Source organism: Thalassophryne amazonica, chromosome 13 (assembly GCF_902500255.1).
Source record: "Thalassophryne amazonica chromosome 13, fThaAma1.1, whole genome shotgun sequence".
In the NCBI taxonomy this organism is placed as follows: domain Eukaryota; kingdom Metazoa; phylum Chordata; class Actinopteri; order Batrachoidiformes; family Batrachoididae; genus Thalassophryne; species Thalassophryne amazonica.
The window spans coordinates 33,273,387-33,337,371 of record NC_047115.1 but is presented as its reverse complement, the minus strand read 5'-3'; the positions used below and the strand labels follow the sequence as shown (position 1 = coordinate 33,337,371).

Below are 63,985 nucleotides of genomic sequence, written 5' to 3'. Positions count from 1 at the left end.
ACAGTGAACAATGGGCGTTGATAATTAAATTCTGGACTCACACACCATTCCAGCAGAGGGCAGTAAATCATCTATATATTAAAAGTAGTTTCTGTGTACGTGCGTGCATGTACCTTCGATCACTGAGAGCTGACATTTGCTGTTTGGTATGCTTATGCATTTTGGGTCCAGGATGAATCTCACCAAAACAGAACATTGATAGCGCTAATATTTTTGGAGAAACTGCAGATATTAACAAACAACAGTGAACAATGGACATACATTACATACATATACTACATTTTGGACTCACACTCCATTCCAAATCATTATAGAAACTTTGCATAATTTATTACCCCCCCTTGAAAAAAATGTCAGCCACCTATTTTATAAGTACTACCAAATATAGAGTCCATGGATCCCAATGGCAAAGCACTAGTCAACATTATTAGGCTATTTTACCTCAAAATAACACCTTTAAAGTCATTTTGATAGAACACTGACTTTTGATGGAGATAATAGTGCATCTTCCATTCTCAGTCTGTGACCTGATGCCAGTTCTTATAACTTTAGTGGCAAGGATTTGAACAACTGAACATCATGGTGGAGCAACAATGACTGAACAGAATGATGACAGATGAAGCAATGAATAGAAAAGAGAATGTGAAGAAGATGGACAAGAGGAAATCTCCAGTGGGCTTTGTCACTGGCAAGAGTTTTGAACAAAAGACGACTGAGCAGCATGCGTGAGCAGACGTGGAGTCCCACTTTGAGGACAGAAGGGGCAGAGTTCACAGCATCACACGCTTTAGTAACAGAAAGATGGAGAAAGGGAGACAGAGAAAGACAGTGAGACTGCAACACGCTGGCCTTCTTGCTGTTAGATCAGGAAGTAATATTAGCTTCTTGTGTTACTGCACCTGTTTAATGTTTGTCAAAACAGTCTAAGTTGGTTAAGGATCAAAATCAAGCCAGTGCACAACACAGCCAGAGGTTTAGCAACTAGCTGGACGCCTTGAGGTGATGTTAGCAACATTTTTGGATAACACACTAAGTTAAGGTGTGATCTGTATTTAGAACTATAGTGTAAAAGTGAATTACTCTCCAAAAATGTGGGGACGTGTGGCTGAGTAAAAAAATTAACAAAGAACGAATTCTTGCGTAGTACGTTATTGGCCCAATATATAAGCCTACCCTGATTATAAAACAACTCCCCATTTTCAAGAGATATTTTTGGAAAAATACTTTCTGAAGACAAATTCTTGCTTTTTTTGATTAAGAAAATTAAGAAAAGAAAGTTATTTGAAAATAATGGAAGCCCACTAGTAAGTCCCTTCAGGTGCTCCCTTGTTTTCACTCGTGGTTGCCACAGCAGATCCAATGAAGATCTGCTTGTTGATTTGGCACAAGTTTTACGCCGGATGTCCTTCCTGATGCAACTCCACATTACATGGAGGAATATGGCAGGAGTGGGGTTTGAACTGTGAACGTTCCACACTGAAACCAAATGCACTAACCACTTGGCCACCACCACTGCCCCTTGAATGGGAATGTACACCAAGGATTTTTGGACATGTAAATACTCAGAAGATCTTCAGTGATGTTTCCATGAAGGGACAAGGGAGCTCCATCCATCCATCCATCCATCCATCCATCCATCCATCCATCCATCCATCCATCCATCCATCCATCCATCCATCCATCCATCCATCCATCCATCCATCCATCCATCCATCCATCCATCCATTCTCTATACCCACTTACTTCAATCAAAGGTCACAGGATGAGGTTAGCTGGAGGCTATCCCAGCAATCATAGGGCATGAGGCAGGGTATACCCCTGACAGGACGCCAGTCTGCCACAGGGTACAAGGGAAATACCTATGGACATTTTAAAGGAGCTTACAAAATAGTTAATAGTTAACCGTTTTAATGGTCTGAAACAAACAGAACTAGGAGCTGGTCCGTAATATGCATGAACCACCAATTCCTCATGCAGACTGGTCCGAGGGGTAGAAAGAGGCAAAAGGAAAAAAGGCATGATGCGGAGGGATGTTGAGCCCTTTATCTCTCCTGATGATGTTTGAGAAGTGACAAAATAACATGGGCCCATTTCTGAAATAAAACTGTAGGCGACAACAGGAGCCGCTTTATGTGCCTGTCAAAATAGCCAGGTGCACAGACACTTATTTTACAGGTTTTTGGCACCACCTACGGTTGTGGATGCATATAACCAAAAGACAACCCCCGTTTTTTGCAAATGCATTTCCAAGAAAATACACAAATCTTCAACTGCTTACTCCAATTATGGGTTGTTGGGAGGGTGGGGGGAGTGGGGGTGGCTGGAACCTATCTCAGCACTAACAGTGCGTGTGGCAGGGTACACCCTGGATAGGACTCCATTCTGTCGCAGGGCCACATATAGACAAACAAACATATTCACACACGCGTACACGGCCAATTTTAAATTTCCAATTCACCTAATCTGCATGTCTTTGGATGTGGGAAGAAGCTGGAGCACCCGGAGGAAACCCAAGCAGACACCAGGAGAACACACAGACTCCACAGAAAGGGCGGGAAGCATTCCCATAACCTTCTTGCCGTGCAAACTCCACACAGAAAGGCCACAGGTGGGAATCAATCCCATGACCTTCTTGATGTGCGGCAACCATGCTAACCACTAAGCCACCGTGCTGCCCTCCAAGAAAAAAAAACATGCTAAAAAAATATAATGTTATACTGTAATCGTGGCAGTGATTTAAGCACCACAGTACTGTGTAACGTAAGGCAACAGTGCTCACGGAAATTTTTGTAATACTGTATTTTTCGGAGTATCAGTCATGTTTTTTTTTTTTTATCCTCTGATGTGGCTTATGTACTAAAAAACAAAACAAAACACTTATTAGGAATGACAATGATCCTGACGGTTTACAAAAGGAATTCCCAGGAATCCAAGTACTAAACAAAATAAGCTGTAATAAAAGAATAAATGCCAATAATGTGTGTGTGGATCGGGAGGTCTGGGCGGCTTTGCTTGAGCTGCTGCCCCCGCGACCCAACTCCGGATAAAGTGGAAGAAAATGGATGGATGGATGGATGGATGGATGGATGCCAATAATAAGAAGTACATGACAACAATGCACAAAAATCCCAAAGTAAAGACCTGGTAATAAGAAAAAAGAGCACAATTTTTACTCCAAGGGGCTCATACTCTGGTGCGATTTATATTCAAGAGGCATTTTTAGCAATATTCTCTGGAATATACAGTACTTTTGTCATAATCTCTGTGGCTGACAATATCTGATGCATGTAACAGCATCATTATCAAAGCAAAGACAATGAGAGGTTGACTGAATCTTTTTATTCAAGATATCAAAGCAAATTAATAACAGCAAAACTGCTGAGGGCAGGTTTTGACATCCAATTGAATCCAACAGATGAGATAAAAAGGGAAAAGTTCAATCAATTTCAATCAATCAATTTTTTTTTATATAGTTAAAGTTCAGAGGGTGGCACAACAATTCAGTTTCTCATTTATTTTCTCCTTTTTTTATTGGTGGTACAGAAATTAATTTTCCCAAGTTTTCAGACATTAAAGGACTATGAAGATGAGTGTGAGTTGAACAGCAACTCATGGATTCATCAAAACAAGGTCTGAACACAATGCCAGAGAATGCAAGCGAATGAAAGAGCGCTAATGATCAGAGCAGGAATGTGTCACTTGTTTTAGAACAAGTTTGGTCTCTCGTGGAGACAAATAGTGTGGTTTTTCTGATTTTAAATAATTACTTATATAGCCCAAAATCAATATAAGCACTGTTTACTTACTAGAAGACCCGGATTAAGTGACCCACTGGTCAAGTTAACCACGTTTTGAAGCTAGTTTTTCAATTTTCAATTTATTTTCATTTATATAGCGCCAAATCACAACAGAGTTGCCTCAAGGCGCTTCACACAAGTAATGTCTAACCTTACTAACCCCCAGAGCAGCAGTGGTAAGGCAAAACTCCCTCTGAGGAAGAAACCTCAAGCAGACCAGACTCAAAGGGGTGACCTTAGTTCATGCGGCATCAATGTTTTTTCTTGCTGGACTTCTCGATCATGGTCTCCACTACCATGGATGTTTCCTCATAACCTTTAACTTTGCGATCATTGGAGAACTTTTCCACAGACTCCACCATAAAGCTGCTGGAGCTGGAAGTGGAAGTGGTGCTGAAATCACGGTGCACGGGCACTGGAGTGAAACCACCTGGGTCCTTGTCATCCTTCTTTTTCTTGGGACCAGAAGGATGTCCAGCAGCTGGAGTGGGGTCTTTGGGACTTGAATCAGAGGCTGGAGGAATTGGACTTGGAGTTTTGTAGTGACTTTCAGATGCTCCACTCTCGTGTCTTTTTCCACCTCCATTCTCCTTTCCTCTTCCTCCCATTTTGTCATCCTTTTCTCCTCCCCCATTAGAAGGCAGGGTGGGACTGACAGGCTTTGGGTCTTGCTTTGGCAGAGGAAATGGAGGGGAGGGTGTGCTACGTCCATAAGTTTCATAAGGAGGCATCAGCCCATCTCTAATAGTGACAAAAATGTGGCCAGCTGAAGGTGTGGAAGTATAGAAGCACGGGTCGGGGTAGCTGCCGTCCCCAGTGACGAGGACATAACGACCCTTTGTGTAGAAGTCAGCAATTGGCTCAGGTTTCTTGTATTTCCTCATGCGATCTCTGACTATGTTGCAAAGTGTGTCAAAGGCCTTGCTGATCTGTGCTCCGTCTGGGACATCCTGTGGATACCCTCTATTGTACATAGGTATGTGCTCTGTTCTCTTCACCATGTCCTCCTGAATCATCTCCATTGAGTTTTCCTTTGCTTCTTCATCTGGAGCCTCTCCAGGAGCTCCTCTAATTTTTTCCTCCTGGTTGCTGTCCATCACATCTTTGGGTGTTATCTCTTTCTTCTTCAGGATCTTCTTAGTAAGGATCTTCTGGCGAGGCTTGATGCTAGTGATGTCTTGAATAGCCTGGGTGATATCTGGACATACATGAAGTGAAAAGTCAGTTTGCTGTGCCTGGTGAGTTGAGACAAGACACAAACTGTGCATGAACCTACAAAACCCAATGTACAGTGGTGTTAAAAACCTGCTTTGTAAGCTGGCAATGGCTACCCATACTTAGCTGTATTCACAATACAAAATTCTATTTGTACACAGTGCTTCTGATTGGTCAACCTAGCTCATGTGATTATGACAGTACACACCTTTGCTTTTATTTTCAATCCATTTGTAGGGACAAAATGACCTTTTTGAAGTGATGATCTTAAACACTTTCTGTGGTTCCAAAACATTTATAGTTACTTAACCTTCTAACTTTTCAGTCGCCCTTTCATACTTGAAGTGGGCGGGGAGAAAATATTTAACATGATATGGATTCAAACTCAGGGCCATTAGCTACCACTAATGTGCATCCAGGAATTCACAGCGCTTCACTTTTTCCAGATTTTCTTATGTTACAGCCTTATTCCAAAATGGAGTAAATTCATTTTCCCCTCAAAATTCTTCTCACAACACCCCATAATGACAACATGAAAAATATATTTTTTTAAATTTTTGCAAATTTATTAAAAAAAAAAAAACGTAAGAAATCACATGTACATAAGTATTCACACTCTTTGCTCATGATGCACCTTTGGCAGCAATTACTGCCTGATGTTTTCTTGAATATGTCACAAGCTTGGTACACCTATCTTTGGGCAATTTTGCCAAATTTTGCATTCCTTTTTATAGCACCTCTCAAGCTCCATCAGGTTAGATGGGGAGCATCAGTTCACAGTCATTTTCAGATCTCTCCAGAGATGTTCACTCAGATTCTGGTCTGGGCTCTGGCTGGGCCACTCAAGGACATTCACAGAGTTGTCCTGAAGCCACTCCTTTGATATCTTGGCTGTGTGCTTAGGGTCATTGTCCTGCTGAAGGATTAACTGCCACCCAAGTCTGAGGTCAAGAGTGCTCTGGAGCAGGTTTTCATCCAGGATGTCTCTGTACATTGCTGCATTCATCTTTCCCTCAATCTTGACTAGTCAGTTCCTGCCATTGAAAAACATCCCTACAGCATGATGCCACCACCATACTTCACTGTAGGGATGGTGCCTGGTTTCATCCAAACATGACACCTGGCATTCCTGCCAAAGAGTTCAATCTTTGTCTCATTTTTCCAGGAAATTTTGTTTTCATGGTCTGAGAGTTCTTCAGGTGCCTTATGGCAGGTATGCTGCCATGTGCCTTTTACTAAGGAGTGGCTTCTGTCTGGACACTCTACCATGTAGTCCTGATTAATGGATTGCTGCAGGGGTGGTTGCCCTTCTAGAAAGACCTCCTCTCTCCACAGAGGAATGCTGGAGCTTTGACAGAGTGACCATCAGGTTCTTGCTCACCTCCCTGACTAAGGCCCTTCCCCCCGATGGCTCAGTTTAGACCGGCAACCAGCTCTAGGAAGAGTCCTGGTGGATCTGAACTTCTTCCATTTACGGATGATGGAGGCCACTGTGCTCACTGGGAACTTAAAAGCAGCAGAAATTTTTCTGTAGTCTTCCCCAGATTTGCAGTATACAGACAATTCCTTTGACTTCATGCTTGGTTTGTGCTCTGTCATGCACTGTCAACTGTGGGACCTTATATATAGACAGGTGTGTACCTTTACAGTTCATGTCCAATCAACTGAATTTACCCCAGGTGGACTCCAATTAATCGGTAGAAACATCTCAAGGATGATTAGGGTAAACAGGAAGCACCTGAGCTCAATTTTGATCTTCATGGCAAACACTGTGAATACTGATTTCTTACTCTTTAATTTTTTTTGCATTTGCAAAACTCTTAAAAAAAACTTTTTCACACTGTCATTTTGGGGTACTGTGTGTAGAATTTTGAGGAAAAAAAAAGGATTTCATCCATTTTGGAATAAGGCTGTAACAGAACTGTGGAAAACGTGCAGCCTTGTGAATACTTTCTGGTTGTACTGGATACCAACGCGTCTGACACTTTGCAATAGGGCACAGTGTGACATCATCAAACATGCCAGCGGAGCCACCTTTAACTTAACATTAACATAAGCCTAACTCAGCCATGCAACTACAAATAAAATATGGTGGTGTTAATATGGCTACAGTACATACAGGTAGCCACTTTCTTTTAAGTTTGAAAATATTAAATTTGTGAGAACCCCACAGAGGAGAACTCCCTAAAATAGAATGGTTGCTTGTAGGGCCCTTTTATTCAGAGAACAGCATCAACTTAGAACATGGTGCCATTTGGGGCCAAATGTGCTGAACTACTGAATGAACCTTTTATGTTTTCAACATTTTTTTTTAAAATTATTTAATCACATGCAGCAACACATCCAAGTACAGGTACTATCAAAATAAGTATAAAAATACTTAAGCTATTAAACTGACATAAATTTACAATTTATGATGAGTTATTTCATTAATTTAAAACCTGATTTACACTGCTGCTACTCCGTAACTCCTTGTCATGTAATGACGTGCGTGACAGTTTTAAAGTTCCCCGCCCCTGGATTATGCTTTATTATGGACTAATTTGACCCTCGACAAGCTTTTCTTTCTACAATCATCACCTCCAATTCAAAGGTAAAGTGTACAATTTCCTCTTTTTCTGACTCCATGTTGTAAATTTGCAGACTTTTCTGCCAAATCTATATGATCTTGAAATGCAATCAGCGTGCGCAATGCAAAAACTAATTATTAAAATATGAGCGGAAAGAGTGAAAGCAGAAAAGTGTGAAATCACAGCCTTTTGCAGTGTCTGATTTAACAGGTGCACATCAGGCTGTGGGCCCGTGTCTGAGCACGGTGGGGAAAAAAAACGGTCAGGCTTTTAATCACGGAAATGACTCCAGTCCCACATGTGAGGGGTTTTTAATGGAAATACATTACGATCCAACAGGACATTTTCTCCAATGTGAGCGAAAAATCCATTATACAAAATCTGTTATACAGTATACAGTGTTTATTGCATGGAAATCAATACAAAAACTTTGGGACTTTTTTTGTCCGGTGACTGAATATCAGGTTTATACAATGACGGTTTAGGTTGAGTTTTACTGTACATGGGACTGAACAATAAATTTACCTCTCAATGCTTTGATGACGATGTCGGCTTCCATCCCACACTGACTTAATTTTCCCAAAATTTTCTTCTGTTCATATCTGAAGGGAATCTGTACATCTTGAACTCCTTGTTGTGTCTATTTGTGCATCCAAATGCACAGCAACTTGCTATTTTCAAATAAATAAATAAAATAGCTGGATTTACATTCAGATAGATTAACAGCGAACGCTATTTTGACCCCAAGATGGCACAAATCACGTTACCATTTTTTTTTTTTTAACTTCTCATGTCTCTACTCTCTGAATAAAGGGACTTGGTTGCTTGTCGACACACTCAGTAGTGACTTTCACTGTAAACCAGCTATGATATGCTGATGTTGCTCCTACCTTTAGGCCTGCTTGTAGCAGAGGATGTGTGGGTGCAACGGTAATTACTGGTGAAGAGGGTAATCGGAGTTCCAATTATTGCTGAATTCAACCTGGAAAAGAGAAAATGGTAAAATGTTTAGCTTTGCAACTACTAAGTAAGGCTAGGTAGGGAAATGAAGCACATTTAGCAAGAATGGAGAGCAATTACAGCTAATATTTGAAGTCAGCAAACCTATTTTGAGGGTTAAAGCAATCAAAACCATGTAAGAAAAATATTTGTTAGACAGTGCCATCTTTACATCTTTACACACTGGATAAATGTAAATCATGTGACTCAACATCACCTCAAAGTTAGTTTTCAAAGCTGTTTATCCAGTTGCTATTTAACTGTAGATATGTTTTTGGGTTCTGTTTAGTCTTATGTGTTGATTAATGCTACACCATTGTACATATGTGGGTGTTTATTTTATTATTCCATGTTTTAAACATTATCCATAACGCAGTGTGGCGCTCACCACTGCTTCTGTGCAGGAAATCATTGGATTCTGGTCAATGATGATGATAAACCAAAATTGCTGACAGTCAGCTTTGTCAATTTTAGGATAGTCATGGTCATATTCTTGAAAGATTCCATGATATTGACATTGAAAATGTGAATCCACATGAAACAGTAACTTTTCCAGTGATTTTGCACTCATGCTTCAAAATGTCATGCCACATCTGTTTTCTGGTTGAGAAGGGTATGTTTAAAATGTGGTGTAAGAACAACTTTTAAGTGGACTAGGAGCCAAGAAAAGTACAGTAGTACAACAGCACAGCCTTGGTGTGAGTTTCTGGGTGGGGGTAAATCACTCAGTATGCATTCCACCATTGAAGCAGTTAATAACAATTTTAACACATTCATCCATAATTTTGATATTATATTGCATAATACTTTGTATAGGGCTTTTATTAACAGTGCAATGAATTAATATCTACAGTCCTGTGAACAGCATTATTATTTTTCCAGCTGTAAAAAGTTAGCCTTCATTCAGACCTATTTTTTATCATGTCTATGTGTGAGTAAATACAGGTGGGTGTCAGTTGCCAAGTCACTCTACCTGTTGTCTTCATTCTCAATGATCCTCTTGTACCTCTCCAGTTCATTCTCCAGGGACGTCTGGTACATGGCCAGATGACGGCACTCGTCGTTGTACTTCTCCAAGGACTTCTCAGCCTCCTCAATCTCCTTCCGCAGAGATTCGATTTGCTCATTGTACATCTGGATCTCGTCATCATAAGTCGCCTGTGTGCTTTTGATGGCTTGCTCCAGCATTGTAGTCTAACAGACAGAGGCAGGGATTAATTAAGAAATTATGATTTCATGATAAAAGATAATTAACCCCCTAGAGGAGATTTAGCAGCACAATGCACAGGTCATCAATAAGCACACTAGATTAGTTTAGATTCGGAGTAAAAAATGTGAATCTTACATATGGAAAAAAGTGAAATTAAAAACTGTTTTTGTAAGAATCAGCACTTTATTGATGTCAAACAACTGTGAGTATCTATAGGAAGGATATAAGATACATAAAACAAATAAAGGGAAGAGATTCTTGTTGGTAACAGTGGTATGTCATTATTCAAACCCTGTTGTGTAAAGACAGATTAAAAATGAATGCATTTCACACTTTGTGGTTCTATATTATCAAATGACTTGACATATGTGTGCTCCTCTAAAACTGAAATTATGTTACTGTTAAAAGAAGGTCGTGGCTGACATCTAGTGGTAAATATGTGCCACCATAGGTATGATTTTGTTATGATCTGTTTGTCTATCTTACCATTTTGCACTGGAAACCACTGAGATTTGAATGATCAATATCCAGATGTATATTCTTGAATTTTTAAAAACGTTTTGACTTATATAGATAACAGGGGTGCAATGGACCACAATGCTCAGATACTGTAGGATCATGGATCTTTATCATGCATTCAATCATTTTTCAGATCATCCATCCATCCATCCATCCATCCATTTTCTTCCGCTTTATCCGGAGTCGGGTCACGGGGGCAGCAGCTCAAGCAAAGCCGCCCAGACCTTCAGATCAGCAATGAAAAAAAAAAAATACAAGGAAAAAATAAAAAAACAAGCAGATAAATATAAGGTTAAAGTAAATAAAGCAGAACACCTTCTCATTTGGTACTGAAGTGCCAGACCGCACGACATCTGATTGCTGCAGCCTGGCTACCCGAAGTCCTTCATAGTAGGCATATGGCTTGGCAATAATCTGGAAAACTACTTTTCCCTAGAACTCAGAGGAATTCCAGCCACCATGGCTCCACTCACACTTGCCTCAATGTCAAATGTCAAGTGTGTCAGGATGGCATGAAGAAAATGTGGCATACCCGCTCCATCCTCAACACCTGATACTTGGAGTGATTGTTTCTGTATTTGGACTCTGATTTGAAGTGAGCCTGCACCAGGGTTCCTGTAGTACAAATTGGCAGAGGCTGTCTTCTTTTAACATGCTCTGTTCACATCTCACTCCAAATTTGCATCTAGATTTGTGTAGTTACTGCTTCAAAAACAAATCACTAAACAGAAAATGCTGCCTGTGTGAAGGATGTCTTGCGTAAAATTTGTATCACATCAACCTGTAGATCCATCCCTGATCCACTGTGATGGAAGATGATAGATGCAAGGCAGCGACAAGAATGCTTATACCGTTTGCTGCCACTAGGTGTCGGTGCACAATGGATCATAATGGTTTAATAGCTCTTCTAAGTCTGAAAACTTATACTGTAGTCCTGGCTCTGGGGGGGGGGTCATGTACATTTCTCTTTGAGAGCCAAAACTTGCATTTTCACCTTACCTATGATGAGGACATTCAAAAAAGCTTGGTTAAGATTTTTGTCTGTGGTACGTTTTTTCTGCAGCGCCCAGTTTTCAATTATGGTTCAGTGCTATTTGGCCAAAATTCTAGAACTCATGTCTTACGGAATAACTAACAAGACGACAGTGGCATAGTAAATAAATTACCTTTACCTGTCACCCGAAAAATCACTTTCAGTTTGAAAGCCACGAAAAGATTGCAAGCCTCCCTAGATACTATTTGTATACAAAAATAAGCCAGCGTTTGTGAAAAACATCCTTATGGGGTCCTTTTAATGAAAACACTTTCAATTTTTATTTTCAGTATACTGCAGGGTCATTGAGGGGGTTAATGTGACCCAAAGTTCCCCTACCCCCAAAAAACGGTATTTACCAAATCAGCTGATTAGTTCTAATTCATGGAATAATTGATATTGAAACTTGATTTTGCTATTAGGGTACAGGGTGTTGTTATCTGGAAGTTCACTGACACCATTTTAACCCCTTTCAATTTTGCCTCATTTGCATTATTTCAAAATGGCTGCCAAAATGTCCTCCACATGGCCCCAGGAGACATGAAGTTGGACTACAAACCAACTTTGTATATTTATTATTCCATGAAGAAGAACTACTTTAATTGATTCGGTAAAAAAAACGGTTTTGGGGGTAGGGGAAACTTTGGTTCTCATCAACCCCCCTAAATGACCCTGCAGTATACTGAAAATAAAAATTGAAGGCATTTTTTATGAAAGGACACCATTAGGAAGTTTTCCCCAAATGTTGGCCTCTATATGCTCACAAGTGGTATCTAGGGAGGCTTGCAACCTTTTGGTGACCTTCAAACTGAAAGTGATTTTTCGGCAAAATAAGTCCAAAATATGGGAAAAAAAATAATGTTTTTGGATACAAAATGCTGTTAATGACATTAAATCATGTAGCAAATGTGTATGCTATGTCTAAACATGATAGATAAAGGTGATTTTTTTCATTGTGATACTGTCTTCTTGTTGGTTATTCTGTCAAACCTGAATTCTTGAATTTTGACCCATTAGCCATGGACTGTGATGGCATAAATCTTGCTGCAGAAAAAACGTACCACGGATGAAAATCTTAACCAAGCTTTTTTGAATGTCCTCATCATATGTAAGGTGAAAATGCAAGTTTTGGCTCTCAAAGAGAAATGTACGTGAATGCCCCCCCCAGAGCATATACTATTAATAGCCTTGTGGATTCCTTATAACAGAATGGATTTTGAGCATCACCAAGATCTTGCTATTATGTGGATCCAGAAAATATTTCCACCTTACTGTGAGAATATGTTATTTTTGCCTTTTGCTGAGTTGTGCCATTGAATGAGAATCCCTGCAGTTCATGTTATGACTTGTTTGATGAGTTGCTACTATACACTAGACAAATATCAAGTAGACTGCAACCGTAAAAGTCAGAATTAAATCACATTTTAAAAAAATATAATCTCATACTCTTGAAAATCTCAATTTTAATTTATCTTCCTTTCATATTATCCTTTTGGTATCGCTTAGATTACTATGTGACAGTGGTGGAAATGGGAGATGTATTTACTGTGGTACTTCCCTGTCATCACAGTTATAGTGTGGCTCACGTCAGTCTGCAGGCGTTGTTTCTGGGATTGCAGCTGACAGAGGGCAGTCTTGAATTCCTCCAGCTGGCAGCGTAGCTCTGGCACTGTCCTCTGGGCCAGCAGCTTTTCCTCCTCCTTCACATGTGGAGCACATATAGAGAAAATGCAAGAAAGTGAAGCATGCAGATTAAATTTTGCCGTACATCAACACTGCTTCATATGGTCCCATTTAATGCAATGATAAACCAATCTACTCTATTGTGAAGTCAACTCTATATTAGTGTTAAACCATGTTGATCAATGATAGAGTGAATTTACATTGTGATGTAAATTGAACTGTATGATAGAGGTGATTTAAAATTATTTTGAATGGGATGAGATGTACTTGCTGCAGTGTCAATTTAACACTCCAGATGTTTACTGGGTGTTAATTCACAAACAGGGCAGCCTGTTTTTTTTTTTTTTTTTTAATCTGAAGTCTCAAGTGTTCAAGAGCAAACTAAATTCTATTAGTGGGGTTCCTGAACTTGGAAAAGCCAATAAAATAGTATAATTTTTCATTGCCCCTTTTTATAAACATGAATGCATATAGTGGATTGCCAATCATTAGCCACTCGGGGGCAGCATGGTGGCTAATGGTTAGCACTGTTGACTCACAGCAAGGTGGTCATGGGATCGATTCCCACCTGTGGCCATTCTGTGTGAAGTTTGCATGTTCTCGCCGTGTTTGCGTGGGTTCCCTCTGGGTGCTCCAGCTTCCTCCCACATCCAAAGACATGCAGGTTTGGTGGATTGGAAACTTAAATTGTCAATAGGTGTGTGTGTGGGTGTGAATGCATTTGTTTGTCTGTTTGTGGCCTTGCGACAGACTGGTGTCTTGTCCAGGGTGTATGCCGCCTCACGCCCCATGACTGCTGGGATAGGCTCCAGCACCCTGTGACCTGATCTTGGATAAGTGCTTGAAGATGTGTGTGTGTGTGTGTGTGTGTGTGTGTGTGTGTGTGTGTCCGTGTCCGCTAGGATTAAAATGGTTACTGAGACCCTATGTTTCAATTTAGTACTAAAAAGTAAATTTTTGCATCAATATGAAATGAAACTGTAAATGATATCACTCTTGATACTCCACTATATGCATTCATGTCCATAAAAAGTGGAAATGAAGAACAATACTGTTAATTTTATTATCTTTTTTTCACAGACAATTTTCATGTCCAAACGCTAGTAAGAACATAATTGGTGAAGATGAACACTGGGTTTGAAGTTGACACAGCAGACAAAATACAACTGTAAATAATTTAAAGGAGCTATATTTGTTGTGAGGAAACCTGATCAAAGAAGCCAATCTGATAATCACATGATTGTCCCTCACAGCATGCATCTTTTCTGCTTATTTATTGCACTTTTCACAGCATTACCAGCCTGAAACTCTTTGACTCTGCACGCACATTCAAGGCATTGACCTTTACATACATGTTGATGAGCTCACCTCTGAGATTCCCAGTGACATGTTTGGAACAAGGGGAAGTGTTTGGTTGATTTGCTGCAAAATGTTTGCATAGGTCTGGATCTCTGCAAGGTTCTGTGTGGAGGAAGGAGAATATCAATAATATAAGAGAATATAAAATATCAGTGGCATATTGCGTGTTGCTCACTGGAAGCATGCTCATAATGTGCTTTGCTTTTAAAATAGAGTGACAGCAAGAATATGTTCAGTAACAGGTTTTTATGCAGGATATAGTTTATAAATGGCTTTAAATTTTCTTTGCAACAAAAGAGGTTGTTTTTAAAATCCAATTATATATGCATGGTCTCTTTTTTTCCTCTGTAGAGGATAATCTCATGACCACAGGTCCAATATTGATGTGACTTTCTATTATTACCCAAATATTATACTGCCAACAGCAGCACTCCTTAATATTATATCTCCGTATTGTAAATTATATTATATTATATCTCCGTATTGTCAATTTAATTCATCATCAAAAGCAGCTTTGAATGAAAATCAAAAACTGAAATTGCTTAGGCAAGAAATTCTATGAAACCTCACCTAATGCATTATGTATTATGTAATATATTCTTCAATATTCTTTTGTCTCAGCATTTTTGTGTCCCACCTTAAAGCCATTTCTTTGTGAAACACTTGCATGAAAAGCAATTCTGAGTTTTTCATATTTCGGTGCTTTCACTTCAGAGAATACAAAGAGTTGCCAATACGCTATTTTACATGACAGATTCCTCTTACCAATGTCATTTTTTATGTATTGTCATTCAAGAAGCACTGGCCCAATGTCAGTACATCCAAAGAAGCCAAATAATGTTGTCTGTGAAATAATGTTCTTTCATGTGAAACATAGTTGTCACCTCACTGTGACAACTATGTTCCATCTATTGATGATGCATTCAGTCATCATCAAAGTCAAGTTGAACAATTATAATCATTAAATAAAACAGCTTCAAAGTAAAGGAATCGGTTCATGAAAACCTAGGTTTTAATGACACGAGGACTCCTATGCCAGGTCTGGACCACTTTTAAATTGTGTTCGGATCTAAAAAAAACAAAACAAAACAAAACAAAACAAAAAACACAGCAACAACAAAAATGGTAAATGGACTGCATTTATATACCACTTTTCCCTCTGCATCAGATGCTCAAAGCGCTTTACAATACTGCCTCACATTCACCCCGATACCAGGGGTGAATGTGGGGAAATAAAACATCAACTTAGGAGACACTTGGTGAATATGACAAATTCTCTAAGGTCCCCTTCACACATAGTGCGAAGTTTTGACGAAGTGTACACTTAGTGTGCATGATGCAGGAATCATGTGCAAACCACCTAATGTCGTCCCTGCCTCCAACGCCTCGTACACCTGTTGCTACAACTATTTGCACACACAATCGCCTGAAAGACAAAGTGTGCGCCGTGAGAACCCATTTGCACCCTCTCATGGCAGGTGTCAGACAAATTCCAGGTGACACGCACGAACATCTAACACTGCTCACATGGCACTTAGAAAATGTGTGGCCAGTCACACTCTTGGCACGATAACAGACTGCAGATGACCACTGTCATACTGGCAGACGCGTGTGTGTGCTCCACTCACGGGAGGCGTGGCTTCCAACAGAAGTAGCTGTGGTGATCTGTCATTCTGGACATTCCAGCGAGACAACACCTACTGTGTGTGGACAGTTACGGACTAACAACTGTCTACTGTGAGGCGCGTGTGTTTGATTGTTGTATTTATGTGGACATAAATAAAAATATATATCTCAGTGGTGGCGACAAGCTGCAGCCAGCGAGCACGCGCACAGAGCGGACACTGACAGCCCCCCAGGTTAAAAAGGATTGTCAGATCAGAACACGCAGTGGGCAATCTGACCGTCACATCACCCACGTGAGCTCTGTTCCACATGACACAGTGTCTGTGCTGTGGCGCGCCGTCCATAAGGCACGCATGTCGGGCAGAACACGCGTGCAACCTACTGGACGCACTTGACCAGTTGATATGGACATCAGAGCCCACTGCTTCTCATTCATGTCATTTCATGACTGTATGTCTGTGACCGTGGGTCATCACCAGAGGAACAGATGGATCATTTTGTATTCCTCACTTGATAAATGCTGTGTTTTTATATGGTGTGGGATTAAATTTTTTTTTGTAATACATCCGTGTCCTTCCTGATATGAGGCAGCTTCCTGCATCTTTCAAAAAACAGCTCTGTAGCTCAGTGGTAAAGCCTCTGACTGGGAATCAGAGGGATTTGAAAGGTGTGAGTTTGTGTCCCGGGTGGTGTGTTTTTTCTTTTTTTAATTATTCCACATAAGCGGCACCATGTGGTGCACCTGGCACTGTTCCTGCTCGATGGACACCAGCACGTGCATGAACTCTCGCACCGGGTTCTTGCACACCTACCCGCCGCTGCAATGTTTTGTGCGATAATTTCAAACTGTTTTGCAATGTTTCGCTGTTTTCATCCAAACAGCATCCAAACTTTGCAGTATGTGTGAAGGGGCCATAAAATAACTCATCAAAGCAGGATCATTAATGAAATCACCTGCTGAGGCAATTGGTTGCACGGAAAACCTGCAGTGTCTCGGCCCTTTATGGCACATGATTGCCCACCCCTGCTCTACAGTCATATATAAAGGCTTACTGCATGACTTGACATGAATATTCAACAACCAGCATGTTTCCCGTGGGGATCCATGGGCTCTAGATTGGGTCGTGTTTATAAAATAGGTATCTGACATTTTTCAAGGGTGGTAATAAATTATGCAAAGTTTTATAATGAGTTGGAATGGCGTGTGAGTCAAGAATGTTTTTAGAACCTTCGACCTTAGACCTCAACAGTTTTTAGAAAAGAACTAAATTCTTATTTCCTGTTAACTATGTAACTTTTTAATGTTAATTCACTCTTAATGAATTTATAAATTGTTTCACTATTATTCTTATTATTATTATCATTATTGTTATTATTATTACTTTTTTACTATTTTGTCATTTGATTTTTAAAGAGACAGCAATGGAAATATGTGTTTGCTTTCTTGTGTTATCCATGTCTTTTTAATGTATTTCCAATTATATTATGTACTTACATTGAATTTACTAAATAAAATCATGCACACACGCTGTTAATATATAGATGATTTACTGCCCCCTGCTGGAATGGTCTGTGAGTCCAGAATGTAAATATCAATGTCCATTTTTCAGGTTTGTTAGCTGTTATCTGTAATTTCTCCAAAAATATTTGTCCTATCAGCTTTCCATTTTCAGAGCATTCATCCTTGACCAAAAAAAAAAACAAAACAAAACAAAAGAAAAAACCACAACCATACCAAACAGCAAATGTCAGTTCTTCCCAGTTTCTCCATGATCGAAACCATACTCATGCACACACTCACACAGAGGCTACTTGGCTGTTAGAATATAGATGTCCAGAATTGCCTTCATAACAAAACCAAGAAGATTTGGAAAAGTGCTGTCTTGTAAAATCAGGAGTTATCAAGACACAACCAAGAGTTGTTCCAGAACCTGCCATGATTTCATAGTGGTGGATTCATAGTCAGAAATCATGTATGTGGAGACAGGGCTTTATGAATGAATCCGTTTGCATGATTGGTTCTTGCAGGCATCCCATTGTCGTTCTGGAAAATAGATTCTTTTTACTTCAGAGATGTTTACAAGCCTCCCACAGCCTACAGAGGTGAGATGCACACCCACACAGCATGAGGCTGCTGCCACCACGCCTCACATTTGAGATGATGTGACATTTGGGATGGTGCAGTGTTTTGTTCATGCCAGTCCTTGTTCCACCTCCCTTCAGTCTTCCACATGCCTTCTGGCCAACTGGAGCCTAAATGTCATATGCATTTTGCAGCAGTAACGTAAAGCTGATACTGCCAAAAATGCACAGTCTCCATTCTGAGCCACTCAAGCTTCAAACTGCTTCATTGTAGTAACATGATTTTAGAAAAGTGGAGTTACTCTGCAGTGGCTATTTGGCATGTAGAATTTTGTGGTATTCATTTCCTGACTTATGCTTTTCAGGAATTAGTTCATGGAGTTGTGTTGTGGTGCAGGTGTGTCTGTGATAATATATAAGTGACACCTTGTCATTTATGACAGGTGATCTTCATTTCACACATGCTATGACTTTGAAAACACTGAAGTCATAATTACATCCCTGTTGTCTGCTTCACCTCCTGTTTATGGATCATATTCCTTACTGTTACATTTATTAGCTGTATGGTCCTGTGCAAATGTTTTATGTATATTTAATATGTCTGAATGTCTCTATTCAAATTATTCTCTTGTCCAAATATTAGCCAGAATGGACTAAATTCTGTTACTTTTTTCAGTTTCATAATATTTTTAGTGAAAAACAAACAACAACAAATAAACAAGAATTCCTTCAACAGTAATTTGTGCCATGGCAGTCTTTTAGCTTATTGTTGGCTTGATTTTAGGATGATAAATGAAGAGATATTTACTGAAGCAAGGTTTTTTTGTTTGTTTGTTTGTTTTTTGGTCTTCTGATACTGTATTTGGAAATAAAAGCAATCTGTGTTGCTGTGTTGCTGATCTAACTGCACAATTACATTGAGATTTAGGTACATTTCCCCCCCCAAAATTTTTTTTCTAATATTTCTTTCAAAATGTAAAACTGGAAAGTTTATAATTAATGCATTGCATATACCGAACTGTTTTCTGTGTGTATGAGAGGGAGGGGTCATTGCTTTTGTAGAGATATGAAGAGCCAGCTAATACTGACAGTGAAAAAAAAATCTTTAACCACGGCTACCGGGGAATTAGAAACGACAATACACTTTGTTCAGTAAAGTGGCTGGTCCTTAGAGGCTTGTGGTTAAACATAACCATATTCAAATCAGGATGTTCAATTCCAGTTTGGTGAAAATGTGTCCTTACAGCTGGCAATGGATTAAAAAAAAGTAGTGAACAACATCGGTTATGTGGCCTTTAGTTCAGTGTGTAAAGTTTCTGTGTAGGCTCTTAGTTGTCCAGGTGGTTTCCATAGTAGAGAAGCTTGAATCTTCGACTGGACTGGGTTGCTTGACGCGAGGACGTTTCGCTTCAAATCGCAGAAGCTTCCTCAGCTAAAATTCTTGCTCTGGTAGTCTGACTTCTGTCTTGACTCATGTAGAGAAGAATAAACAGAAGTGAACAAAGCTGGAGTTTTTTAAACCTAACCAGACCCCTCCTACCGAGAGGCCTACTGCTATAGGCTAGTGACTAAACAATAGCTCTAATTAGCAACTATTGTGCTCTAGTTTGCACTCTCCTAATGACAGGACAGCTGTCCCTCCTAATGATGGGACAGAAACCTCTCCTGATGGCTCCCTTGACGACTCTCCTGATGACGTGAATGACTCATTACCATGAACAAAAGACTGAAACTGCTTTGACCTGAGTACCCCATTGTAAACAGGGGACAGAGTGTGTCTCAGACCCCCTCCCCAGTTAAGGCGGGGTTTCAACTGTTTCATATAGAATGCTTCCTTGACACCTCTCAAACCATTTCTTCTCTCTGGCTAATATTTTAACTTCCTTGTCCTCAAACGTGTGGTTAGTGTCTTTCAGGTGGAGATGAACTGCAGACTGAGGTCCATTTGCGCCCTCTCTGCGGTGCTGGTATAACCTTTTGTGTAAAGGTTGCTAGTCTCACCTATGTAGTGTTCATTACAGTTTTCCTGACATCTGATAGAATACACTACATTGCTCTGTTTGTAACTAGGGATCCTGTCCTTAGGATGAACTAATTTCTGTCTCAAAGTGTTAACCGGTTTGAAGTAAACTGGGATTTTGTGCTGTCTGAAGATCCTCTGTAGTTTTTCCCCTACTCCTGCTAAATAAGGGAGAGACACTCCTCTTCTTCTTGTCTCCGTCTCCTGTCTATCTGGTCTCTTTGTTTTCTGGGACTTCTGCACTTTATCCAGGGTCCATCGTGGGCACCCACATACTGTGAGGGCTTTCCGTACAAGTTGTTGTTCTTTAGCCCTTCCCTCTGCAGTTGTTGGGACCTGTAGGGCTCTGTGTTGAAGAGTCCTGATCACCCCGAGCTTGTGTTCAAGGGGGTGGTTTGAGCCAAAGAGCAGATATTGGTCAGTGTGAGTGGGTTTTCTGTAAACCCCTGTCTGGAGCTGCCTGTTCTCTCCAATCGTAACCTCACAGTCCAAGAAGGCTAAATGGTTGTTTCTGGCATCCTCACGTGTGGACTTGATATTGGAGTCCACCGAGCTGATGTGTTCTGTAAAGTCCTCAACCTCCTGTTGCTTGATTTTAACCCATGTGTCATCGACATATCTGAACCAGTGAGTGGGAGAGATGCCCGTGAACGACGTCAAGGCTGTCTTCTCCACTTGCTCCATGTACAGATTGGCCACAATGGGGGATACCGGAGACCCCATTGCACAACCACGGAGCTGCCTGTAGTAATTCCCCCTAAACAGGAAATACGTGGTGTTAAGACAGATCTCCAAGAGTTGGCAGATGTGGTCTGGTGTGAGTTTGGTCCTTTCAAGTAGAGTAAATTTTTAGTGTAATTTTTTCTAATTTAGTTGTTTTCTGTAAGTAAGTAAGTAAGCTTTATTTATATAGCACTTTTCACAGACTAAGGTCACAAAGTGCTTCACACGATATAAATAGACAATAATAAAAAAAAACACATACAAATATAAAAACAGTAAAATTGAAACTAAAATGCCAGTTTGAAAAAAATGTGTCTTTAGTTGCTGTCTAAAAACATTCACAGAATCCAGTGAGTGAAGGGAACAGGGAAGCTCATTCCAGAGGCGAGATGCCACTGCTTTCAAAGATCTGTTCCCTCAAGTTTTGAAACAAGTTCAGGGAACCATCAGCAGGTTCTGATTGGAAGACCTCAAACTCCTGCTGGAAACATAAGGCTGGATCAGGTCCTTAATGTATTCCGGTGCCTGCCCATGTAAAGCTCTAAAGGTCAGCACTAGGATTTTGTAATTTATCCTGTAAAAAACAGGGAGCCAATGTAAAGACTTGAGGACAGGAGTAATATGCATTCTCCTGTGGGCGTGGGTGAAAGGATTAATATTTATGTGACTGATTATCTTGCATTTTGCAATTTAGATTCATTTACTTTATAGAGATCAGTTTTCAGGTTGACATTAAAACGTTTTTGTGTCAAAAATGCTACATTTTTAGACACTGTGATTCAAATGAAAAAAGAAAATATGTATACTTTTTACACTAGAGGTGTAACAGTACACTTCCCTCATAGCTCGGAACTAATAATGGTTTCAAGATGTCAGTATGGTTCAAATCAAAGTACACACATGTATGTTATTACAAGTATAGAATATAAGACATACACAAAATCAAAAAAGATGGGATACTATTGCTTGTAATGTTGCAGACCTCATACTTGTTATGGTACACAGCTCAGGGTTTGGAATGTTTAAAATATTGCAGCTTGTTGGTTTCATGTCTGTTTGTTTCACTGCTAATACACACTATGTAAACATGTACAGTAATTTTGTGGGGACAGACACATTCATAACGATCAGGCTCAGACCACATATAACAGCATTTATGATCATTTGTAGCACTGTCTCCATATGAGGTTTAATTTTGATTGATTGATTGATTGATTGATTGATTGATTGATTGATGGGGCAACACAGTGGCTTAGTGGTTAGCACTGTTGACTCACAGCAAGAAGGTCATGGGATTGATTCCCACCTGTGGCCTTTCTGTGTGGAGTTGCATGTCCTACCCATGTTTGCGTGGGTTCCCTCTGGATGCTCCAGGTTCCTCCCACATCCAAAGACATGCACATTAGGTGGATTGGAAACTTTAAAATCGCATGCAGGTGTGAAAGTGTTAGTTTGTCTATATGTGGCCCTGCGACAGACTGGCGTCCTGTCCAGAGTGTACTCCGCCTCACGCTCTATGACTGCTGGGATAAACACGAGCACCCCTTGACCCTCAATTGGAGTAAGCGGTTAAAGATGAGTGATTGATTGAGTTTTGCCACATAGAAATGCAACAGTGAAAAAGCAATTAAATGATAATTTGGGATGGCATGATACCACTTTTTCATGTCTGTTACAAAATCGATACTGGAGCCTTCAGTATCTGCTGATACCGAAACTAATCTGATACCCGTTTCACTGTCTTTAAAAAACTAATCTGTTTACAAATACATTTGTCTGGATGTACTTTGCTAACCTAGCCTCCTAAAAAACATTGTCAGTCTATGACACAAACAACATGATGCAGATAGGGGAGCCGATTTTTTCCCCAATATCTGATCCTCACCAATATCACGCCAATACTGATCCAATATTTAAGATCAGCACACCCCTAAGGGTGCCTTCACACATACTGCAAATACGTACAACTCAGGGCGACTCATGGCAGTAGAGCTTGTATGAGCGCACCACGAAATATTGCGCCGACAGGCAGGCGTGCACGATGTCTGTGCAGTGGTTTTGTGCATGCAGGAACTACATCGCGCAGCTGCTGTGAAAATTAAAAAAGTATATGTCACCCACAGGATTCGAACCCGCGCTTTCCAAAAGCACTGACTGGTAGTCAGAAACTTTACCACTGAGTTACCATTGCTGTCCTATGAAAGGTGGAGGAACTGCTTGATATCAGGAAGGACATGGACATATTTAAGAAAAAAAAACACACACCATATAAAAACACCACATTTTATTGAATCCCTCGTATCAAGTGGGACACTTAGACAAATTTCACTACCAGCACAACAGTGACTGTCTGCTGACTGTTGTCGTGTTAATAGTGCAAAGGGCCACACATTTTCAAAGTGCCATGTGAGTGGTATTAGATGTTCATGTGTGTCACCTGGAATTTGGCCGACACCTGCCACAAGAGGGTTTGATGGGCTCACACAGCGCACACTCTTTCAGCCGCTGGTATGCGCAAATAGTTGTAGCAACAGGTGTACGAGGCAGCTGCGATTTTACATACTTTGCACACGATTCCTGCTTCATGCGCACTTTATGCATAAATCGACTAAATTCACACGATGTGTGAAGGGGCCCTAATAAAAGTGTACAAAACCCAACAAAAAGACGTGATCATTTATTACACTTGATATGCTGTTTCAACTTGGACTGGAATCGCAGATGACCCACCGGCAATGAGACCTCATCGGCCTCTAATTCAAAATATGCGTTTTACAGTGAAACTCTATGTCACTGAGTCTTTGACACAATGAAACTGAGCAAGTACAAATGAAAAAAAACAAACAACTAATTCAGATCTGAATGGTTAATTTAGTTATATGAAGTAATGGTTCACGAGTGTCACTGACCTTCTTGTTTCTCTCTCTGGTGGCGTTGATGTCATCCTTCAGGAACTGTGACCCAATCTGGTACTCCAGGTTTCTCAGTAGAGCACTGTCAGCCTCCTGTCACAAGGAGAGGACCACCAAAAAAAAAAAGTTTAAACAGATTTAAGATGTTAAAAGTAGAAATGGTGCTGTGACATTTACCATGCATCAAGATCAGTGAACAGCACATCTCAATACATGTTATCACATACATTAAACATTTAAATTAACACTCACTAATTCAAAAATATTGCATTTTTGCAATATTTTAAATTTTAAAGACTTTAAGGTTTTGATTACAATTTTTTTGTAGTAGTAGTGGCTTGCTACAATAAAAAAAATTGCAGAATTATGAAAGGTAATGGAAGAAAAATCAATATGTGACAATCTGTACCTTGTTTAGCTGCTCCAGCTTTCCTCGCAGCTCTTCTTGATATGCACATTCATCTCTGTATCTGAAGTATGAAACACCAGAATGACCTTATGTACAGCAGGATGTTGTCAGATCAAGCTATTACTCTTTGATTTATGAACATAAGGAATGTGCAATGGGCTATGAGCATCTGTAACATGTCTGCGTCAGAGCTGTAAATCACAGGCTCACATAAAAACAGCTGATCGATGCTCCTCTTAAATCAGTAATAACGACATCATTTCCACGTGTGTCTAAAATTTTGTTTCATGTGACTGCGTAATCTCATTTTTCAGCAAATTACAACAACACAAAACCAACTCTCACGACATTTTAAATTCATGGCATCTGCTTATGAACTAGGACCATACACACTAAGGACGTCCAGATGAAGTTCCTGATCCACGTAATTTAATACTGAGTATATGCAGACTCAGTACTTGCATTTTTCTAATAATACACGAACACAAGGCACAACTCAAGCGCATTAGAGTCAACACAAAGAATATGCTTGACAATTGAACAGTTCTGCAATGCATTAAAAAAACCCTTCCAACAAACTAAGATACTTCTTGATGTTTGTTTTATTTTGTTAAATAAAAAAGTAAACAAACTATTTTTTGGGGGGGGGGGGGGGGGGGGTTGGTACGGCTCAATATTCACTTCAAAGTAAGGAGTGTGTGATGTTTTAATTCTGACCACCATGTGTCAGTAATGATAGTTCAGTGGTTTGTAGGACAGAAGAGATGGCAGTAGCACACACTGCTGCCCACTTGGCGGCAGTAATGCTCTAACAGGTTGCCAATTCAAATTCTACAAAACAAGAAGAGAAGTCAGAAGCAGACAGCTGAAAAACTAACAAAAATCGACAAAGACCGAAGTGTCATGCTTTAAAAATAAATCCTATGTGTATTTGAAGTGAACCAGAGCATAGATATGTTTTTGATATGTGCCATCATGCTGCTGGTGAGCTTTGAATGAAGTAGGAGCTATCATCGCTGTTGATATGTTGCTTCCCAAATGGACCACAGATGGATTGGGGTGAAAGTTGTGTTCAATGTAGCAGATTCCGGTCAGTCTAAACATGCCTTGAATGGACCTGTAACTGATCCTGGAGATCAGATTGGGACATCTGTGGTACCTTGGAGTGCACGTACAGACACTGTGCTGACTGTAACCTTTAAATATGAAATTCAAAACAGTGCAATCCTAGTAGATACAGTAGTGTTTTATTATGTTTCAATACCAGAGGGGGCATATCAACTGGAACGTTTTAGAGCATTTGTTTCTAATCAGTTGGTGATGGAATGAGGCCCCATTTTGCATAGTTTATGATGTCTTCCTTTTAGTACAAACTCTGGGACTGCATTTGAAAGGTTTCGAAACATTCCAGATCAGTTTTTCTCGTTGACATCACTAAATTGCAGTACTACTAAAAATGCCATCATCCCCAGCCACGCATTCTATCTGATGTTTAAGTCTGGGTTTTACTGCCCTGTTCAGTTGTATATTTCATCCCAAAGTTGCCCACAAATTGGTCATCATATTTCTTCCAGCAGTTGCTATCTTATTAACCATTTGGCGTACAGCAACAAGTAAGACGTGTCCAATCCAGGATATTACACAGGCAAAACAAACTTGTAGTTTAGATCAAGCTGGTGCATCAAAGTTGATGCAATAAGGTTTTTTCTCATTAGCATTTATTGTTTTTTGAGTTGTAGTTGACACAGTGAAAATGAGATGGAGGAACACACTCCCCTACATCTACGTTTTTGCTGTCCAACCCTGTGCTGTTACGACCATAGGGCTTATGTTGATGATATTATTCTTGTACATTTTTTTTCCTGTTTACTGGATTCCTTGTTGGAGGTATTGTCAACTGATTATGAACACATTTGTCCTCTCCAGACCTTTCTACTTTTGAAGCAGTAATCTGACCTTTGGCACCTGAATAAAACCAATCATTCTTCACTCTCTTACTTGCTGGTGAATTCATCCAACATGCGACAGGCGTCACTCAGCTCTCGCTCCAGCTTAGCGTGTTCAGAGGAGAGCTCTCGGATGCGCTGCCTGTTGACTTCGATCTGCTCTGTGAAGGCCTCCTCGAGGCCGCTGGAGTCTTCCATGCGCTGCAGCGTCTCCAGCTGCTTGCGGAAAACAGCGTTGCGTTGCTCCAGCACTCGCGCCCTGTTGATGTAGCGGGCGAAGCGGCTGTTGAGCTCCTGAAGACTCTCCCAGCCCTGGATGGCTGACATACCTGCAGCTGATTCAGAGTCTTCAGGTTCGTCTTCAAAGACGTCTGAGCGCTCATACTTCTCCTTGCGCACTTCACGCATGTAGCTGGTCTTGAACATGGAGTTATGTTTTTTCCTTTGCTGGCTTGATGGGATCCTTTTTGGTGTTTGGTCCTTTTCAGCACCTTTATTGTGTGAAAACTTGGATGTGCACCCTTGACTGTCTCATGTTAGACTAAATGCAGCACAGCAGTGGCTGGCAGCGAAATAACCTCTAAAACCTCGCCCCTGGCTGTGGCTGCACGTGCCGCTTGCCTGGGGGCTTCCAGAGTTTATTGTTGGCTTTGTGGCAGAGCTTAGGTATTGATGATGAAGCAGAACTGCAAAAATGAACAACTGGTTGGCCCTCGAAAGCACCGTTGGTGCTCGCCATTGTTATGGTTCTTAGTCAGCTGCTTTCTAGATCCACGTGTGATAGAGGAGAATAGACAATGAATGACCCGACATGACAGTGATGGATTTTCATGCAGTGCAATTTCTCTTTATTTTGTTGTGCTAGTCTTCCCAAAAGTGTGGTCATGCTGTGAGTTTACACGTTCATTATTATGTCAGAATAAGACCAAATTTGAAATTTCCATAGTTAAACTTGTATATTAAAGACAGCTGTATCTGTACAGTAGTTCATAACATTTATTTTATTGTCTGGAATAAGTGGAATACATTGATTATGTACATTATGTCTTGTAATTGCCACCAGGGGGCATTTCAAGGACATATGCAAAAAAAAAAAACTCATATGTATCTATGTACAGTAGTGTTCAGAATAATAGTAGTGCTATGTGACTAAAAAGATTAATCCAGGTTTTGAGTATATTTCTTATTGTTACATGGGAAACAAGGTACCAGTAGATTCAGTAGATTCTCACAAATCCAACAAGACCAAGCATTCATGATATGCACACTCTTAAGGCTATGAAATTGGGATATTAGTTAAAAAAAAAGTAGAAAAGGGGGTGTTCACAATAACAGTAGCATCTGCTGTTGACACTACAAACTCAAAACTATTATGTTCAAACTGCTTATTTAGCAATCCTGTGAATCACTAAACTAGTATTTAGTTGTATAACCACAGTATTTCATGATTTCTTCACATCTGCGAGGCATTAATTTTGTTGGTTTGGAACAAAGATTTTGCTTGTTTACTAGTGTACTTGGGGTCATTGTCTTGTTGAAACACCCATTTCAAGGGCATGTCCTCTTCAGCATAAGGCAACATGACCTCTTCAAGTATTTTGACATATCCAAACTGATCCATGATACCTGGTATGCGATATATAGGCCCAACACCATAGTAGGAGAAACATGCCCATATCATGATGCTTGCACCACCATGCTTCACTGTCTTCACTGTGAACTGTGGCTTGAATTCAGAGTTTGGGGGTTGTCTTACAAACTGTCTGCGGCCCTTGGACCCAAAAAGAACAATTTTACTCTCATCAGTCCACAAAATATTCCTCCATTTCTCTTTAGGCCAGTTGATGTGTTCTTTGGCAATTGTAACCTCTTCTGCACATGTCTTTTATTTAACAGAGGGACTTTGCAGGGGATTCTTGCAAATATATTAGCTTCACACAGGCATCTTCTAACTGTCACAGCACTTACAGGTAACTCCAGACTGTCTTTGATCATCCTGGAGCTGATCAATGGGTGAGCCTTTGCCATTCTGGTTATTCTTCTATTCATTTTGATGGTTGTTTTCCGTTTTCTTCCATGCATCTCAGTGTTTTTTATTTGTGTCCATTTTAAAGCATTGGAGATCATTGTAGATGAACAGCCTATAGTTTTTGCACATGCGTATAAGTTTTCCCCTCTCCAATCAACTTTTTAATCAAACTACACTGTTCTTCTGAACAATGTCTTGAACGTCCCATTTTCCTCAGGCTTTCAAAGAGAAAAGCATGTTCAACAGGTGCTGGCTTCATCCTTAAATAGGGGACACCTGTTTCACACCTGTTTGTTCCACAAAATTGACAAACTCACTGACTGAATGCCACACTACTATTATTGTGAACACCCCCTTTTCTACTTTTTTTTTTTTTTTACTAATAGCCCAATTTCATAGCCTTGAGAGTGTGCATATCATGAATGCTTGGTCTTGTTGTATTTGTGAGTCACATAGCACTACTATTATTCTGAACACTACTGTATGTATATCCGTAAAAAAAAATGTCACATTGTCCATCACAATCCAACAAAAGGGCCATCATAACATTCATGTTGTTGTCTGAAATATATGGTTTATGTACATTAGATCACACAATCACCACCAGGAGGCATTTCAAAGATATAGTGTATGAAAAAGGGTGTTGTATGTATCTTCTGCCTATGGATCTATGCATGTATGGCCATGAAAAACTTTCACATCGTCCTTCGCAGTCCAAAAAAAGGGACAACATGACATTTTCTTTATGTTGGTTATGTTAATGTTGGATTCTTCTTTTTCTTGGTCAGGCTCAAAACTTCTCAGTTGGCTCTTGTATGTGACAGTGGTTGTGTGCAGGTGAAATGTCTTTTTGAATAATAAAAATATCCATGTATTTTCCAAAGGTGGATATTGTTCATGGCTCCCTCCCTTTTCTTTCTGGCTCTCACGAAAATAAAGTTGGGGTGACAGTCATTTATTCAGAACAAGCAAGTTGTATTGAATAATAACAAAGCAACACAGAGGGCCCATACCCTTTCTCACTCTTTGTGAGTTGAACAAAATATGTCATGATTTCCCCCAAGACAGATCTATCATACTCTCTGTGAAAGGTATCAATCAAACAAATGTTTCATGGCTTTCCATCAACATTTCATTGTGTTTTTCTCCATAACCCACCACAGGCATTTAGTTAACATAATGCACACTAAATATCTATTGTCTGTCAATTCAATAGTCATCTTCGCTTGTGTAGCTGATAGACCAAGGAAATGTAGTCATAAATGTGATGTTGTTTGTTTTCTGAAATACTACTCAGTATATGTGGGAAATAATGTGTACATTTAGAATGTAATAATATTGAAACTGTCTCTAATGGACAAAAAAACAAAGGCAGAAAACAATCCAGCTTTTCCCTAACACATCAGTCATAAATTAAGTCCAAAACAGGCAAAAAGGTCACCTGAGGGCGTGATTTAAATGTTTTTGGGTTCAGTTTTTCACTTGCGACAATTTTTTTTAATATTTAATCTGAATTGTGAAACTGTCATGTAGTAATTAGCTACAAGGAAAACACACACACACACACACACACACACACACACACACACACACACACACACACACACACACACACACACACACACACACACACAAAACAAAACACGAAAAAAGGGTTGCACGTTACATTTCACTGAATGTTACATACCAGCAATTATGGTTTTTGGATAGTGAAAATGGAGATTTCAGGATAACATTACTGTAATCCCTCATGTAATATGTAGGGGCGCTACTGTGTACAAACATTTTGGGGGCAGGTGCTCAAGCCAAGCTAATTGCACACACACGCTATTGTTTTATGACCTCAAATCAGAAGAATTTGGGATGATATGGAAACGCAAATTAAGATAAAACATATCTTTATTTCTTTTGAATTCTATTTCATTGCAGGCAGCATGAAGCCAAGACATTTCATGTTTTGGGTGGCCAACGTCATTTCATTTGTTAATATACATCCATTCCTGCATTTAAGGCCTGTTATACATTGTAAAAAAAGTTATAATAGGGCAATTTATTCCAAATATAAGGATGAAATCATCGGTTTTATGGACTGTTTTCTTGAGGCAAGTCAGGGGATGGGTACATGAACATTTCCAAATCATTTACATCATTCATTAAAAAATACAAATAGTATGCTGGAAGGAGATGAGTGACACGCCCATGACAGCTGTGAAAGAATTAATTATAGGCTTCTGTGGATGTGAGTGGACAAAATGATAATAGTGTTGCTTCCCCATTCACAGTTTCACGTTGGAGTGGAGTACTGAAAGATTTTAACACAGGAAAATAGATCAAATGCAGCCTTGGGTTTCCCATGTTCCTATTGGCAAACTGCATCTGAAATTTTACATGTTCTTTGAAAGAAAATCCGATCTCTACACCGCTTTTCCACATCATCAGTTATACAGCTTCTGTTGGGAAGGTGTCGTGACACGGACCCACAACAGGGGGTGCTAAGGAATGGACAATGGATAAGCCAACGAGTAACAATTTAATGTTGTGAAAACACACAACGGAATACAGACAGAAATATGGATTGCCAATAATACACCAGGTGACGTGTGGGCAGGCTCGAAGATAGAAGACCTCTGGCGAGAGAAGAGCTGATCCCCACACAGCTTCCACCACCAACGGGCCTGAAGAACACTGGAGCCGCCAAGTCCTGAGTCCCCAGGTGGCCTCTGCCTTCGGCTGTCGACCCTGGTACTGCTGGCAGAGAATAGAGAAAGTCCAGGTGAGTGTGAGCCCGCACACTCAGTAGTCCACTCACAGTGAATGTTCTTTTTTGGAGGGAGCACCTCCACCTCCAATCACACACTCGTGCAGCTCCTGTTTAACCACTTATCTGAGATGGAGCGTGATGCGAAGTCGTCGCGGTCACGCCTTTACGCCAGCTCCGATAAAGACACCACAGGGCAAACGGCTGCAAAGAAGAGTTCAGTTGTAGTTTAGCAGAGAAATTTCAATAGAGACAGATTACCTCTTGGTTGCTGATTTGTCGGTGGGGAGGTGGAGTTGCAGTCCGGCTTTTATGGTGATGTGGATGATGAGTGACAGCTGGTGCTGATGATGAGTGACAGCTGTCACTCTCTGTTGCTCCGACGCCCTCTCGTGCTTGAAGCCCGCACTTCAAGCAGGGCGCCATCTGGTGGTGGTGGGCCAGCAGTACCTCCTCTTCAGCAGCCCACACAACAGGACCCCCCCCCCTCAACGGGCGCCTCCTGGCGCCCGACCAGGCTTGTCCGGGTGACGGTGGTAAAACTCAGCCAGGAGGGCCGGGTCCAGGATGAAGCTCCTCTTCACCCAGGAGCGTTCCTCAGCTCCATACCCCTCCCAGTCCACCAGGTATTGGAAACCCCGGCCCTTCCGACGGACGTCCAGGAGCCGACGTACGGTCCATGCCGGCTCCCCGTCGATGATCCGGGCAGGAGACGGTGCAGGTCCAGGGGTGCAAAGTGGTGAGGTATGATGAGGTTTCAAACGGGACACATGGAAGACGGGGTGGATCTGCAGTGAAGCTGGTAGCTTCAGCTTCACTGCGGCCGGGCTGAGGACCTTGAGGATGGTGAACGGTCCGATGAAGCAGTCTTTCAGCTTAGGTGATTCGACCTGGAGCGGTATGTCCTTGGTGGATAACCACACCTCCTGCCCGGACTGGTACGCAGGGGCCGGGGAACGCCAGCGATCCGCATGGGCCTTGGCCCTCGTCCGGGCCTTCAACAGGGCAGAACGGGTGGTCCGCCACACCCGGCGGCACCTCCTGAGGTGTGCCTGGACTGAGGGCACTCCGACCTCTCCCTCCACAAGTGGAAACAATGGGGGCTGGTACCCCAAACACGCCTCAAACGGGGAGAGGCCGGTAGCAGACGAGACCTGGCTGTTATGGGCATACTCGATCCAGGCCAGATGGTTACTCCATGCCGCCGGGTGCGCGGAGGTTACGCAGCGAAGGGCCTGCTCCAGCTCCTGGTTAGCCCGTTCTGCCTGGCCGTTTGTCTGGGAGTGGTACCCGGACGAGAGACTCACGGTGGCCCCCAGCTCCCTACAGAAACTACTCCAGACCTGCGAGGAGAACTGGGGACCACGATCCGATACGATGTCCGATGGTATCCCATGCAGACGCACGACGTGGTGGACCAGGAGGTCTGCCGTCTCCTGGGCCGTCGGGAGCTTCGGGAGGGCCACGAAGTGGGCCGCCTTGGAGAACCGGTCCACTATCGTGAGGATGGTGGTGTTGCCCTGGGACGGCGGGAGGCCCGTGATGAAGTCCAGGCCGATGTGGGACCAGGGGTGATGAGGCACCGGCAGGGGCTGGAGGAGGCCCGTGGTCCTCCTATGGTCTGCCTTGCCCCTGGCACAGGTGGTACAGGCCTGGACGTAGTCCTGGACGTCGGCTTCCAGGGATGCCCACCAGAAGCGCTGCTGGACAACTGCCACGGTCCTACGCACTCTGGGATGACAGGAGAGCTTGGACCCGTGACAGAAGTCCAAGACGGCAGCTCTGGCTTCTGGTGGGACGTACAATTTGATCTTAGGGCCGGTCCCCGGGTCCGGGTTCCTTGCCAGGGCCTCCCGGACGGTCTTCTCCACATCCCAGGTGAGGGTGGCCACGACAGTGGACTCGGGGATGATGGTCTCGGTTGGGTCTGACAGTTCAGCCTTGGCTTCCTCTTCGTGCACCCGGGACAGCGCATCCGATCGTTGGTTCTTAGTCCCGGGGCGGTATGTGATCTGGAAGTCAAAGCGCCCGAAGAACAGAGACCAGCGGGCTTGCCTGGGGTTCAGCCGCTTGGCGGTCCGGATGTACTCCAGGTTCCGATGGTCCATGAAAACCGTGAAGGGCAACATTGCTCCCTCCAACAGGTGTCTCCACTCTTCAAGAGCCTCCTTCACCGCGAAGAGTTCCCGATTGCCCACGTCATAGTTGCGCTCGGCTGGGGTCAACCTGCGGGAAAAATAGGCACAAGGATGGAGAACCTTGTCGGCCTCCATGCTCTGGGACAGCACGGCTCCTATCCCTGAGTCAGAGGTGTCCACCTCCACTATGAACTGGCGATTAGGATCAGGCTGCACCAGAACTGGCGCAGACGAGAACCGGCGTTTCAACTCCCTGAACGCGTCTTCACACCGATCCGACCAGGTGAAAGGGACTTTAGTGGAGGTCAGGGCAGTCAGGGGGCTAACTACCTGACTGTACCCCTTAATGAACCTCCGGTAGAAATTCGCAAAGCCGAGGAACTGTTGCAGCTTCCTTCGGCTTGTTGGTTGGGGCCAATCTCTCACCGCCGCAACCTTGGCCGGATCAGGGGCAACGGAGTTGGAGGAGATGATGAACCCCAAGAAGGACAAAGACGTACGGTGGAACTCGCACTTCTCGCCCTTCACGAACAACCGGTTCTCTAACAACCGATGTAGGACCTGACGTACATGCTGGACATGAGTCTCAGGGTCCGGAGAAAAGATGAGTATATCGTCCAGATATACGAAGACAAACCGATGCAGGAAGTCCCGCAAGACGTCATTTACCAAAGCTTGGAACGTCGCGGGGGCGTTCGTGAGGCCGAACGGCATGACCAGGTACTCAAAGTGACTTAACGGGGTGTTAAATGCCGTCTTCCATTCGTCTCCCTTCCGGATCCGAACTAGGTGGTACGCATTCCTAAGATCGAGTTTAGTGAAGATTTTGGCTCCATGCAGGGGCGTGAACACCGAATCCAACAGAGGTAATGGGTATCGGTTGCGAACCATGAACTCGTTCAGCCCTCTGTAATCGATGCATGGACGGAGTCCGCCGTCTTTTTTGCCCACGAAAAAGAAACCTGCACCCATCGGGGAGGTGGAGTTCCGGATCAGCCCAGCAGCTAAGGAGTCCCGGATGTAGGTCTCCATTGATTCGCGTTCCGGACGTGAGAGGTTGTACAGCCTGCTGGACGGGTACTCAGCGCCCGGGATCAAATCGATGGCACAATCGTACGGTCGGTGCGGGGGAAGAGTGAGTGCCAGATCTTTGCTGAAGACGTCAGCAAGATTGTGGTACTCCTTTGGCACCGCCGACAGATTGGGGGGGACTTTGACCTCCTCATTAGCCGTCATGCCGGGTGGAACCGAGGATCCTAAACACTCCCGGTGGCAGGTTTCGCTCCACTGCGTCACAACCCCAGACAGCCAGTCAATCTGGGGATTGTGCTTCACCATCCATGGGAAGGCCAAAATCACTCGGGAGGTAGAAGGTGTTACATGAAACACGATCTCCTCCCTGTGATTCCCAGACACAACCAAGGTCACGGGCTGTGTCTGATGTGTGATTAATGGAAGTAGGGTGCCATCTAGTGCCCGCACCTGCAATGGTGACGGCAGAGCCACCAGGGGGAGCCCTACTTCCCTTGCCCATCTGCTGTCCAGCAGATTCCCTTCCGACCCCGTGTCTACCAGTGCTGGGGTGTGAAGGGTTAAATCCCCACTCAGGATCGTTACTGGGATTCGTGCAGATTTGCGGGGCTTCCCCGCGTGTGTGTTATGGCCCACCCTTAGCCCAGTTTCTAAGGACGGGCATTGTAGTTTGACCGTTTGGGGCAGTCTTTTTGCATGTGCTCACAAGAGCCACAGAAAAAACACTCCCCGCGGGCCAGCCTCCTTTGTCTGATGTTTGCTTTCACTTTGGCCCTGCTCGTGTCCATAGCTTCGTCAGCAGGGGGAGCTGTTGCCACACGGAGCTCTCTGGCAGTGAAGCATGGGGACGACGGCACCCTTTCGGAACCGGAAGGGAGAGGGACGGCTCGTGCCCGGCCACGCCCCCCGGCCTGCTCCCGATGGTGTTCATCCAAATGGTTGTCTAAGCATATAACCAAATCGACAAGCCCGTCAAAATCCCGCGGTTCCTCCTTAGCCAGCAGATGTTCCTTCAGGACCGGAGACAGTCCGTTTATGAAGGCGGCACGGAGCGCAACGTTATTCCAGCCGGACCTCGCTGCTGCGATGCGGAAGTCGACTGCATACTCAGCTGCACTCCGGCGCTCCTGTCTCATTGACAGTAGCACGCTCGAAGCAGTCTCGCCTCTGTTGGGATGATCAAAAACCTGTTTGAACTCCCGCACAAACCCAGTGTAAGACGTTAGGAGCCGTGAGTTCTGCTCCCAGAGCACCGTAGCCCAGGAGCGTGCCTCTCCTCGAAGCAAATTGATCACATAAGCCACCCGGCTAGCGTCTGATGCGTACATAATTGGACGCTGTGCAAAAACGAGCGAACACTGCATGAGGAAGTCTGCTCACGTCTCGACACAACCTCCGTACGGTTCCGGAGGGCTTATGTATGCTTCAGGGGACGGTGGGGGGGGTCGTTGAATGACCAGTGGAATGTCTGTGTCGGGCCCAGGACCAGCAAGAGGAGGGACTGCAGCAGCGCCCTGATCGTGCGCTTCCACCCGGGCGGTGAGAGCCTCCATTTTCTGATTAAGGAGTACATTTTGCTCGGTCACCAAATCCAACCGAGCCGTGAAAGCGGTTAGAATATGCTGCAGATCACTCAACACGCCTCCCGCTGACGCCTGCACCTCTTGCTCTTCCATTGGCCGTTCAAGCTCTGGTTGACGCCCCTCAGGATCCATGACGAGTGGCCGAGAAATCCTGTTGGGAAGGTGTCGTGACACGGACCCACAACAGGGGGCGCTAAGGAACGGACAATGGATAAGCCAATGAGTAACAATTTAATGTTGTGAAAACACACAACGGAATACAGACAGAAATATGGATTGCCAATAATACACCAGGTGACGTGTGGGCAGGCTCGAAGATAGAAGACCTCTGGCGAGAGAAGAGCTGATCCCCACACAGCTTCCACCACCAACGGGCCTGAAGAACACCGGAGCCGCCAAGTCCCGAGTCCCCAGGTGGCCTCTGCCTTTGGCTGTCGACCCTGGTACTGCTGGCAGAGAATAGAGAAAGTCCAGGTGAGTGTGAGCCCGCACACTCAGTAGTCCACTCACAGTGAATGTTCTTTTTTGGAGGGAGCACCTCCACCTCCAATCACACACTCGTGCAGCTCCTGTTTAACCACTTATCTGAGATGGAGCGTGATGCGAAGTCGTCGCGGTCACGCCTTTACGCCAGCTCCGATAAGGACACCACAGGGCAAACAGCTGCAAAGAAGAGTTCAGTTGTAGTTTAGCAGAGAAATTTCAATAGAGACAGATTACCTCTTGGTTGCTGATTTCTCGGCGGGGAGGTGGAGTTGCAGTCCGGCTTTTATGGTGATGTGGATGATGAGTGACAGCTGGTGCTGATGATGAGTGACAGCTGTCACTCTCTGTTGCTCCGACGCCCTCTCGTGCTTGAAGCCCGCACTTCAAGCAGGGCGCCATCTGGTGGTGGTGGGCCAGCAGTACCTCCTCTTCAGCGGCCCACACAACAGCTTCATGATGGACAAAAGCTGCCTGATTCACAACTACAGAATCCTACAACTACTTCAGAGAAAACATGAAATATCTTGAGCTCACTGCAAGTTGGCTTTTTTGTGTTGTTTTTTGCATATCAGCCAATTTTTTTTTCTGATTTTGGGTTGTCATTCCTCATTATAAAACAATGATTCTATGACACAAAGTCTTACACTTTATGCTTACGTTGTCTGTTTAGCCTGTGATGGTTTTAAGGATCAAACTAAATAATGGAGCAATTAAACTTGTTTTTGTCCTGACTGAAAAGTTGAACTAAAAACAAAAAAATGTGCCCCCCCCCCCCCCTTCTTCTTTTACACACATTCATGCAGGCTTGATTACCAAAAAAGAAAAAAAAAAATGTTGTGTATCGGATTCACCAATGGTTCAGTTCATAGCTCACTCACTGATCTGAAATCACCCCTTAAACTGTTGTGAAAGTGTAAGTACACGGACCCACAAAAGGGGGCGCAAATGAACGGACAATGGAATAGGTCAAATAACACACTTTACTGTTGTGAATATGCACAACAAGTACAACAGATTACAATAATAGACAAAGTCGAATTCACACAGGTGTCGTGTGGGCAGGCTCGAAGATAGGAGACGCCTCTCCAAAGTAGAACCGGAACCACACGGTTTCCTCCGCCACCAGACCCCGGGAATACTGGAGCCGCCAAGTCCCGAACTCCCAGGTGGCCACTGCCTCCGCGTGTCGGACCTGGTACTGCTGGCGAGGAACAAAGGACAATTAAAGGAGGGCGCGTTCGCACCCAGGAATCCGAACGGCAGGTAAGTTACCTCCACCTCTCGTTGGAAAATACTCAGAGCAAAACACAAAAGTCACAAAGATCACTGTTAAACAGTCAGCTGAGCACGTTACCTTCTCAGTAGAAACGATATCTCGGCGATGAGGTGGAGATGCCGTCCTGCTGATATACCCCTGCAGATCCGATGATTGATGACAGCTGTCGCAGGTGATGGGTGACAGCTGTCACTCTGGCTGCTCCTGCAAGGCGGCAGCGCCCTCTAGTGCCTGGAGCCCGCACTCCAGGCAGGGCGCCCTCTGGTGGTGGTGGGCCAGCAGTACCTCCTCTTCAGCGGCCCACACAACATTAAACTACAGAAAGAGAGATAAGAAACCCTCCCCAGCTTTTATTTTGAATCACCTCCCGAATTTAATCAACTGGCACTTAATTCATGGAACATTTATCCACAGTGTGTTGTTGCCCTTTTTTGAGACAGCTACACTGATCTGCTCGGTCCTTCCTCATAATAAACAGTCTGTAAAAGGGCACAGTGTTCCATTCCTGCAGCATCCATCCATTCATTTTCTAACCCCGTTTACTCCAGTTATTAAGTGTCACGGGGAGCTGGAGCCTATCGCAGCGGTCACTGGGTGAGAGGCGGGGTACACCCCGTACAGGCCGCCATTCGGTCTCAGGCCTGACATGTGTAGATGACAAGCCACGCTTGAATTGTGTCCAATAATATAGTGCTGCAGTTTTTCCACCTTTTATTAACCTAACAGAAACTTGGTTACAGCAGGATGAATATGTTAGTTTAAATGAGTCAACACCCCCGAGTCACACTAACTGTCAGAATGCTCGTAGCACGGGCCGGGGCGGAGGATTAGCAGCAATCTTCCATTCCAGCTTATTAATTAATCAAAAACCTAGACAGAGCTTTAATTCATTTGAAAGCTTAGTCTCTTAGTCTTGTCCATCCAAATTGGAAGTCCCAAAAACCAGTTTTATTTGTTATTATCTATCGTCCACCTGGTCGTTACTGTGAGTTTCTCTGTGAATTTTCAGACCTTTTGTCTGACTTAGTGCTTAGCTCAGATAAGATAATTATAGTGGGCGATTTTAACATCCACACAGATGCTGAGAATGACAGCCTCAACACTGCATTTAATCTATTATTAGACTCTATCGGCTTTGCTCAAAAAGTAAATGAGTCCACCCACCACTTTAATCATATTTTAGATCTTGTTCTGACTTATGGTATGGAAATAGAAGACTTAACAGTATTCCCTGAAAACTCCCTTTTGTCTGATCATTTTTTAATAACATTTACATTTACCCTGATGGACTACCCTGCAGTGGGGAATAAGTTTCATTACACTAGAAGTCTTTCAGAAAGCGCTGTAACTAGGTTTAAGGATATGATTCCTTCTTTATGTTCTCTAATGTCATATACCAACACAGAGCAGAGTAGCTACCTAAACTCTGTAAGGGAGTTAGAGTATCTTGTCAATAGTTTTACATCCTCATTGAAGACAACTTTGGATGCTGTAGCTCCTCTGAAAAAGAGAGCTTTAAATCAGAAGTGTCTGACTCCGTGGTATAACTCACAAACTCGTAGCTTAAAGCAGATAACCCGTAAGTTGGAGAGGAAATGGCGTCTCACTAATTTAGAAGATCTTCACTTAGCCTGGAAAAAGAGTTTGTTGCTCTATAAGAAAGCCCTTCGTGAAGCTAGGACATCTTTCTACTCATCACTAATTGAAGAAAATAAGAACAACCCCAGGTTTCTTTTCAGCACTGTAGCCAGGCTGACAAAGAGTCAGAGCTCTATTGAGCTGAGTATTCCATTAACTTTAACTAGTAATGACTTCATGACTTTCTTTGCTAACAAAATTTTGACTATTAGAGAAAAAATTACTCATAACCATCCCAAAGATGTATCGTTATCTTTGGCTGCTTTCAGTGATGCCGGTATTTGGTTAGACTCTTTCTCTCCGATTGTTCTGTCTGAGTTATTTTCATTAGTTACTTCATCCAAACCATCAACATGCTTATTAGACCCCATTCCTGCCAGGCTGCTCAAGGAAGTCCTACCATTATTTAATGCTTCAATCTTAAATATGATCAATCTATCTTTGTTAGTTGGTTATGTACCACAGGCCTTTAAGGTGGCAGTAATTAAACCATTACTTAAAAAGCCATCACTTGACCCAGCTATCTTAGCTAATTATAGGCCAATCTCCAACCTTCCTTTTCTCTCAAAGATTCTTGAGAGGGTAGTTGTAAAACAGCTAACTGATCACCTGCAGAGGAATGGTCTATTTGAAGAGTTTCAGTCAGGTTTTAGAATTCATCATAGTACAGAAACAGCATTAGTGAAGGTTACAAATGATCTTCTTATGGCTTCGGACAGTGGACTTATCTCTGTGCTTGTTCTGTTGGACCTCAGTGCTGCTTTTGATACTGTTGACCATAAAATTTTATTACAGAGATTAGAGCATGTCATAGGTATTAAAGGCATTGCGCTGCGGTGGTTTGAATCATATTTGTCTAATAGATTACAGTTTGTTCATGTAAATGGGGAATCTTCTTCACAGACTAAAGTTAATTATGGAGTTCCACAAGGTTCTGTGCTAGGACCAATTTTATTCACTTTATACATGCTTCCCTTGGGCAGTATTATTAGACGGTATTGCTTAAATTTTCATTGTTACGCAGATGATACCCAGCTTTATCTATCCATGAAGCCAGAGGATACACACCAATTAGCTAAACTGCAGGATTGTCTTACAGACATAAAGACATGGATGACCTCTAATTTCCTGCTTTTAAACTCAGATAAAACTGAAGTTATTGTACTTGGCCCCACAAATCTTAGAAGCATGGTGTCTAACCAGATCGTTACTCTGGATGGCATTTCCCTGATCTCTGGTAATACTGTGAGAAATCTTGGAGTTATTTTTGATCAGGATATGTCATTCAAAGCGCATATTAAACAAATATGTAGGACTGCCTTTTTGCATTTACGCAATATCTCTAAAATCAGAAAGGTCTTGTCTCAGAGTGATGCTGAAAAACTAATTCATGCATTTATTTCCTCTAGGCTGGACTATTGTAATTCATTATTATCAGGTTGTCCTAAAAGTTCCCTAAAAAGCCTTCAGTTGGTTCAGAATGCTGCAGCTAGAGTACTGACGGGGACTAGCAGGAGAGAGCATATCTCACCCGTGTTGGCCTCCCTTCATTGGCTTCCTTTTAATGCTAGAATAGAATTTAAAATTCTTCTTCTTACTTATAAGGTTTTGAATAATCAGGTCCCATCTTATCTTAGGGACCTTGTAGTACCATATTACCCCATTAGAGCGCTTCGCTCTCAGACTGCGGGCTTACTTGTAGTTCCTAGGGTTTGTAAGAGTAGAATGGGAGGCAGAGCCTTCAGCTTTCAGGCTCCTCTCCTGTGGAACCAGCTCCCAATTCAGATCAGGGAGACAGATACCCTCTCTACTTTTAAGATTAGGCTTAAAACTTTCCTTTTCGCTAAGGCTTATAGTTAGGGCTGGATCGGGTGACCCTGGACCATCCCTTGGTTATGTTGCTTTAGACGTAGACTGTGGGGGGGTTCCCATGATGCACTGTTTCTTTCTCTTTTTGCTCCGTATGCATCACTCTGCATTTAATCATTAGTGATCGATCTCTTTTTCCTGGTTCTTTCCCTCAGCCCCAACCAGTCTCAGCAGAAGACTGCCCCTCCCTGAGCCTGGTTCTGCTGGAGGTTTCTTCCTGTTAAAAGGGAGTTTTTCCTTCCCACTGTGGCCAAGTGCTTGCTCATAGGGGGTCGTTTTGACCGTTGGGGTTTTTCATAATTATTGTATGGCCTTGCCTTGCAATGTGGAGTGCCTTGGGGCAACTGTTTGTTGTGATTTGGCGCTATATAAGAAACAAGTTGATTGATTGATTGATTTTATTACAGCCTTATTCCAAAATGGATGAAATTCATTTTTTTCCTCTAAATTCTACCCACAGTACCTTATAATAACAATGTGAAAAGTAGTTTTTTTTATTATTTTTGCAAATTTGTTAATAGTAATAATAAATAAGAAATCACATGTAAATAACCATTTACAGCCTTTGCCATGAAGCGCAAACATGAGCTCAGGTGCATCCTGTTTCCACTGATTATCCTTGAGATGTTTCTACAGTTTAACTGGAGTCCACCTGGGGTAAATTCAGTTGACTGGACATGATTTGTAAAGGCACACACCTGTCTACATATAAGGTCCCACAGTTGACAGTGCATGTCAGAGCACAAACCAAGCATGAAGTCAAAGGAATTGTCTGTAGACCTCTGAGACAGGATTGTCTCAAGGCACAAATCTGAGGAAGGGTACAGAAACATTTCTGCTGCTTTGAAGGTCCCAATGAGCACCGTGGCCTCCATCATCAGCAAATGGAATAGGTTCCGATCCACCAGGACTCTTCCTAGACTTCGTCTAAACTGAGCGATCAGGGGAGAAGGAGTCATAGAGGTGACCAACAACCCAATGGTCAGTCTGTCAGAGCTTCAGCATTCCTGTGTGGAGCGAGGAGAACCTTCCAGAAGTACAACCATCTCTGCAGCAATCCACCCATCAGGCCTGTATGGTAGAGTGGCCAGATGGAAGCCACTCCTTCTTAAAAGGCACATGGCAGCCTGCCTGGAGTTTTCCAAAATGCACCTGAAGGACTCTCAGACCATGAGAAACAAAATTTGCTGGCCTGATGAGACAAAGATTGAACTCTTTGGTTTGAATGCCAGGCATCATGTTTGGAGGACACCAGGCACCATCCCTACAGTGAAGCATGGTGGTGGCAGCATCATACTGTGGGGATGTTTTCAGTGGCAGAAACTGGGAGACTAGTCAGGCGTTACACCTGGACCTAGGGGGTAAACCATGGCATAACATAAATGGTGACTCCCGTCCTTCCAGCCCCAAGGATGACCAACCACCAGGTCTGCAGTCCAAAATCTAACAAATGTATTATTCTTAAATAAAATGATCTTAGTATTGACTGTCCATTTTCAGTGTGTGGACAAAAGTCTAGAGAATTGTCTTACAAATATAATATAACCTATTGGTATGATTTTAATTTTAGTGAGAGGCAATGGCTCTCACAAAGGTATAATCCCATTGCTCATACAGTAAATTAACTAATTCAAATCAGAGAAGGCGCCATGGATATAGACTTAGATTACATTGAAGTCTGTGAAATGCTAGTCACACTATGCACTGATTAATTCTCCTTGTCATTCAGCTGTCACTGTTTTTGTTTTAAATGATATGTAATTTTATGTCTTTTTAGTACATTTAACTGTTTCTGTTGTATTTATTTATCTTTTTATATATGCCACGATTGTATATTGTGTGTGAATAAATATACTGATTGAAAAACTAAGGCCAAAATAAACAAAGCAATCCTCCAAAACCTCTCAAAACAGTCGTCTTACCTAAACTCCTAAGAAACAGCAGAAAACATTGCCAAAATAAAATGGCTTCTCATCCCTACTAACAAAAGTGTTGGGCTGCTTTACAAAAACAAATGGTTACAACATTTACAAAAGCAGACAAAAATCACAAAAACCCAAGTGTCCTCAGACACACACAACGTCAGTTGGGAGCAGGAAGAAAGTGAAGCCCTGGATGGTGGCTTTTGCCCTCCTTTTACAGCTGAAGCCATCAGTGTTGGACCAATCATCCGGTGCCATCTGTACAAACTCACCTGAAAAACAAAAGAAACACACACAGCACACAAAATGAATAGCACCTCACCTGGGTGGGAAGGGTAAATGCACTTACACACCACAGAGATACTAAATATGACCCCAGAGTCATAACACAGGATTGAGGGAAAGATGAATGCAGCAATGTACAGAGAAATCCTGGATGAAAACCTGCACCAGAGCGCTATTGACCTCAGAGTGGGGTGACGATTCATCTTTCAGCAGGAGAATGACCCTAAGCACACAGCCAAGATATCAAAGGAGTGGCTTCAGGACAACTCTGTGAATGTCCTTGAGTGGCTGAGCCAGAGATCAGACCTGAATCTGATTGAACATCTCTGTGTCATGGTCTGGCCCTCTTGGGGCCAGCTGTTATGATTTTGGACCTTTTTTCCATGTTCTGAGCCTCTATGCCATGTCTTATTATCATTGTCATGTTCATGTTATGTTTGCTTTTGTTTCATTTATTCTCTGTGTATCTTTTCTTTGCCACATATTTTGTTTTGCTTTATTGTTTATTATTTGCTTTCACTCTTGGTCCCTTAGTTACTTTAGTCTTAGTTTCATTGTTTATCACATTTATTATATTATGCTTTAGTCACAGGGGTTTGTGTTTATTTATCGTCAGTGTTTTTTATCTGATTATGTTCCATTTGTTATGTATTGCAATTTCTGTTTATCAGTAATGGTTTTAATCATGAGTTATTCTGTTATGTTTTTCCTATCACTTTGTTACTTTCCATACTTTAGCCATTGTCAAGTTCTGTTCTAGTTTTGTTCAGCCAGTTTGTGTTTTCATTGTTTTTCATTTAGCTTTCATCTGTATATGTTTTCTGTTATACTTTTATATTGGGTTTTGATTTCTGTTGATTAGTCTGTTCCTGTTTGATTCTGCTTTTGTATTGATTTTCTGATCAGTTCTAGTTGCTCTTGTATTTATGCTCATGTTTGATTTTGGTTCCTGTTGTTGTATTTCATTCTGACCCTGATTTCCATTTTACTCTGTTCTGCTTTTGCTGTTTGTTTCTGTTCACTCACACTCTTGCATCTGCTCCCGTGTCTTTGTCTATTACATCATGCCACTTTGCTCACTCCCTTCTGTTGTGGGCTGGGGTGTTTGGCTGGTTTGGTTTTTGTTTTCTGTTTCTCCCACCAGGTGGTATGCATTCAGGACTGAGTGGCTGAGCATTAGGACCTCACCCTGAACACCTGAGGCTTGTTATCATGTGCAGGTCATCGGGACTCACAGCTGTGGTGTATTTTGTCTTAATCAGAGATTGCTGCATTTAAACCTTGAATGCACAGTGTGTGATTGTCAGAGACTCGACCTTGTGAGCAGACGTGTGAGATCGACGTCAGGAGAACAATCTCACCATCACGGACGCAGAGACCGCTCCAGGTTTGATGCCACAGTCTGTGAAGGAGGATTGGGTGAGGTCTCACGCTCTTCAGCACACTTCCTGAGGTAATTAGGTTTTGATGACTTTTATGAAGTAATGACAGTGGATTTGGTGTCCCTCACACCTTGTGTTAGTGAGCTGTCACGTTATGCTAATTGTCTAATCAGCTTCTGCTGCAGTGGAGATTTGAACTGAGTTGTTCCGTGCCTGCAGGGTAAGAAGCTGATGTATAGATTTAAGCCAGGAAGTGTTTGCTGATTGCATGCACCTTTGAGTTGTGTCTCTCTGTGTGGAGTTGGACTCACCTCATGTTTTCTTTCTTCACAGACTCGGTTTGTTGCGGCCACCTGGGGGGTGTCGGCGGGGTCCCTGGGTCCGAACTGCTGTGGCTCCGGACCGTTTGCGCTGCTGAGAGCGCGCCGTGTTTTCACCTCACCAGACCGCGGACTGTTTAGTTGTTTATCATCACTCACTGTTATGTTTATTAAATTCTGTTATCCTTTGAACCGTGCTCTGCTTATTTTATGCTGGGTCCTTCAAACGCTGGGTCGGTTCTCCGCCCGCGTCCGACACATAACACCTTCCTCACACTTTTGCCCTGTCTTACTCTTTAGCCAGAAGCCACACCCCTTCTAGATTGTTCCTCACGTGCACCTCGTTTACACCACCTGTCCCTCACTTCTCCCTAATTAGTCCACAAGTATTTAAACTCCACAGTCCTTCACTTCTTCGCCAGATTGTAGTCTTTGTACTCTTTCCAGCGCCCATCACAGTCCTGTTTTTGTCTTGCTGTGTTCTGAACTTTGCTCTGTACCTCAACCATGCCTTTTGCTTCATCCCGGATGTCTGAGTTTGCTCGTGCCTCTGAACCCTGCTCGTTTGTGACTGCGTCTCAGCCTGATCCTGCTTGTACCTCTGCCACGCCTGGAATAAAGACCATGATTTCTCCCACACCAAAGCCTTGTCTGGGGGTTTGCATTGCGGGTCCAGCCGCTCCTGGTGACGGGCTCCCTCCCGTCCTGACACTCTGGAGAGATCTGAAAATGGCTGAGCACTGACACTCCCCATCCAACCTGATGGAGCTTGAGAGGTGCTGCTAAGAGGAATGGGCAAAGCTGCCCAAAGATAGGTGCACCAAGCTTGTGGCATCATATTCAAGAAGACTTGAGGCTGTAATTGCTGCCAAAGGTGCATCAACGTATTGAGCAAAGGGTGTGATTATGTACATTTGATTTCTTAGTTTTTAGTTTTAATAAATTTGCAACAAAACAAAACTTTTTTCATGTTGTCATTATGAGGTATTGTGAGTAGAATTTTAGTTTACTCTATGTTGGAATAAGCCTGTACCATAACAAAATGTGGAAAGAGTGAAGCGCTGTGAATACTTATGCACTGTGATATGATTTTCTTTCAAATCAAGCTAAGTGGTTTTACTTATGGTGTTCCTTTTCTGCTGTGTTTTGTGGCTCTGCAGTTTGGACATAACGCTAAGTGACATTTAAAGGCAACTGTAATCTGCAGCCTCTTAGAAAAAGGCACTTTAGAAGTATTATTATTATTTTGATTATCAGGAAGTCCCTTTCTATACATTTAGAAAACACATGAAGAGAAGAAAAATGTAAATTTATAAACTACAAGGCATTCAGAGAACACATACCTCAACCAATGCCATATATTCCCCACCTCCAAAATATACACTTTCCCTTGCATCAGCCAGTGTTTCCTTATCTACTGTATATGAAATTTCATCAAGATCCGTTCATAGCATTTTGATTTCTTTGGGGCCATGTCTCTAACATTCAACTGGATTCCAAATCCAGAATATGTTCTGGGTCAACTCAGAAACTACAGAAATCATTGGACATGATTCATCTGCTCACAAAATGCTGTCAAATGTCAATATTATGAATACATTTTTGAATGAAATGTTCCTGACATCTTAAAATTATTCTAGATCCTTTAGATCCAGATCAAATTCAAAATAAAAATCCATAATTTTCTAGGACCTTATCCATCATATTTCCATCATGTTGCTCTTTGGATCTGGCAGGTCAAAATTCAACAAATTTTAATCAGTGGTTCCTCATATGACCTTTTGGCGACTTACGTATAAGAGAATAGCATAGCATAGAGGATAGTCTGATAAGGTCATTTCATTTAGCTGGCTCCATAATAGCACAGGCAAGGATTTATATATATATATATATATATATATATATATATATATATATATATATATATAAATCCTTGCCTGTGCTATTATTATGAATAACACTGACCACCTATCTCTGCCTATGTATTGAGTCTGATTTCATGATGCATGTTTTATTATAATGGTACCACAAATACACCATTTGTCCACTTTCCCATAGAGGCCATGGATCACTGATATTGTACATATTGTCCATGGTTGAGCAGCGAAGATCTCATTGCCCTTCTCTTCCTTCTATATTTATTGGTTACGAGTGGCTGTGAATCTGAGGTCTGGGTGAGATTAGAGAGCTGTCCATGGTTGGAATTGAAAGGCTAATGTTTATCCTGCTGGTCAGACTGCTCCAGAGACAGTGTGCAGACACTAGCTAGCTCATGAGACAGAACAATATAACGTAATAGGAGCATGTGAATGTGGCTGACTCACCTCTTGCCAGCAGAGAGTGGATGCAAAGAAAAAAAAACACATTCTGTTCTGTGCTATTCAGTAATTGACCACAGTTGATGCATGATGGTTCACTTGAGTCCTTGGTTATTCATTATATTATTTTTAAACAGCTCAGACTATATCTGCACTGAATGTGAAAGGACACAAAATGTGATCTTGCCATGACTGACAGATGATTTTCACGGGCGGTACAACGACAGTACAGCACTACCTTTCCATCACAGCAAGGAATTGATCCTAAACAGTCATCACTGGAGCTGTCTGTGCTTGTTTATAGGCTGTTCAGGATGGGTGAACACACAAATACAGTAGGTTTCCACAGCCAACTTATCTAACACCAAAGGATATTTTAAAACCACAGTTTTATGAGCCGATGCTTTAGTGTTCCACTACATTTGAATATTTTTTTTTTGTAGTACGTGGCCATTTACTTTACAAGCATATGAAAGAATTCATAAATTATATTTGTTGATTGATGAGACATGATCTCATTATCTGAGCCGATCTAGGTTTAGACAACATCAAGTATGCTTGTGTAGTGATCACAAATAAACATCACATTTGTATAAACAGTGCAGGGATTGTAATGAATGAATGTTAATGAATGATTGTAATGCTACCACATTTATAAAAAAAACCTGATTGTGTCTGATTCATGAAGTGTTGTTTAGTAAGACACTGGCTAGATCTGAATACTCATACAATTATACTATATGGTATGCAAAAAGCAGTATGTTACAATCTATAGGCAGTGTTGGCAAAGTAACTTTGAAAAGTTACTTCATTAGTTACTTTATACAGTTATAGTTTACAGTTACTTTATACATTTACTTCATTAGCAGCTGCGGACAACTTGTCGGCAACTGCTGAATGTAATTAATAAAGTAACTCAATCTAACTTGGTTATTTTTAAGATTTAGTACTCAGAAAAGTAACTATTAGCTACTTTGCTGATTAGTTACTTTGCTGATTGCTCAATCTTAAGAGTAACTACGTTAGTTTACTAGTTACCTTATTAGTTACATTACTTATTAGTTGCAGGTTTTCGGCAGATTCTAATAAAGTAATTGCATAAAGCTGCTAATGAAGTAACTGTATAAAGCAACTAAAAAAGTAATTAAAAAAGTAACTTGTCAAAGTTACTTTCACAACACTGTCTATAGGGCATTCAAATACTCAGTAGGTATTTAGTAGTCATTGAATGGTACCTAAATGTAAAAGCCTTACCCTATGCTATGCTATGAGGTAGCTGGAGCCGGGTAACTGAAGAAGAACATCCCAGAAAAATCAAAGATGATAATAGATAAAATGGTAACCATTTCCAAGGGGCAGTGGCATTGTACAAGATATATTTATTGTTAGGACCCATTTAAAAAAAAAAAATAGAAATTTTGCAGCATGCATGGGTATGTGTATATGTGAGACTGGGTTGGGCTCACTAGAGGCTGATGCGAGGTACAGAGAGGCACATAGAGGTGCCTTTGTAGTGAATACGTGATGGGTTAAAATGTGAATCATTCTTCAAATTATCGCTGACACGCCCATGGGTGGCTCATTATTTATGACTTATTATTCGGTGGGACCGAGGCTTAAGACTGCCGCAGAGATTTTACTCGCTTGATTACCTCTTGTACGTAATGGTTGGGTAGTACCGTTCCTGACTGACGTTACTAAACTGGGCTGTATAGGGACTGACTTCCATATTGCTCAACCTTTGCACTCATTGTCCCCTTTGACTCTTACAAATCAGTGTTAAAATATAAAGAAATATAGCAAACAGCAAGTGAGTAATTTTTGCATATATTTATGGTGTGTTGTTAAGTATTCTCAAAGTCCAACAATTCAGTGTATGTGCATGTAGAAATAGTTTAATATGTCTTATTTAAAACCAAGCTTTTGGTCTGTATTAAATAAGACATTAAAAATCTATACTTGGAGTTAAGTGTGCAGAAGATTCTTATACATTTTTTTATTAAAAAAAATAATAACAGTGTTCATATCTTTTAATTCAGAATAAACATTATGCTCTTTGAACCTATGCACAAACGAGTGCTCACTCAAGACAGTATCAACTCCTGAAGGGGGCGCTGTTTCTCCTCCAGATTCATGGGAGAGAAAAGACAGACGCAACTTTCACCCGCACATCTGGAAGAGGAGAGAATGAGAGAGAAAGAGGGGACAGAACACGGCGTGTTAAAGGACTCATATTTATGTTTCCACATGAAGATGCTCACAAAACAAATGACATTCTTCATAATTAGCTGATAATTATGAGAGATCCTTTTTTCATCACTGGTAAGTGCCTTAAATATTTATATTTCAGCTTTGATCACATGTAAAAACACATGAAGATGAACATGTCCTGTAATTAATTTATTTTTTGAATGAGTAAGAGATTATTCTCCCCTAGATGTGTTAAAAAAAAGAAAAAGAAAAGAAAAAAGTAATTCTCTTATCTTGCTCATGATTAAAACGTAAACCACTGGACTGTGATATAAGATTGTGTTAATTGAGATCTCCTGTAGGTCTGTCTTGACTTTATTAAATAAAGTGTAGCTATTTTAAAATCTTTAAGACTCAGTTTGCATTAATCAAATCCCTTTGATGTATTCAAGGAAAATCATCATTATTATTATTAAGGGCAAAATCAATTACTTTAATTTTACAATTTATATAATGTAATTTTCATGGGAGAATCATGATTCTTTTTAATCCAAAATATTCCAGATTGAATTGGCGTGAGATTGGGTTAATATATTGGAGAATATCATCATCTGTCTCTACACTGAGGCCACTGTGTCACCTGGTAAAATTCATTTGTTTCATTCTGCTAATTAGACGTTTTGTTGAAGCTTATATCCATTATAAAACAACTATCAGTGAGTCATTTTCCAGCCCTTTTAATTATCCTTTCATATGCTGACTACAGTCTGCTGTTGGCTTTCTGTAAAGGGAGAAGAGAATACTAATTGTGTGTATGTCTTTGCTGGGTATAACCTTAAAACCTATTCCTCTGGACATTAGGAGAGATTTCAGACGCCAGTGTGATTACACCCGACCCACTGAGATCTGCTCATTGGATTGCACGATTTAGTCGTGATGAACCCCAACTGGCTTGATTAATGATGTCATGTGGTGCTTTCTGTTCCAGGTGAAGATACGCTTTGGTTGCCAAGAAAAATCCAGCCTGTTGAAAGTGCACATCTTGTTTAATATAAGCACAATCAGCATTTTCCACAAATTACTTCTAAACCAAACTAAATTTTTGTGAAAGAAAAGAAAAAAGAAAAACATAAAAACAAACAAACAATGGATGATTCCAACATCAGTCACACAGCAATAGGTTGGACAGATGGACAGGGCATTGTCTCTTCAAGTGAGCTCCACCACTACATGGAAAACTATGATACAGACTATGGCATCCCTCCGGATGAGATCCCTGACACGACGCAGGGCCAGGCCTTCTTTGTGGCCACCATCGTCATCTGCATTGTTCTCGTCTGTATCATGCTGGTCTGCGGTTTGGGAAACTTCTTGTTCATTGCCACGTTGGCGCGATACAAAAAGCTCCGCAACCTCACCAACCTGCTCATAGCCAACCTGGCTATCTCAGACTTCATTGTGGCAGTAGTGTGCTGCCCGTTCCTGGTGGATTACTATGTGGTGAAAAAGCTCTCCTGGGATCACGGACTGGTAATGTGCGCCTCTGTCAACTATCTCCGGACCGTGTCACTCTATGTGTCTACAAATGCTTTGCTTGCCATTGCTGTTGACAGGTAGGCCAATGGTTTCTTGTGAACATGTCCATGCTTTCACATGTCTACCAGGGCTGACAATAATTTTTATTATTGTCATAGATTAATCTTTACATTTTTTTTATTTGTCTTTTTATTATTTTTGGATTAGTCAATTCTAATTATAAATTAAGAATAATTATAATTATTTAGTTTTGTTGATATTGATTATTTGGTTAATTTATCAGTAAATCATAACCATAAATACTACCATTAACTTTCAACCTTACACTCAATATTTTTCATGAAAAGTATTTATTTTACAATTTTAAAAGACATTTTTCAAAGGATATGAAGTGCCAAAACCTAAAAAAACACAGCCATGGAAAAAAAAAAATGTAAGAAAATCCTGGACTCCAGCTTTGCCTCTTCTCGAGACAAAAGACAGAAAATAAAATCATAGTTTATTTAACAAGAATGCAACTAAGGATTATTTTAATTTTCAGTTAAACGGTTGATTATTTTCTGGATTAATCCAAAAATATTGATCATTGTTTCACAAAGTCAACTATGATGTCCTCTAATGTCTTGTAGCCACAATCCTAAGATATTCAATATACCATTAGCGAGGAGTAAAAAACTTGTAATGAAACCAGAAAATATTCTTATTTAAGAAGGTGACATCAGAGTTTAGACTTTAAAAATAATGAAAACTCAATGTGATGAATTGATTGCTGAAATAGTTGGCAAATAATTGTTGCTGCTCTAATCACTTAAAACAATAACGTATGAGTGAACATGAGTCAACTCCTGTTTAGGATTTGAGTGAAACCAGGTTGTATCAGAGAGCCTTTGGAACATGGGCTACCAAAGGCCTGTGTGCAACCTCAAGTTTTAAAAATTAGCAAGTACTATTTTTTTTTTTTTTTTTGAAGCCTTGGGATTTCCTGAATATGAAATGGAATAGTCTGAAAATTTGGGGATGCAATTGCTATTATGTCCATCAATATCAAGGTACTGTAAGACTACGATGCAATTCTTTGCCACCCAGCACTCACCGTCATGAAATACATTTGCACCAGTGGTGGCTCAGGGTATTATATTTGCTCATGAGTATGTGTACAAAAAACTCAGAAATAGCTGAGCAGATTTTCACCAAACATGGTATTAATATTTCTTGGGTAGGTGCCTTCCACAGTGATAGCCATATGAAGCTTCATTAAACTTTTGCTGTTTTATCTGAGCCCACTAGATGGCGGTGTCTTTACAAAAAAACGGGTTCAACCCTTAAAAAAAAAAAGATACTGCTGTCTGGTGGGCTCAGATAAAACAAAAACAGCAAATGTTTCACAAAATCATATTTTTGCCATCTGTACTGTCCAGATGATTAACTCTGGGAGCAGATCAGATCAGTCAAAAGCCATGGTCAATGTCAGCACAAATATTGTCAGAAAAACACATTTTCCAGGATATTTCAGTAACCAGTACTGATAGAGAGACAAAGCAAATCCAGAGTGAATGAGTAAATAATTTGTAATCAAATGGTAAGAGTGGTGTTATTATGATATCATAAAGCGTCCATGAAATGACATGATAATGGTCCAAAACGCCAATAAGGAAGGGTCATTCTTGATAAGTTTGACCTTTCCATTGATGTGCATCTTCAAAGAGCTGAAACATTTACAAACAACAACTGACTGACTGAAACATTCTGATTTACTGCACTGTGCTAAAATATGAACAAAAGTACTGTAAAAATCAATAGTAGATGTTTGAGTGCCTCAGGCCTGTGTTTCAAGATGAATGATTTCAGGACCTCTAAAACATACAACACACAGGGATGATCAGTGAGACTTTCTGTGTAAGTCAATTAATTAGGAGAAGGAAGGAAAAGTTGCACATTATCAATATTTGATTACCGTAAAGCCTGATAAATAATGTACTCTTTTCATGCAACATTTTCCCACTCATTAGGGGGCATTCAGAGCTCATTAGTTTTATTGAACGGTGTTTCCCATGTAGATTAAGTCCGCTTGTACAACTTTTAAAATATGCTTCTTAAAGGCCACTTATAAAAAGGTAGAGTTAACTATCCAAAATAAAACAATTTCAGCTGTTTTGTTCCCCCCCTCCACGGTTGAGAAATCTGTTTTATTTTGATTATTTTGATTACTGTAACTGGCCACAACTTCATGAACATACATATTTGTACCTGAGAGAACAAGATCACTTTTACACCCTAAGAGTCGAACTAAAACATTGTCAGCAATGTTCTGAAACTTCTACTCAGTGTGATGATTGTTTCTTATGACAATCTCCTTCCCAGCAAATTGTCGAAAAGTAAATGCACATGTGCTAATGGGGCATCTTCAGTATAGTCCTGGCCAGAGTTATTGGCACAACTGATTAGGACTACAATATAATACAAGAAAGTAGCTGAAACTTAGGGTCGAGTCAGCTGTATTCCTACTGGCAAACTGTAGGGGAAAATTCACATATTCTTTTAAAGAAGAAAGTCTCCTCTGAATCATTGGATGCTGTGATTGGTGCACTTCAGAAGCTCAGTGAGGAGTCGGAGTGTATTGGTGTGTTGTTCTCCGAGTTAAAGACAAAGATGTAGGCTTTCAGAGACTTCCTGGACTCAGCCATCAAAAATGGTGAATGCACTGAATTTGTCAAAAGATTTGCTGATACTGACAGTGGCATCCATGACTATGGAGCCCTTAGACTTTGGGATTGAGAGACAATACCTTTGCAAGGAATTTAGGCCCAGGTTTTCAGTATCCACGTTTCCTGTCTTACTGTATAATTGTGAAACACAAACACTAACAAATGACCTAAGTTGTTAACTTGATGTCTTCCTAGTACTATGTCTCTTTGGAGGTTCCTGAGGTGCTGTTGGAATGACTGTGTCAAATGAACTAATGGGGAATGCCAGGCATAACATTTTGTCCATATGGCATGTTTCTCTTGGGATGGTCCAGCGTGTAGGCACCTCATTGTTAAGGATCATAGCAGCTCAAAATGGCCAAGGGGATGCCAACATATCATCTGGCTGCAGCAAATATTTTCAGAAGTTGGGAGATGAACCTGATGTTTGCCTGGGTGGTTGCCACCCAGGACCCAGCTTTTTTCCATAGTGTGGTGGGTATGGCAGTATGCAGCACCAGCGCATGAGCTTCAACCAGACCTGATATTTTGTGTTCTACTCCACCATTTCTTCTATTCTATATTTGTTCTATTTTTTATGTTCAGTATGGTTTGGGGGGGGGGGGGGGGGGTGTCTTCCCATTGCCTATTTTTGGCCACAATTTGCATCCTGACTGCAAAGTTGAGGAACTTATTTTAAATTATATTAGCAAGGACAATTTCCATTTCCTGCTAGTATTTGAATGATAAATGAGTGCAACCGATGATTGCCAAATATTGTCTGTCATTGCTAAATATACGTACATACAAGTGCCATTACACAAGTGTTTGTGTGCACGTGTACAGAACTACTACTGTGTTACTCCCACTTTTCCACAAAGCTCAAATGTATCCATTTACATCTCAAAACTGTCTTCTGTTGAAGAGCGCAGCATGTTTTTTTTATGGGATTTATGTTGCAGAGGAGAATCAGAGAAAGGTTGGTCCTGATTACTGCATGCTGTATCCAGATGCCCACTGCCATCATTCCTTCGCAAAATATTACCCCTGCGCTGCAGAAATAGCATCTGATTATTCATTGTTTTGGATAATGATCTTTCCTGACATTACAATTTTTTTTTAAAACATGTCTAAAAATTTCCCAGTCACTCAAAATGGTCTATAATGTCATACCTTTATCACTTCTTACACCTGATGTTAGACTGTGATTGGGTATCTAACTATTTTTTGTGCCAGTAACATAGACAGTTGGGTATCATAAATCAGTAATGGGACACCCTTATTAAAGCTTTAATTTAAAAAAATACTCAGTAGATAAGATCCATGCAGAACACCCATGGAAAAGCAGCTGACCAGAGTTAATTGTAAGACTCAAAACAGTACAAATAACTGGGCACATTTTTGACACATTGTACCACAAACATACAATTACAAAGAAGATTGCCAACATTATTTTATTACTATTTTGAGTGTACAGTTGATTGTTGTAGTCTAGTGGTGGATGCCCCATTCAGTCTTCTTCTTCACTTCAGAAAGAGTCTTTTCAAAAAATAATTTCTTCCACACAAAGTAACTGTCAAATGTGACTCAATGGCTCGACTGCTATTCAATATGACTACGATTGTTAAATAAAAATAGGGATAATATCTTGAGCCTGCCTTGTAATGAGTGTTTGATATGTGTTTGTAATTTTAACATGAAGGCTGAATAATGAGGTTTCCCCAAACAACCTTATTATATTTTAATAGTATTTATGTGGCTATTCATTATATTCAGTGATTAAATGTTCCTGACAATGTGTGAACATGTGTTACCAACAAACAACAGCATTGGATGAAAGACACCGCAGGCCTCTTTGTGAGCGTGACGCACTGCTTTTAAGTCAAGTATTATGTGAATTCTAATGAATTCGCATCACATTTATATATCTAATTCTAATGTTATAAAAATAGTAATGATAAAACAGAACTAGATTTAAAAATATACTTCTTGAAATGGTCAGGACACTTTAAAAATGTCAATTAATTAAAATTGTAAGATAAATTATTAGCTTTTCAAGTACCACTATATCAAAGCATTTGTGGACATGAGTTAGAACAAAAGGCTCAGTATTTATAACACATTTCACTGTTATTAATGTTTATGAGAATGAAGATGCAGTAACGATGACACATGACTGCAAGTCCACAATCTAGGAAGATGTAGATTACAACCTCCTCCTGTATGAACACCTAGGATTCGCACCCTGATTGTGTGCAGTGTAACTTGTGTGTGCATGCTGTCCATATCCATAAGCTGCATAGGTGGGTAGGGAGAGTTCCCGTGGGATAAAAGCCTTTTAACCTACCACTCCTGGTTCTCAAGGCCAGGCACTTAAGTGGCTCTGCCTTTTGTTATGATATGTAGGTGTGCCTGAGTAGGTGGGAGGGTTCTACCTAAGATTTGGGATGCAATATGCATATGTCGCAGACATGAATGAGCGAAGCTCATCCGCATCTCACCATGTCATTTAGGTTTTGAGTAAAATGGTTCTTGGGAGCTTGAGCATGACTAAAACCTTTTAGCTTCTGGGGGACCACCCCCCAGACCCCCGCCTTTTTAAGCATTTTCCTTATGTTGCCTTTCAGCTTCTGGAGGGGCTCTGCCCCCATACTCTCCACCTTTTTAAGCATTTTCCTGATTTTGCCTTTCAGCTTCTGGAGGAGCTCTGCCCCCCATACTCTCCACCTTTTTAAGCATTTTTCGTTTTTTGCTTTTCAGCTGACCCCCCCCCAATTACAGCCCTCTTAACCCCCTGCCACTTTAAGCATTTTTTTTTAATGTAGATGTAAATTAATATTCAAAGTTTTCAGCTAGTTGACAGTAGGGCTGCACAATATGGCCAAATTATCGTATCTCAATATTGTCATATAAATTGTCATGTAAATGTCACTTATATACATGCTGTCCATATTCTTGAGCCGCTTAGGTGAGTAGGGAGAGTTCCCATGGGATAAAAAAGCTTTTCAACCTCCCATCCCTGGTTCTCAAGACCAGGCACCTAAGTGGCTCTACTCTCTCTTTTTATTTTTAAAGATATTTAGGTGTACCTTAGTAAACACTAGTAGAGTTCCACATTAGATTTGGAATGTATAATAGAAGATATACCTTACTGAAATGTCATATCAATATGATATACGACATGACTATGATTTGACACAAAGTGCAGCAACAGTGAAAATTAAATATTCTTAAACAAAACAGTAATAATACCACACTCATTTTGCACTCATCATAAGGTTAGGATACTGTGCCCTCCAAAAGTATGGAACACTTGGACGACAACATGATCCTGCTGCAGATAGTGTCTCTGTGTATCATTCAACTATACAGCACACTTTGCACAAAGAGATGCTGTATGATGCTGTAATGCAGAGGAAGCCTTTTGTGTGTACACGCCACAAACAGAGTCGCTTGAGGTATACTAAAGCACATTTGGACAAGCCAGCTTCATTTTGGAATAAGGTGCTGTGGACTGATGAAATTAAAATTGACTTATCTGGACATAACAAAGGGCGGTATGCATGGCTGAAAAAGAACACAGCATTCCAAGAAAAACATTTGCTACCTACAGTAAAATTTGGAGGTGGTTCCATCATGCTGTGTGGCTGTGTGGCCAGTGCAGGTACTGGAATCTTTTTGAAGTTGAGGGTCACATGGATTCCAGTCAATATCAGCAGATTCTTGAGAACAATGTTCATGAATCAGTGACAAAGTTGAAGTTACGCAGGGGCTGGATGACTGATGAACTCTTCCCACCTGCTCAAAGTAATCAGTGAAATCACCTGCTGGAGTCAGTGGCTGCAAAGAAAACCTGCACCCTCTTAGCCCTTTCTGGAATAGTTTGGACACCACTGGGCTAAGGCATTCATGCAGAGGAACAAGTATAACATTCTGGAATGTCCATCTCAGTCCCCAGACCTGAATATTATTGAAAATCTGTGGTGCGATTTTAAGTGGGCTGTCCATGCTCGGAAACCAACAAACCTGACTGAACTGGAGATGTTTTGTAAAGACGAATGGTCCAAAATACTTTCAACCAGAATCCAAACTCTCATTGGAAGCTAAAGGAAGCATTTAGAGGTTATTTCTACAAATGGAGGATCTACTAACTATTGATGTATTTTTTCTGTTGGGGTGCCCAAATTTATGCACCTGTCTAATTTTGTTTAAAGAATTATTGCACACTTTCTGTAAATCTTATAAGCTTCATTTCACTTCTCAAATATCACTGTTTGTCTGCTATATGATATATTTAACTGAAATTGCTGATCCAAGCAACCAATGATTTATAAAGGAAAATCATGGAAATCATCAGGGGTGCCCAAACTATATATATATATATATATATATATATATATATATATATATATATATATATATATATATATATATATACACACACACACACACACACACACACACACACACACACACACACACACACACACACACACACACACACGGCATCCGGAAAGTATCCCCTGCACTTAATTTGGAGTTGAACTGCATTCCAAAAAACAAATGCTTACAAAATTTACAAAAGCAGACAAAAATAACAAAAAGACAAGTGTGCTCAGACACACAGAACATCAGTTGGGAGCAGGAAGAAGGGGAAGCCCTGGATGGTGGATTCAGCCCTCCTTTTACAGCTGAAGCCGTCAGTGTTGGACCAATCAGCCGGTCCCATCTGTACAAGCTTACCTGAAAATAAAGAAACTCACACAGCACACAAAATGAGCAGCGCCTCACCAAGGTGGGGAGGATAAATACACCTGCATGCCACCCCCCAAAACAAACAAACAAACAAGCAAACAAACAAACAAACAAACAAAAAAACAAAAAAGAAACAAAAACATATGACCTCAGGGTCATAACATAATCCATTTTAGAATAAGGCTGTAACATAAAAAAAATGTGGCGAAAGTAATTTGCTGTGAACACTTTCTGGATGCACTGTGTGTAATACTTGTATACATATACAAATATATGCATCCCTTTGCTTTTAAATGCCCACTGTGCTTTTGGGCAGCACGGTGGTTGGCACTGTTGCCTCACAGTTAGAAGGTCATGGGGTCGATTTCCACCTGTGGCCATTCTGTGTGGAGTTTGTGTGGGTTTTCTCTGGTTTTCTCCCACATTTAAAGACATGCAGGTTAGGTGAATTGGAAAGTTTAGAATTGTCCAGGTCTCCCTTGCAAAAGAGATCTCCATCTCAATTGGACTAACCTGGTTAAATAAAGATTAAATTAAATGGCAAAAACAATGAGCCATTTTTTTCATCAACATAATAACGCTCATCACATACAAATCTTACTTCATCATCAAAAATAAGAAAAATGGACAATGAGGTTATTAAAAGCAAGTCATATTGAAATAATGGAAAAAAAATCAATTCAAATATTTGTATCCTCATGTATTAAATATTCTAGTACTTTGTATGGCCTCAGTTTGTCATTATAACCTCCTGCAACCTCTATGGATCCCTCTGGGCAGCTTTTGTGTCCTTTCATAGAAATATATGTGTCACAGAAACAGAAATAGTGTGGTATTTGATATAAATCTGTCTGCATGGATCAGGTAGTTCTCCAAACTGTGACAGACAAAAGTTGCACTCTGCAGTTTCTCCAGTCACAGCCACCAGTCTTCTTGTATGGTCACTCACTTTTTGTGAACCGCCAACTTCAGACACAGTCCTCTGCTGAATGTATATTTTACTGTACCTTTAATACTACACAGACTGTTGGCTAATATCATATATATTGTTATATACTTTATTCTTGTACTTTTCTGTACATTCATATGATCTTTTTTTACTTTTCTTCCAGGTACATGGCCATCGTCCACCCTCTGAGGCCTCGTATGAAGTATCAGACAGCCTACTGGGTGACAACAGGCGTGTGGATCGTCCCCATTCTCATTTCCATTCCCTCTGCATACTTTGCTTCTGAGACCATGTACCCTCATGGTGACACCACCCCAACTACTCACAAAGTATTTTGTGCCCAGATCTGGCCAGTGGATCAGCAAGCCTATTACCGCTCCTATTTCTTGTTTGTTTTTGCTGTAGAATTTGTTGGGCCTGTCATTATGATGGCAATGTGCTATGCTCGAATTTCTCGCGAGCTCTGGTTTAAGAATGTCCCTGGGTTCCAAACGGAGCAGATCAAGAAGCGGCTGCGTTGTCGTCGGAAGACGGTGATGGTCCTGATTGGAATCTTGACAGCGTACATCCTCTGCTGGCTGCCATATTATGGCTTCACCATCTTGCGAGACTTCTACCCAACACTCATTTCCCGCCACAGGAACTCACTGGTGGCCTTCTACATCATTGAGTGCATCGCCATGAGCAACAGCATGATCAATACATTTTGCTTTGTCAGTGTCAAAAACAACACTGTTAAGTACCTGAAGAAGATTGTCTTGCTGCGATGGAGTTCCAGTTATGTTCCCAGTAAGACTGTGGATGAGATGGATGTCAGGACTTGTTCCATTCCTGTGACAGAGGAGATTGAATGCATTCACCTTAGGTGATCTCTGAATCACTCAAAACTGGTTGATGTGTTGATTATGTAGAAATGACATTTGAAACCGTATTTTGGCAAGAACGATCAGTTTTGTGAAGCACAAGGACACGTTAAACACCATACACTCAGAAATTGTACAACATATCAGTCTTTATCCATCACCAGTCTTTGCGGTTTTTGTCATGCTCCCAACACAAAATGAGTGGTGACGTGGTTTTAATTTTTTTTTTGTTACTATTTCTAACCCTATCCCTAACCATAACCCTCTCCCTTCCCCTAACCCTAACATCCACAGACCCCCCCCCCGCCGCCCCCGCTTCATCCCGCATGTTCTGATACTGTCACAAAAATGTGGCGCTTTTCATGACGGTATCACAAAACAATGGATTTACTTACTTTTCATGATGACATCACGAAATGGTGTGAGATTGTGTTGTGATTATGAGAGTCTCATTGTCGTACTCATCATATTGTGGCTATACATCATATTTTGTTTTGTAAAATGGTGTTGTGGTTGTAGAAGTTGTCATACATGTTAGATGTTATTGTCTATGGTGTTGACTATTCAAACTATATATCACATAGTAGGGTTTGATCGTAAAAAAAAAAATCAATGTTTTAAAATGTGTTTTAGTATTATTTATGCTTCAGTCAAGTATTTCAATTTCTGTGATTTCTATTTTAATATATATAACAGAAATTAGTCTGAGATGTATTATGTCATTTTGTGGAGTATTCAAAAAGTTTCTTTGAAAAATACTCATTCACCAAACAGGTGGTTTTTTTTAAACATCCTGTTTGTTTTCTTAAACTGTCATACTGTTCTTCAAAAATAACTGCATGATATTTGTGAATATAATAAAAATGCAATACTGATATATGTTCTCCAGCTGTAATTCTGTTCATATGTTTGAATATGGGTTTTACTGTATAGACATACATCTATCAACCATAGCACTGTGACCTCATGTCTAATATTGTGTAGGTCGCCCTTTCGCCATCAAAACAGCCTTGACTCATTGAGACAGGGACTCCTTCAACCATTCTACCATAACCAACATGAACATGCTTTGAAATTTGGGCTACAGTAGTTCTGTTGGATCAGAACACATGGGCCAGTCTTCCCATCCCACACACACACACCACTGAGCCATGGCTGCCCAAGACCCTGTCAGCAGTTCACCGGTTTTCCTACCTTGGACCACTTTTGGTAGGAACTGACCACTACAGACCGGGAGAGTACCACAGGAGCTGCAGTTTTGGAAATGCGCTGGCCCAGTTATGTAGCAATCACAATTTGGCCCTTGTCAAAGTTGTTCAAATCTTGATTACTAGTGCAGTACTGGTAGGAAGTTTGTATTCCTATAGAAAATTGGGAGCTAAAAAATTTAATTAAAAAAGACCATCACCAGATCAATCCCACATAATAATGGCAAATACCACCACCAGATTGAATTCTAAATAAAGTGTTGTGAAATGCCATCACCAGAATGCAGCGCTTTCAAATGCCACTAGTTGTAATATAAATAATAAGAATTATAACCAATGAATATACCTACAGTATTTAGCACAGAACTTTAATTTTCCCTCAAAATATTTTATTTTACAAACTATATCTCATCATTTTTGAATGGTTTATCTATTAAAGAGTAAAAACTGAAGGAAAACAAGTGTAAGGCCTGAATGAAGAAGAAGAAGAGTATTTTAGCCATAAGGTCAAGTGAGAGGGGCAAGTGTTAGCTTTTTAAATACTTGAAAGACGCTGGACTCAGAGAGGAGAAAAAGAGCCAGAAAAAGGTCGGTACACAGGTAAGCAGGCCAGAATCAGCAACAGTACCCAAAACATGAGACAAAAAGACATAGTCTTAAACAGGCAAGAGGTTCAAAAACACGGTACTGCAAAACAAGAGCAAAGACTGTGAACAAGAGCTGGAACAAAGACACTAGGGCAGGGGTGGGCAACTTGTTCCAGAAAGGGCCAAGAGAGTGCAGTAAAGTCAAAAACCAAGCAAACCTCACTGTGAGCAGAAAGGAAAGACACAAAATCCCCACACCAAACAGATAACAATAAACACCAAACAACCTCCAGGTCGTCATTGTAAATGAGAAAGTGTTCTCAATTGACTTACCTGGTAAAACATTGAATAAATAAACAAATAAAAAAACCTGGTATAATCCCTACATGACACCTAGATGATTAAATATGACACCAGAGTAAAACAACCATGGAGGCAGATCATCATTGCCAGCTGGTTACAGTTGTGTGCACTACATTTTGATAAAAAAAAAAAAGAGAGAGAGAGAGAGAAAAAGTAAAAAAGAAAAAAATAAACTGTGGATTAAGTTATAGCTGAGAAAATGGAATCAGCATGACTTACTCATTTTGGGGGTGAGTTGAAAATACATTTTTATTGTTATTTTTAATATAGGGTTAGTACAAGCTGCTCCTACCAGCTAATTTTATTTGTACACAGGTGGAATGGAGTGATCACCAGAAAAACAGTAATTTTTATACAGTCACAAACCTTCCACTGCCGTGGAGATACCACTACATGTTATTAAGACTTCACTGTGGGCTTGTATGAAAGTTACTGATTACAGGCAAGTAAAGCATGTCTTTATTTGTAAGGAATACATTTTTAAGCCTCTTTATTTCTCTCAGAAAATCATTTCCATCCTTCCATTTTGTTGTTTTCACCAACTGGTGGAGAATATTCACCACCACAGTAATGCTCAACCATGACAAGGTTGTAAAGATGAAAGAAGGAAAACAAATATGGGTGCTCTCAGTTCCAGGAGGATCATATTACCAAGCAACAGTTGATCAGGGCTGTGTGCTATGCCTGGTGTGCAGAGACCTACTCTAGGGTGGAGGTGCTGACTCGCCTCCTTGATTTCATATTGTTGTATGGTTGTCCATCTATAGGTTGTATCATTCTTCCCAGAACTGTTTCAGCTGAGCCCTGAGAATGGCAGTTTATACTCATACTTCAACCACAGACAGGTGAAAATGATGTCATGCACAGACGTATTGCCACTTCAAAACTAATCAATAGCAGCTTGCTATAACCCCCAAATAGTAATGCTTGATTATCCTCATCACAAGCTCTCAAATGAGCCTTCATTTTTCCTAAACTGTTGTGTTTTTACTGAGCTGATTTCAAGCATCATTTTCCTGAACACCCTATTATGTTTTCGCAAGTTTCCTTGGTTACTATAGCAACCACATCCAAGCCTATCTCCATGGCATTATACAGTTCAGATGCAGTGACTGAGAGGTTCCCTGTGGTGTTGTAAGACATCTCTGACATGCCATTTGGGTCACTGACCATGTCATTTGTGTTCTGTTCTTCTGCCATTGTATCACTGACTGATCAACAGAGTCTCAAACAGTCACGTCTCATTGATGCATACAAATTCAATCAACTGTCATTTCATTTGCATCTGCTAGAATATGCATGACATGAGTGTTCAACGGTCTCTAAGGCCTGTGCTGAAACACAATAAAGTGCTCAAAGTCACCTGTAAATAGCAACACTCTCACTGGTTTTGGGGGAATGGTGGGCGACATGTTTTTGGAAGAAATCCACGATTGTCACTTCTGTTTGGAAGTCAATGCTTTGTTCTTACTACCACTGGGTATTGGTTTCAGGAATTTTGAAAACTCAGCTCACGATCCAGGGCAACATGGTGGTTTAGTGGTTAGCACTATTGCCTCACAGCTAGAAAGTCCAAGGTTGACTCCCGAGATGGTCCTTTATGGAGTATAGTTTCCTCCCACCCATAAAACATGCAGGCTATTGAAAAGATTTCAATTCATTTTCAATTTATTTAGTTAATATAGCGCCAAATCACAACAAAACTGCCACT

The 63,985-nt window shown here is 41.2% G+C and overlaps 2 protein-coding genes across 2 annotated transcripts; one reads left to right on the top strand and one right to left on the bottom strand.

Annotated features, from left to right (window-relative positions):
* Positions 1 to 3,818: 3,818 nt before the first annotated feature.
* Positions 3,819 to 26,680, bottom strand: LOC117523939 (filensin). Its single transcript, XM_034185561.1, has 9 exons — positions 26,156 to 26,680; positions 24,158 to 24,218; positions 23,746 to 23,841; positions 14,395 to 14,487; positions 12,930 to 13,043; positions 9,555 to 9,775; positions 8,473 to 8,564; positions 4,034 to 4,995; positions 3,819 to 3,857 (listed from the first exon to the last, which is right to left on the bottom strand). Exons 1-8 carry the CDS (start codon positions 26,527 to 26,529, stop codon positions 4,049 to 4,051), a joined length of 1,998 nt encoding a protein of 665 aa, XP_034041452.1. The 5' UTR covers positions 26,530 to 26,680; the 3' UTR covers positions 3,819 to 3,857; positions 4,034 to 4,048.
* A 22,646-nt stretch (positions 26,681 to 49,326) lies between these two features.
* Positions 49,327 to 60,255, top strand: prokr1b (prokineticin receptor 1b). Its single transcript, XM_034184857.1, has 3 exons — positions 49,327 to 49,461; positions 50,318 to 50,942; positions 59,417 to 60,255. The coding sequence occupies exons 2-3, from the start codon at positions 50,476 to 50,478 to the stop codon at positions 60,120 to 60,122; spliced, it is 1,173 nt and encodes a 390-aa protein (XP_034040748.1). The 5' UTR covers positions 49,327 to 49,461; positions 50,318 to 50,475; the 3' UTR covers positions 60,123 to 60,255.
* Positions 60,256 to 63,985: the final 3,730 nt, after the last annotated feature.

What these genes read in the sequence shown, in the direction of transcription:
- prokr1b (XM_034184857.1), top strand. Translation starts at nt 50,476, where the DNA reads ATGGATGATTCCAACATCAGTCACACAGCAATAGGTTGGACAGATGGA. An exon ending in CTTGCCATTGCTGTTGACAG is followed by an intron (nt 50,943 to 59,416) that starts GTAGGCCAATGG and finishes CTTTTCTTCCAG; the next exon opens with GTACATGGCCATCGTCCACC.
- LOC117523939 (XM_034185561.1), bottom strand. Translation starts at nt 26,529, where the DNA reads ATGTTCAAGACCAGCTACATGCGTGAAGTGCGCAAGGAGAAGTATGAG. An exon ending in TTGGATGAATTCACCAGCAA is followed by an intron (nt 24,219 to 26,155) that starts GTAAGAGAGTGA and finishes TTCATACTTCAG; the next exon opens with ATACAGAGATGAATGTGCAT. An exon ending in TGCTACAAGCAGGCCTAAAG is followed by an intron (nt 4,996 to 8,472) that starts GTAGGAGCAACA and finishes ATGTATGTCCAG; the next exon opens with ATATCACCCAGGCTATTCAA.